At 47.1% G+C, this 64,307-nt stretch overlaps 1 protein-coding gene across 1 annotated transcript; it reads right to left on the bottom strand.

The window, feature by feature from the left end:
* Positions 1-14,991: 14,991 nt before the first annotated feature.
* ADGRD2 (adhesion G protein-coupled receptor D2) lies at positions 14,992-50,522 on the bottom strand (the record flags this gene model as incomplete). The annotated part of the gene is made up of 25 exons (XM_083374867.1): positions 14,992-15,044; positions 15,388-15,418; positions 19,470-19,528; positions 19,604-19,742; positions 20,813-20,866; positions 21,723-21,764; positions 27,819-27,939; positions 29,644-29,759; positions 30,319-30,452; positions 31,544-31,697; positions 31,849-31,951; positions 32,315-32,418; positions 32,707-32,833; positions 33,426-33,481; positions 35,187-35,292; positions 37,752-37,866; positions 38,863-38,997; positions 41,572-41,683; positions 41,884-42,165; positions 42,590-42,675; positions 43,106-43,201; positions 44,604-45,242; positions 46,096-46,329; positions 47,429-47,492; positions 50,460-50,522. The coding sequence occupies 25 exons, from the start codon at positions 50,520-50,522 to the stop codon at positions 14,992-14,994; spliced, it is 3,225 nt and encodes a 1,074-aa protein (XP_083230993.1).
* Positions 50,523-64,307: the final 13,785 nt, after the last annotated feature.

Below are 64,307 nucleotides of genomic sequence, written 5' to 3'. Positions count from 1 at the left end.
ATTTTACACCCCCCCCCCACCCATGCTTTTTTATGAGATATTGGAACCCTGTTATCGTGTCCTTTTTTTCACCAAACTAGACCTACCCAATTCCAGCAACCGTCCTTTGCATGTTTTAGCCTCGCAGTCCCCTGATCCTCTTTGTGGCTCTTCTCTTGCTCTCATCCCTGCCCGAAGACCGTCTCCGATGAAGCATGAACAGCCTTTTCCACACCGGAGAACTTCCATTCCTCTCCTACCACCACCATCACCACCACTCCGCATTGCGTTAAAACCACGTCCTGCCGGAGCTGGGGACAAACCGTTACCCCTGCCTGCCACCCACCCTCCCTCCCTGGGGCTCTGTGTTCGAGTCTTCGGCAAGCCAGGCCGATCCTGGCCTTTTGCTTTCCTTGGAGGCTCAGCTGCACCCAGCCACCTCCCTCCCCTATTGTGCGGGGTGGCTGTAATTGTGCTCGGCCAGAGAATCTTCACATACCCACCCTCCCTTTCTCGCCGGGGGCCGTGGTGGCACAATCCGAGCGGGCCCCCCCCCCTGCTCCGCACACATGTGCACAAGAGGCTCGCCATTCTGAGTGGTAAATAGATTTCTCCCTCCCTTTCTCTCTTTTTTTCTCTCTCTCTCTCCCTCCCCCCCCCCGCCCACTCCTGAGTAGCTTAAAGAGGTTTAATTAAAATTAGGGGCTTCTCCAAACAGCAATATTTATGAGTATGGCACAGGTTAGCTTTGTTCTCCAGAAGAGTTTAATAGAGCCTTAATGGATTGACCTAGTCTGCATCCTCGTACGGGCGGCTGACTTCCATTCTCCGGCGCAGCCACTCCAAGCGAGGAGGGAGGGGGAGAGAGAGAGAGAGAGAAAAACGGCTTTTATTGCGGGACCCGCATTCCCATAAGCGATGGCAATTTATCAGAAGCCTCCGGCAAACAAAGGGAGCTGTGAATGAGAAGAACACTTGAAAAGCATAGAAATAAACCCCCCCCCCCCACACACACACACACCGCCCTGCCTTTCCAGCGCCTTCCTTCCAAGCCTCAGCAGGGACCGGGCGCTTTTGTGGTCCTCGTAGTAGGGACGGAGTCTTCCTCTTCTTCGGTGACAGGGGGGGGGGCCCCTCTCCACGGAGGAGGAGGAGGAGGGAGCCGGGTATGGGGAAGCATTCTTCCTGCCTTGCTCGCAGGAATGAAAAGATTATTCAAATATTCAATTAAACTCTGATAGGGCGCCTTCTCCAAACCAGGTGAGTCATCGCCACGAACCTGCTATTGTCCGCACCAGCGCAGGCGAAGAGAGGCAGCGTTGACATTTAGCGACGGCACGTGTACTTTCTGGTGTGTGTGTGTGTGTGTGTGAGACGGGAGGAAGGTTGTTTTCTCTCTCTCTCTCTGACACACACACACACACACACAAACACCCCGTTGGTTTCTTTTCTTTTCCTCTCCCCCCCCCAACCCTCTTCTGTGCAAAATTGCAGTCAGCGGAGGAGAAGAGACGGGGAAAGGCAGCGGGCATCTTCCTGCCCATCCTGGAATTGAGTCAGATGTGGCACGCGGCTTGGCCTGGCCATCCTTTGGTGGTCTTTCTCCAGCTGGGCTTTTTCAGGAAGCCGGGGGTGGCAGAGATCCTGTTTTTAGGGGTGTGGTGTGGTGGGGGGCTCCCCGAGACACGATAAAGAGCTCCCGGGAATTAGTACGATTGCAAGAGCAGTAAAGGAGAGTATTTGTAGCTCAGGGCTGCAATGAGGGGGTCCTGGGGGTTCTCTGAGCTGGGTGGGCTTTGTGCGGGCGTTTCACGAGCCGAACTAGGTAATGTCATCAGTGCTAGAAAGAGTGTGGGGTTTGCCCCTCTCTCCCTTCTAACACTGATGGTGTTAGCTGGTTGGGTTGTGAAAGGTCTGCAAGAGAACAACCCAGCTCAGAGAGCACCAACCTTTCTTGTTTTCCTCCTTCTCCTCAAACCCCCCTCCCTTCTAGCACTGATGATGTTGCCTAGTTGGGTCATGAAACATCTGCAAGAAAGTCACCAAGCTCCGAAAGCACCAAGGACCCCACAATCCTTCCTTCCTTCCTCCTCCTCCTCCTCCTCTCCGCACACCTCTCTCCCTTCTAGCACTGGTGTTGTTACCTAGTTGGGTAATGAAACATCTGTAAGAAAATCACCAAGCTCAGAGAGCACCAAGGACCCCACATTCCTTCCTTCCTTCCTTCCTTCCTTCCTTCCTTCCTTCCTTCCTTCCTTCCTTCCTTCCTTCCTTCCTTCCTCTTCTCCGCACACCTCTCTCCCTTCTAGCATTACCTAGTTGGGTAATGAAACATCTGTAAGAAAATCACCAAGCTCAGAGAGCACCAAGGACCCCACAATCCTTCCTCCTCCTCCTCCTCCTCCTCCTCCTCCTCCTCCTCCTCCTCCTCTGCAAGAAAACCACCCAGTTCAGAGCGCACCGTCTCAAGACTGCAATAGTTCTCCATCCTTTTGGAGAAATTCTCTCTTTGCAAGGGCTTGATCCTGAGATCACGGAGCATCATCTAGTCCAGCGTTTCTCAACCTTGGCCACTTAAATGCATGGACTTCAACTCCCCAGTCCAAGCATTTTCCCTCCTCCCAGAATTCTATGGCTGGCTGGGAATTTCTGGGAGTTGAAGTCCGTGCAGACATTGTGATCCAATCGAGAGCTGTAATATTAATTTCCGTTGCTAGATTTTAGTCCTCTCAGACAGGTGCAGTTTCAGGCCTGGGAAAGTAGTAGTAGTAGTAGTAGTAGTAGTAAAAAGTTGGAAGGGACCTTGGAGGTCATCTAGTCCAACCCCCTGCTCAGGCAGGAAACCCTATATACCATTTCAGACAAATGGCTGTCCAGTCTCTTCTTAAAAACTTCCAGTGTTGGAGAATTCACAGCTCTTCTGGAGGCAGGCTGTTCCTGCCTGGAATGGAATGGAATGGAATGGAATGGAATGGAATGGAATGGAATGGAATAGAATAGAATAGAATAGAATAGAATAGAATAGAATAGAATAGAATAGAATAGAATAGAATAGAATAGAATAGAATAGAATATAGAATATAGAATATAGAATATAGAATAGAATAGAATAGAATATAGAATATAGAATATAGAATATAGAATAGAATAGAATAGAATATGGAATGTAGAATAGAATAGAATAGAATAGAATATAGAATAGAATAGAATAGAATAGAATAATAGAATAGAATAGAATAGAATAGAATAGAATAGAATAGAATAGAATAGAATAGAATAGAATAGAATAGAATAGAATAGAATAGATAATAGGTATGGAATGGAATGGAATGGAATGGAATAGAATAGAATAGAATAGAATAGAATATAGAATATAGAATATAGAATATAGAATAGAATGGAATATGGAATGTAGAATAGAATAGAATAGAATAGAATAGAATAGAATTGAATAGAATAGAATAGAATAGAATAGAATAGAATATAGAATATAGAATAGAATAGAATAGAATAGAATAGAATAGAATAGAATATAGAATATAGAATAAATAGAATAGAATATAGAATAGAGAATAGAGAATAGAGAATAGAGAATATAGAATAGAGAATATGGAATATGGAATATGGAATATGGAATATGGAAGAAAGAATAGAATAGAATAGAATAGAATAGAATAGAATAGAATAGAATAGAATAGAATAGAATAGAATAGAATAGAATAGAATGAATAGAAGATTGAGAAAGAATAGAATGGAATGGAATGGAATGGAATGGAATGGAATGGAATGGAATAGAAAGAACAGAACAGAACAGAATAGAATAGAATAGAGCTGGAAGGGACCTTGGATGTCATCTAGTCCAACCCCCTGCTCAGACAGGAAACCCTATATACCATTTCAGACAAACGGCTGTCCAGTCTCCTCTTAAAAAACGTCCCGTGTTGGGAGCGTTCACAGCTTCTGGAGGCAGCTTGTAAGCAGAGCCAGACTAAACAACCAACCCAAAAAAAAAGGACCCTTAAATTTTATCTGGAAGCATCTCTTGGATGCTCATTCTATAAAACGCCAGAAACTGCGCAATATTTATCCAACGGAGAGAGACAACCAAACAAGCCCGGTTTAATCACTTGATTTGCACACCTGCCTGGCTGGCTTCTCTGCAGGGGAAGAGACGCAGCCTCTGCTCTCCGTAAAGCCTCGTTGCCCGCAACATACCCACCCCGGCACGGCTGTGCAGGGATCACGGTTTCTATGCCGGCTGAGCTGCCTGGCGGCTTTTGCCGAGGCTGGGCAGATTAAGGACAATCTCCTTGCCCGGGGTTTTCGAGGCAAAGCCGATCCAGACAGCGAGAGCGTCTTTGTTTACCTGCTGTGACATTTTCCCCGCCGAGTTCATGAAATCAGAGCTGGAAGGAGCCGTAGAGGTCATCCAGTCCAGCCCCCTGCTGGGTGCGGGGCGGACGGCGGCATCGGAGACCGCCCAGCTGGCATCTAAAGAGGGTCAGTTCTGTTTGCAGCCGGGGTCAGCAGTTCGCACCGTTCAGAAGCGCAGCCTGCCTTAAAACCTGGGTTTAGCTCGAACCCAGGGCAGGCGTGGTCCTCGACTTACGAGGAAGTCTGAGCGCAAAATTTCAGCGGAGGCGGTTCTTGGCTTGCGACCACAACCAAGACCCAAATTTCTGCGGGGAAGTCAGCCATTTGCTAGGCGGGTTTTGCCCCGTTTTGCAACATTCTTCGCCGCAGCTGTTAAGTGAATCACCCGCGGTTGATAAGCCAGTCAAGTGAACTCGGCTTCCCCCGGGGACTTTGCTTGTCAGAAGGTCGGGAAAGGGGGATCACGTCACACACACACACACACACACACACACACACCCAGGGACTCTGTCACCCGTCATAAACACGAGTCGGTTGCCAAGAGACTGAATTTGGATCGCGTGACCAGAGGGAGAGGCTGCAACGGTCATCGGCGTGACAAATGGTCGTCAAGTCACATCTTTCGGTGCCGCTGTCACTCTGAAGGGACACTTAAACGAACTGCAGAAATTCGAAGATGGCCCCTTACGGCTGCCACAGGAGCTTTGCTCCGTTCTACGACCTCGAATGGCCGCTGCTGCGAAGCGACTCGCTGCACTTGTTCACTTTGTCAGACGCTGATTCCAGCTGCAAAACGTAGCAGGCCCCGTAGCAGATACTAGAAGAGATATTAGAATAATAGAGTTGGAAGGGACCTCGGAGGTCATCTAGTCCGACCCCCTGCTCAGGCAGGAAACCCATTTCAGACCAATGGCTGTCCAGTCTATTCTTAAAAGCTTCCAGTGTTGGAGCATTCACCGCTTCTGGAGGCAAGGAGTTCCACTGGTTAACTGTTCCAACTGTCAAGAAGTTTCTCCTTAGTTCCAGGTTGCTTCTCTCCTTGATGAGTTTCCATCCGTTGCTTCTTGTCCTGCCTTCAGGCACTTTGGAGAACAGCTTGACTCCCTCTTCTTTGGGGCAGCCCCTGAGATACTGGAAGACTGCTATCATGTCCCCACTTGTCCTTCTCTTCATTAAACTAGACGTACCCAATTCCTGCAACCGTTCCTTATATGTTTTAGCCTCCCGTCCCCTGATCATCTTTGTCCCTCTCCACTGTGCTTTTCCCAGAGTTTCAAACAACTTTTTTTGTAGTGTGGAGACCAAAACTGGTTGCAGTACTCTAGGTGTGGCCTTACTAAGGCTTCATAGAGCCGTATTAAGTACCTCCCGTGATCTTGAATGAATCCCTCTCTTCACGCAGCTTGCCCCCCCGAGCAAACTCATGCCCATTTGTCTCCTTCTGGCTGCAGATGTGAAGTACGTGGAGAATTCCAGCGTGGTGAAGGAGGCCCAAGAAAAAGCCAACACAGCCCTGATGGAGTACACCATCTGCCATTATCCGCACGCCACGGACAAATTCCGGCAGTTGCTGATCCAGCTGGCGGACATCCGGGCCCTCAGCATGCAGGCCGAAGATTACCTGTACCACAAACACCTGAGCGGGGAGGTGCCTTGCAACAACCTGCTGATTGAAATGCTGCACGCCAAGCGGACTTGACCCCGGGCAGGGGACTGACGGACGGACAGACGGATCGAGGGGGAGGAGGCTGGAGAGGCTGGGGCAGTGGGGAAGAGTCGGGCTAGGGGTGGGGGGGGAAAAGCGGGGTTGGCAATTAGGGGATCCCTCCCCTAATCTGGGCTTCAGCTGGGTCCTCTCGTTGGCCCGCTGGAACTGGGCCAATCCCACCCCGGGGCCCATTGGTCTTTTTTGTCCCAGCTGCGGTGATGTTTGGAAACCTGAAAGAGCAACTTGAGGGCGGCCCTTGGAGACGGTTCGGAGGTTGAGTCTGCGGTGGGTGGATCCCAAACTGGGGGTGAGCGGGTGGGGGTGAGGGGCAGAGAGAGGGGGCTGCCCTGTCTTTCTTTCCCCGACCTCTAGGTCCAGCGGTGGAGATCCGAAAGGGGGAAACCTGCTAGCACCCCTTGGGAAGAAGCGAAGGCGTTCCCTGCCGTATCTGACGCATTCTGCAGCGAAAACGGGGCGCGCTGCTCTTCAAATGTAGGGAAGATGCTTTGGGCGGCGTCCAGAGATCCGACCAACTTTGAGATAGGGCACAGCCTCATTCCCCCATCCACCCCTTCTTGACCTCGCGGTGGGAAGCCAAGGTCTTTGTAAAAGTTTAGCAGCCTTGTCTACTTTAATTTTCTGTTTAGCTCACGTTGCCTCTCCCGGGTGTGCCTTTCGGCCCACTCCGCGGTACAGTGGCTCAAGAATTGGTGGCCGTATCCTCACGAAATAGGGGTCCTCTCTGGAGGCTCGTGAAGCCGGACCTCTGGATCGCACGAAGTTATTTCTTTTCTTTTCTTTTCTATCTGCCTAGCAATTTAATTTAATTTTTTTGCTCTAACCCAGCAAGAAGTGGATTGTTTTCAATGGCCGGACTCACGGGGGGAAAAGAACCACGTTCCCTGTTGGAGTCACATCCCAGAGTTCTAAATCCATGTGTTAATTTCATTCATTCATTTGATTTCCCTGTTGGAAGGACTTTTTTTGTGTGTGGGGGGGGTGGGGAGAGAAAGACAATGCCTGTCCCAGGAAAGGCCAGATCTGGACCATAAAGCCACCCTCCGTCCATCCCCGTGAACTTCTCACCGATGCGTCCTACAGTTCTTGAGCCCGCCCTTAAAACCCACCCAGCTTGCAAGAAAAACTAGCCTATCCAGAATCCTGAACCTACTTCCTCGTAGAGATACGGGGTGTGTGTTTGTGTGTGTGTATGTGTGTGTGTGTTCCTGTCTAAGTTGTGTGTCTATTTAAGTATTTCTCAAAGTCCAATTCCTGTTGGACCTGGTCCATGAAGGTCAAACATCTTCCTGTTTCTTTTCTTGTAGCTCGTTCCACACTCTCTCTCTCTCTCTCTCTGCTAAAACAAGGCCCCGTTGGGAGTCTGTTTGGCTGTGCAAGATTGCTCTTGCAAAGAAATTTGGGGTGTGTGTGTGGGGGGGGGAATCATTTCCTTAAAAAGCACTGTCCATCCAGCCACATCACTCCGGCATTGCAGCGTTTACAAAACTGCAATATTTAATTGAGCTTCAGAGCTGCTTCAGGGATGGGCTTAAGGGAACCCCCTGCCTTTGAGGAAGAGGGATGAAAGCAATTTTGTGGGCCCCTCCTTGTCCACCACCACCATCACCCCACCCAAAAAAACACACCCCCCCAATGTGGCCTCTTCGGAGCTGTTTGGAGTGCCTTCCCACCCAGGTCTCTGCGATTCTGCCCCCCACTCTTCAACGCTACAATGGTGGTCTCGTGATGGCTTATCTCTGTGTTTTGATGAAGCCTTGCCTGCTTTGGATGTGACTTTCAGGACAACCTCCTCTCTGTGCGTCTGTGGATCTGCGTGTGTTGCAGTTTGAAAGAGTCGGAGGGCGCCCGTGGGAAGCAAGGAGGCTTTCTCGGCTTGCCAGGGGATCTGGGGTGGCGGCAGCGGTGGCGATGGCAGCTTCCCCCACCCCAGCCCTTCCCAAACATGAAAAGTGCTCTTAAGTGTCTATGCCCCCCCCACCTCTTCCTGCCCTCCACCCAGATGTCTTTACGGAGTTGTTCTACCTTGCCGAATTCAGACATTCCAATAAATTTTGTAATTCTGCTACGGTCCATCTCTGGACGTTCTTTGCCTTCGATGACCCTGCTTGGACTCTTTCCTTGCAACCAAGAATGGCCGAGGGTGGGGCGGGTTGGGTGGGTGGGTGAACCCTGAAGACTGGTATGGAGGGTCAGGATCCATCACCCCACAGGTGCCAGGGTGGGAGGAAGCCCGGCTGAGAGAAGCCACGCAGCATCTTTTCTCCAGTCAACCAAAAATGGGGCCATTTCTGGTTCTTTAAATAATAATAATAATAATAATAATAATCATTGTGGGGAGATGTCCTTCCTCCAAGACTCTTTCATGGACAGCAAGCAGGGCTGGAGCCTGGCCAAGGCTGATAAGACACCAAGCCCAACTCCAGCTGCAGGCGTGGGGGTGACCCGGAGGGGGTGGCCCGTTTCTCCCTGTGAAAAGGCTGCGGGGGGGGGGGGGGGGAGGAGGGGGAGGGAGGAAGGAGGAAGACGAGGAAGGAAAAGATGGAGGGAGGGAGGAGGGAAAGAAGGAAAGGAAGGAGACAGTTCAGGGAGGAAAGGGCAGGAAGGATGGAAGGAAATGGAAATTATCCTAGGTGTTAATTAGGGAAGGAAGGAAGGAGACAGTTCAGGAAGGAAGGAAAGAGGCAAGGAAGGAAGGAAGGGAAGGGCAGGAAGGGTGGAAGGAAATGGAAATTATCCTAGGTGTTAATTAGGGAAGGAAGGAAGGAGACAGTTCAGGAAGGAAGGAAAGAGGCAAGGAAGGAAGGAAGGGAAGGGCAGGAAGGGTGGAAGGAAATGGAAATTATCCTAGGTGTGAATTAGGGAAGGAAGGAAGGAGAGAGTTAAGGAAGGAAGGAAGGAGGCAAGGAAGGAGACAGTTCAGGAAGGAAAGGGCAGGAAAGGTGGAAGGAAATTGAAATTATCCTAGGTGTTAATTAGGGAAGGAAGGAAGGAGACAGTTCAGGAAGGAAGGAAAGAGGCAAGAAAGGAGACAAGGAAGGAAGGAAGGGAAGGGCAGGAAGGATGGAAGGAAATGGAAATTATCCTAGGTGTGAATTAGGGAAGGAAGGAAGGAGACAGTTCAGGAAGGAAAGGGCAGGAAGGGTGGAAGGAAATGGAAATTATCCTAGGTGTGAATTAGGGAAGGAAGGAAGGAGACAGTTAAGGAAGGAAGGGAAGGAAGGATGGAAGGAAATGGAAATTATCCTAGGTGTTAATTAGGGAAGGAAGGAAGGAGACAGTTCAGGAAGGAAGGAAAGAGGCAAGGAAGGAAGGAAGGGAAGGGCAGGAAGGATGGAAGGAAATGGAAATTATCCTAGGTGTTAATTAGGGAAGGAAGGAAGGAGACAGTTAAGGAAGGAAAAGAGAGGGAGGGAGGGAGGGGGGGAGAGAAATAAGGAGAGAAGGAAGGAGACAGTTAAGGAAGAAAGGAAAGAAAGCTAAGGAAGCCAGTCAAGAAAGAGAGAGCTTGCCGGGGTCTTACCTTGCAGAACGGTGTTTCCCAGAGACCCCAGACCCACATAGCATTGAGAGGACACTTTCCAGATGTTTGCTTCTAGGCACAGCTGCCTATTCAGACATTAGGACTCCCCCCTCCCCTCAGAAACACATTTTGAGCTTTGGGCATCGCCAGGGCCCCCTCCTGTTTGTGATTTCCACCACCCCTCCGCCCCCACCCCCTGGTGTGCAGGACTAGAGTGCCCATGAGCCACAGCCGGCCTGGCCAAGGATATCAGGGAGGTTTCCTAAAAACCCCTTAAAACTTTAGAATGGCGTCCCTTGAGCTTTTTCCAGACGAAGCTTCACCGATTGAGCAGAGGCCGTTTAATTTAATTTGTGTGTGTGTGTGGGGGGGAGATTACCCCCACCAGACTTTTTTTTTTTGCCCCATTGCCCTGCCCGCTTTTAAAAATCTCAGCCGACCCCCGCGTAAAGATTTTCCTAGAGAACAGGAAAGAGTTTTTCCAAGTTTTCATTTTGTTTCGCTTGAAGAATCCCTCCAAAGATTACAGCCGCTTATCTCCCTGTTTTGGGTTTCAAAATATGTCGCCAAATTTCCACCCTCGGCAACAAAACAAAAGTCCTGTTATCCTGGTTGGTGCTCGTTGTGTGTGTTTGTGTGTGTGTGTGAAAGAAACATCTCTAAGCGTTACTTTGAAGCTTCAAGCCCGTCGCTTCCCCCAGCCCCGGCTGATCTCAATTTTTAAAATAATAAATGGAGATGACGTACATTTTTTACATCCAAGAGTTATACAAGCCTGCTTTCTCTTAAAACGTGACCATCGTGGGATTGTTGCTACCGCTGGATAACAACACCCAAAATGCATTTGCCTTCAGGTCTCCTTGGAAGGATCTCGAATGCAAAGCCAATTCCAAAACACGGAGTACATTTTGCAAGGAGGACACACACGGAAAGAGCTTATTCCGGTTGCATCCGGAATAAGATGGGATTAAAAATGGGAATTTTAGTCTCCTTAACAGGTCAAGAGATAGCAAGCACTAAGACAGATATTGCTGACACCCGAGGAGTCCTTGTCCTGATAAAAACTGGAAGGGTGGAAAAGTCCGTTGGGCCTCAAAAGCTTCCTCATCATGATGATTATAATTTTAAAAACGGTGCTTTGAAAATGTTCCATCGGAGCTCACGAAAACTGTCTCATGCCCCAAATGGGACAATCAAAAGATTTCCATCAGCACCCAGGGCCGTTTTCTGAAGCTGAAGGTCTCTCAATTCCTCTTGAACCTTATCTTCCCCCAGCTTGATGTCCCTGGCAGCTTTCTGCTGAAAACAGGATGAAGGTGGCATCTCTGGAGGCTTCGGGGTGTTAGTGGTGGTGGCTAGGGAAAGCCCTTGCAGAGATGGTTGGTGTGAAAGAAGAAAGGTTTGGGGGCAGGGATGAAAAATAAGGAGACAGAAAGCTGATCAACCCTCAAGAGTTGGCTTCCAGAGAGGAGAACGCAGAATGAAGGTGGCATCTCTGGAGGCTTTGTGAAGGTGGTGGTGGTGGCTAGGGAAAGCCTTTCACACCTTGTTGGTGTGAAAGAAGAAAGGTTTGGGGGCAGGGATGAAAAATAAAGAGACAGAAAGCTGATCAACCCTCAAGAGTTGGCTTCCAGAGAGGAGAACAGAGAATGAAGGTGGCATCTCTGGAAGCTTCACAGAGGTGGAGGCGGTGGGTAGGGAAAGCCCTTGGGTGGAGTTAAAGGAGAAAGGTTTGGGGCAGGGATGAAAAATAAGGAGATAGAAAGCTGATCAACCCTCAAGAGTTGGCTTCCAGAGATGAGAACGTTCTTCTAGAGGCAGCTAAAACAGACAGCTCCAATGGAGATTGATCTAAGGTTGAGGACCAGCCACATTCAGAAGAGGCAATTATGATCCACCCACTAGACTAAGCTTCTACCCAACATTGCCCTTTGGGGGTGACTACATAGTCTTTACTCCTGCTGTGGCTCATTTGCTCCAGGGTGTAAGACACCACAGTAGAAGTGCTCACCAGAGGTTCACAAGTAGGATGGATTGTCGTGTTGCCTGGTCTTCTGTTTGTTCTCCTTAGCCTGGAAGCCAAGAAAAGGGGCGGGGGTGGGGTATCGGAGGCTCTCCTACCAAGGTTGCCATTTTGTGACCGAGTATCTCCACACACTCAAAGACCCAAATAAGCTTATACAGAGTCATCCAGATGAAGGTTGTCCCAAAGGTGCTTTTTTCAGGAGGCATCTGGACTTTCTTGTTTTTCTTTGAAGTTGTTTCACTTCTCATCCCAGAAGCCTCTTCAGCTCTGACTGGATGGTGGGGAAAGGAAGGATTTAAATATTCCTGGCATACTCCCAAAGGGAGTCCCAGGAAAACATGGCAGACTCCAGGAACCGTTTGCGCTTCAGTTTGCGATTCAGACAACCCAACAGCCTGCGCCCGTCTCTCAACAAGGAAGGGACCCGGGGCAGACAACATCCTGCAGCCAAGAAGGCCTCACACCCATTTGCACCACTCAGGTGACCCCGAGGACACAGGTAAACCTCCAGGTGGCCTCAACGCCTCTCTAAAAGAAGGCAAACGACCAGCTGTCTGCGAGGAGTATAAATCCTCTCATTTCCCCACCATCCAGTCAGAGCTGAAGAAGCTTCTTGGAGGAGAAGGGAAACGTCTTCACAGAAAAAACAGAAAGTCCAGTGGCCTCTTGAAAATGCACCAATGCCACAATCCACAGCAAAAGGGAACCTGGGCAAGGGGGCAAACCGTGAGGGAAGCATCTTGGTTAGTAAATCCTAACTTGCAGAGCCAGGATCTGGAAAGGGGTTGGAGAAGGAACAAGACGCTTCTCCATCTTCTGTTTTTTGTTTTGGGTTGTTTCGTCCCTCAACAGTCACCGGCCGGAGATACGTCGCTGGGAGCAGCTCTGCTCATAAGCCTGAAAGAGGAGGGGAAAAAAAAAAAAGGTCCATCGTGGTTTAACCGTTTTAGCTTCGCCTATTTTGTTCCAGTTTAAAAAAAGTAGACCGAGCGACGGAAGTCTAATCTGGAACGGATGGGCCGTACATTAAACCCAGGACCCCCATGGAGAGGTTAAACCACACCCGGATTGGCGCAAACTCGCCAAAACTGGAGATGTTGACGTCCCCCCACCCACGGAGGGGGAGTGCCTCCAGCAACCTAGCGCGAAGACCCCAGCCTCACAGTTACCCCCATCTTTTCACAAGGGAGGGAAAGAGGGTATATATATCACATCTGCAGCACAGCTGCAAGGATGTGGTTCGTTTTTGAACATCCACGGCTCGGATGTTCCCACCCGGTCTTGGGTCAACGGTACCTTGTGTTTTTTTTCCCCCCAAAGCTGGAAGCGCAGGGGTGGGGCCTGCAGCATCCCGCTTGCCGGAATGGCCCCCTCCCCACCTCCCCGATCCTGTCGGGTGCCCAGCTGCAGGGACACGGAGCATATGTTGCTAAGCACACATCTTAGCAACATGCAAGATGTATTCAAAAACGATAATGAAATTATCGCAGGGAGACAATGCAGTGACACTCAAGGAGACACAGGGGCCGTGGCGATCGTCTTCTCCGTCAGGAGGGAACAAAAGAAACACCTCATTGTGTGGGTAAACATATGACAATATTCTCTGCACACACACACACCCCTCATCTCACAGACACACACACCCCTGCACAGCCCACCCCCTCTTTTGCAGGGCCCTCACCTTCCCAGATAATGGAGCGAAATGAATATCACCAGATCGTACCTCCATAACGCCAGCCAGCAACTCCTTTCGGAGGGGGTGTTGTTTGGGGTGGGGGTGGGGGAAAGAAACATGTGGCCTCTTGTCAAGCGAATGGGGCTTTCGATGGGGAGGGGGCCAGCGAAGCAAGAGAACAACCATTTATTTTATTTTTTTTCCCATCAGGGCTTCTTTGCACCGTGCCTCTGTTTAATAACAACATTGTTCTCTTTCTATCGCTGAGGGCTTGCATGCAAATTGCGGTTTGAAAATATGCTGGCAAATAATAGAAATTTGTCAGCGATTCCCATCGCAGTGGCTGGTCTGATCTGGAGGGTACTTTTCGTCTTTGCAAAAGTTTTATACACACACAAACACACACAGAGAGAGAGTGAGAGAGAGAGAGAGTTAGATGATAAATAAATATAGATATTGATAGACACAGAGACTTAGAGATGATAGATAGATAGATAGATAGATAGATAGATAGATAGATAGATAGATAGATAGATAGATAGATATAGATAGATAGATAGATAGATAGATGATAGATAGATAGATAGATGATAGATAGATATGAGACAGATGATAGATATGAGATAGATAGATAGATAGATAGATAGATAGATAGATAGATGATAGATAAACAGAGATACAGAGATAGATACAGAGATAAGATAGGTACAGAGATAGATTGATTGATAGACACATAGATATAGATATAAGATAGACAGACACAGAGATAGTTATAGGATAGATATGATATAGATATAAATATGATAGACACAGATAGATATAGATATTAAATAGACAGAGATAGATAGGTTATATAGATATGATATAGATAAGCAGATATAGATATAAGATAGATAGACACAGATAGATATATAGAGAGAGATGAAATAGATAGATATAGAGATAGATAGACAGACACAGTTAGATAGACAGACAGACAGACAGGCAGAGTTAGACAGACACAGAGATAGATGATAGATAGATAGATAGATAGATAGATAGATAGATAGATAGATAGATAGATAGATAGATAGATGATAAATAGATAACCTTTATTGTCATTTTTTTCTGTGGGCACAATGGCACACATTAAAAATGAAATCCAGTTGCTCGCTCTCAAGTGTACACATACATAACATACATTTAAACATACTATATACAACATATGTATCGACCTACACCCTTACATATAAGCAATATATAAATACTAATCACTGTATATATACAAACAAACATATTGCAACTTTCTCAACAAATATTCTGCAGAGAAGGAATACAGGCAGTCCTCAACTTACAGCAGTTTATTTACTGACCGCTGAAAGTCACAACAGCACTGAAAACAGTGGCTTATGGCCGCTTTTCACACTTAATGACGACTGCAGCATCTCTCGTGGTCACGTGATAAAAATTTGTATGCTCGGGGCAACTGGTTTGTATTTACGACGGTCGCAGCGTCCGGGGTGTGTGTCACATGATCCTCTTTTGCGACCTTCTGACAAGCAAAGTCAAGGGTGGAAGCCATGTTGCTCGCTGAACAACTGCGGTGATTGACTTAACGAAGAGAGTCATAAAATGGGGCAAAACTCACTCAAGAAATTTCTCACTTAGCAACTTAAATTTGGGGCTCAATTGTGTTCGTAAGTCGAGAACTACCTGTACTCAGGTGTGTCCTGGGCATGGATCCCCGAGCATGACAAGATTCCTAAAGAGCAGAATTTGAGGCACGATTGATATGCTTGCAAAAAATTAGAAATGGGTCAGCCATTCCTGACGCGGAGGCTGGTCTGATCTGGAGGTTATTTTTCACCTTTGCAAAAGTTTGATATTATTATTATTGTTGTTGTTGTTATTATTGCTGTTGTTATTATTGTTATTATTATTAACTTTCTCCACAAATATTCTGCAGGGAAGGAATACTACGGTCTGGATTCTGAGCGTGACAAGGCTTCTGGCTAGTGCAATTTGAGGCATGATGTCTCCAGTTAAAAAGACAAGAGGTTTTCTTCCACCTTGGAGAAATAAAAGTCAAGAGGGGAAGGCCTTACCTGATGATTTGAAGGCAGTCAGTTGTACAGCCTGGAAAAAGAGAGAGAGAGAGAGAGATTGAGAGAGAGATTGACAGAGAAAGAGAGAGAGAAAGAGAGAGAGAATGAGAGAGAGAGATGGAGACAGAGAAAGAGATTGAGAGAGAGAGAGAGAAAGTGTGTGAGAGTGATTGAGAGACAGAAAAAGAATGAGATAGATTGACAGAGAAAGAGAAAGATTGACACAGAGAAAGAGAGAGATTGACAGAGAGAGAGAGAGAGAGAGAGGGAGGGAGAGAGAGGGAGAGAGAAAGAGAGAGACTATTCCCCCTAAATCTAGGGAGGTAACCCCCATTTGTCTTCAATCTCGTAGCCAAACAGCTTCCCAGAAAACAATATCCAGTTAAGCTTCGCTAATCAAACTTTCATCAGAGATCTTTTCAGTCTGCAAATGTTAACGTAAGCAAGTAACATACCACCTCCATTTAAAACACAGCGGTGCTTAGGATCCCGTCTTGGGTGACCAAAAAACCCTTTTTAATGTGTTTATTGTCCCAAACCAAAGTTCTGGCTTCTGCTTTTTTATTCTACAGTGCTAAGAGGTCATGATCCAATTCCAGGTCAATCTATCTATCTTTCTTTCTTTCTTTCTTTCTTTCTTTCTTTCTTTCTTTCTTCTTTCTTCTTTCTTTCTTTCTTCCTTCCTTCCTTCCTTCCTTCCTTCCTTCCTTCCTTCCTTCCTTCCTTCTTTCTTTCTTTCTTTCTTTCTTTCTTTCTTTCTTTCTTTCTTTCTTTTCTTTCTTTCTTTCTTTCTTTCTTTCTTTCTTTCTTTCTCCCTCCCTGGCTTTTTCCAACCTCCATTCCCATCAAAACTGGAGATGCGATTGTAAAAAAAGAAAAAGAAAAAAAGAAATTTGTTTCAATTTTTTTTTACGATGCGCCCCTTGTAAAAACTATTTTAATCCGTTCTATCTCACAAGGGTGCAGCCTCCTTGTTGCTGGAGCCCTAAAGGATGATGTGATTTGTAGGCCGTATGTCTGCAAGGAACAAGCAGCTCCATTTTCATGGACTCAGAGGTTTAGAAGGAGCCCCCCCGAGGTCATCTAACCCAGCCACAAAGAACCTTGAACTCAACCTCCAGACTGCATTTTTCAAGTCCACTATGGGTTCAAGTCAACTCACTCTTAGCCGCAGCCTGGGAAACCCCGCTACGTTGTTTTTTTTTAATCATGGATAAAATATTGTTTGAGCCCAGTGAGCTGTGTGTGTGTACGTATACAACGTGCCAGCAAGTCATTCCTGACTCACAAACCGCTGCCTAGATATTCTCCATCAGCACGCATCAACACACACTAATACACACCCACGCAGCACTCTGCGGTGCACCAGGCTGAAAGCACCTGCCTCTTTTTTAAAAAAAAAAAGAAAAAGAAAAAAAAGAAAAACAAAGCTAAGTTTCTAGACCTTATGATCGGGAAGTTGATCGAAACCGACAAGCCACCCCATCTTTCCGTACCACCTGCGAGAAGCGTGTGAAATGGTTGCAAAAGAAGAAGAAAGTGGTGGTGGTGGTGGGGGGAAAGGAACAGAATTCATTTTATCCCGAGTCAACTCTTCCTGGTCACTCCAGCCGGGGAAGGAGACGGAGGAGAAGCCAGGTGTGGTGGTTGCTTCCTCTCCGCCTCGTTAAGTCCGAGGCTGGCCTTGGCATTTAAAAATCGCCGACGACGTTTCAGCGGTAACCGCTCTGCCTGGCTTAATTGCTTGAGCCTGTGCTTAAGGCTGGCTTCGCGGTAACTTGGCAAGGACACGGGGAGCTGGATCTAACACCTGGGAGGTGACCGGCAGCCTGATTTTGGTGACCCAATCCAGACCCTCAAAACAAGAACGCCAGGCGAGGCGTACTTCGCTGATTAAAATGGGGTGGGGGCAGGAAAGAAGGGGAGCGGGGGGGGGAAGAGCTGCTTATTTGACGGGCAGGCGTCGGGTGCCCTCGGCTGTCAAGCAGCCGACCACGCCCGCAGTCCTTTTCAATAGCCTGGCAGAAATGCAATCTAGGCATATGCACCCCTGTGTCATCGGGCTTTGGCCGGTGAGAACATGGCGTTCGGCTGGGAAGCTGCTAGCACTGCTGATGACGGATGGGCGAGGGGGGGGGGGAGAAGCAGGAAAAACCTCTCCAAGATGCCGGGAAGGCAGGTGGGCCTCCGTAACCTTGGGCAGGTCTGGATCCAGACGCTGGGAAGGCAGGTGGGCCTCCATAATTTTGTGCAGATCTGGATCCAGGTGCCAGGAAGGCAGGTGGGCCTCCATAACTTTGGGCAGTTCTGGATCCAGACGCTGTGAAGGTGGGCCTCCATAACTTTGGGCAGGTCTGGATCCAGGTGCTGCAAAGGCAGGTGGGCCTCCATAATTTTGTGCAGATCTGGATCCAGATCCAAGCAGGTCTCCTCTGAGCCGACCAGCTGAAAGCAACGGGGCTGTAGATGGCTTTGTCTAATTTCAGAGCTCCTTGGAGCTCTGAAATTAGACAAAGCCATCTTCATTCCCGTTGCTGTTGGAAGGGTCATCTTCCATCTTCAACCCCATTGGGCATGTTGGAAGAGTGCCCCTCTTTCCACAAAGCTCAGGGGCTGTGGTGGCCCTGACCTTGGCTGACTGAGAGACCCAGCCTCTTTCTTGGACATTGGGGAGGGGGCCTGAATAGGTTGGGTGGGCATCCAGCCTATCCTGTGGCTTCTTAGGGTGAGCGTGGGGAGAGCAGGATTAAGATGGAATCTTTCCACACCTGAGTGATGTAGAAGGACCCAGGAGATTCAGGAGGATCTTCAGAAGGGGTCAAATGGAGGATTTGTCGCAAGCTTAGATTTTTGAGAGGTTAACACAGCTTGGGGTGTGTGTGTGTGTGTCTCAGGAGACAGATAGGACCAAAAACAGGTTTGGTCTCATTCTTGCAGTTGGGCATGGAGAAGAACCATGCTTTCTTTCCATGTGGAAGGGCCTCCTAGATGCTACTGGCCTTTGCTGTTTGTGTGTTCACACAACCCATAGGTCCCCTGTGTGCTCAGCCAGGGACTTGGCTCCATAAGCTGGACCCACAACTTTCCTTGAGACAACAGGAAGTTAGTCTTGCAAGGTGTTCCCCTCAGCGGGTCAAACTCTTTCTCCTGCAAGATGGTGTCTTCCAGATGCTTGAGGTCCAAAGATGGCCATGGGAAAGAGGAGCCGTGAAACAACACAACATGGACAACAGGGTGCTTGGCTGAGTGAGGCTAAGGGCATAACACCCCACACTTGGCCACCAGACCTGTTTTACTCAACGCAAGAGATGTGAAATGCTCACAACTGACAAAGCGGACTGATGCCAAAGGGAAGGGGAACTATTTAGGGCAGGCGTAGGCAACCTTGGCTCTTTTATGACTCGTGGACTTCAACTCCCAGAATTCCTGAGCCAGCATGGGGGAACTATGGCCCCTTCATGACTTGTGGACTTCAACTCCCAGAATTCCTGAGCCAGCATGGGGGAACTATGGCCCCTTCATGACTTGTGGACTTCAACTCCCAGAATTCCTCAGCCAGCATGGGGGAACTATGGCCCCCCCCTCATGACTCGTGGACTTCAACTCCCAGAATTCCTCAGTCAGCGTGGGGGAACTATGGCCCCCCTCATGACTCGTGGACTTCAACTCCCAGAATTCCTGAGTCAGCATGGGGGAACTATGGCCCCCCTCATGACTCGTGGACTTCAACTCCCAGAATTCCTCAGCCAGCATGGGGGAACTATGGCCCCCTCGTGACTGGTGGACTTCAACTCCCAGAATTCCTCAGCCAGCATGGGGGAACTATGGCCCCCTCATGACTCGTGGACTTCAACTCCCAGAATTCCTCAGCCAGCATGGGGGAACTATGGCCCCCTCGTGACTGGTGGACTTCAACTCCCAGAATTCCTCAGCCAGCATGGCTCAGCTTGGAAACTCCCTTTCCCCTCAGCGTGGCTGCCTCAGGAATTCTGGGAGTTGAAGTCCACGAGTCACAAAAGAGCCAAGGTTTGCCTACCCCTGACTTACGGCATCTTCTGAGGGGTGGGATGGGTGGGACTTACCGGTTTCTCTGGTGACATAATTGAGGAAACGCTCCGTGGGATTTTGGCACTGAAGTTCCCTATATTAGGAAAGGGGCATCAGTTGGGTGCAACAGCAAACATCCGAACGCGGCGTGAGCGGAAAGAAAAGTTACTCTCCCTACCTTTGTTCTTGGACGTGGTGTCCTTCTCGGTGGAACAGGATGTACTTTCCGGGGTGGTTGGGTTGAATCTGGCCATCTCCCAGGAGGTGTTCCTGGGGCTTGACAGATAATTGACAGGGTGGGAGCAGTTCTGAAACGAGAGAGGAGAAGAGAAGCTGTGGAGGAACATCTCTTTGAGATGTTGTGAAGGCAGGTGGGCCTCCATAACTTTAATAATAATAATAATAATGAAAGTTGGAAGGAACCTTAGAGGTCATCTAGTCCAGCCCCCTGCTCAGGCAGGAATCCCTATCCCATTTCAGACAAATGGCTTGTTAGATGCTTTTGTGCCAGCCCATGGCAGTTCCCCAAATAGGTCATCAGATGGGAGCAAAGAGGCTTCTTTGCTCCCACTGGTGGGTCAGGGGTCCCCGGCCCCTGCAACCCCATTGGCGAGAGTATTTTATGGTCAGGGAGGGGCTGAGACCCCCATAAATACCTCTGCTCAGGGGCTGCTCTTTGTTCGTCTTTTCTTTCTCTCTTGCATGCATTCTCTCTCTATCATACAAGCATGGATGCCTCCATGCCATATAACTCTTTCTATATAATCTATCGATGAATAAAGCTTCATAATGATTGCATCTCTGCATCCTGCCTCTTTTACTTGGAAGCACCTTAACGATCCATCGATCTCTCGTGAATTCATCTTTCATGGCTGTCCAGTCTCTTCTTAAAAACTTCCAGTGTTGGAGCATTCACCGCTTCTGGAGGCAGGTTGTTCCACTGGTTGATTGTTTTAACTGTCAGGAAAGTTTCTCCTTAGTTCCAGGTTGCTTCTCTCCTGGATGAGTTTCCATCTGTTGCTTCTTGTCCTGCTTTCAGGCGCTTTGGAGAATAGCTTGACTCCCTCTTCTTTGGGGCAACCCCTGAGATATTGGAAGACTGCTATCATGTCACCCCTGCTCCGTCTCTTCCTTAAACTAGACATGCCCAATCCCTCATTATATGTTTTAGCCTCCAGTCCCCTAATCATCTTTGTTGCTCTTCTCTGCCCTCTTTCTAGAGTCTCAGATGCGCTAGGACTCCAAGCCCTCATCATTCCCTTTGACCATGCCAAAGAGGACTGTCCCAGTTCATTCAGAGGAGGCCAAGTTGGAACATCTAACCCAAAAATGGAACGGAAAAGGTGTAGAGAAGGTTTGCTGGGGTCTTCAGACCTACCGTGAACGAGAGGGCTTTCTTCTTCTGCCTCATTCTCTGGATGGCATTGCGCACCTGGAGATGGAACACAAAGAGAGGTCAACCATTTGGCCCAAGGTATCCACCAATGATGCTCTCCAGACCTCAGGAAGGCCCAGTGCCTGAAATTCAGATCAGACTAAATTTTCCGCAGTGCCTTCCGGAGCAAATGAAAGAGAACTCTCCACATTTGATAGTGAAAGTGGAGGGAGCTGGGGAAGATGGGTGTCCTAGTTACACTTCTCAAAACTCTTCCTCCTTGAGAAGCTGGGGGGCACACTTGAGTGACACCTCCACGTGATGGTATAAACTACACCTTCCAGCGTCCCCGCCATCTGGGGTTGCAGGCAGAGAGGGATTTTAGCAGCATCTGGAATCCTGCAGCAGTTTGGGTTGTAGTTTTCCCCCCCTCCTTTCGCATGTAAGGAAAAAGAAGGAAAATTTATCCTAGGGAATCTGGTCTTGCGTTGCTCATATGTCTAACGCAGCGTACGGCTGAACGATTGCTCCTTAAGTTTCTTTGTTTGCAACAACTAGCAGAAACGCAAAAGGAATCCTACGGATGCGTTTCTGCACTCTGAATCCCCAGCTGGCAATAACATGCTTTTTTTTTTAAGTGATTAAAAAAAGCAGGATTTGTTTTTAGTCCAAACTTCTGTATAACTGATGCAACAGCCTCCTGATCTTGAGGGACTAAATTTTTTTTTAACAGTTTAAAAAAAAAAAAGCTGAAATAGTAAGCAAACGCCAGCAGCCTCCCCACGGATCAGGCTTCCCCAGCCACCACCCACACCTTGCTGCAGTTATATTTAAAATCATCAGGACTAGAAACTTGGGGAGGATTTTTTTAAAAAACAAACGCAAGATGCTGTGTTTCTAAGCCCAGCCTTACCTCACTATTATAGAGTGCATAGACCAGGAATATGTAGAGGCCCTGTTAAAAAAAAAAAGAGGGTGGGGGGAAGCAAATGCATACAGACAAGCTGAAAAGATATTAGCTCAGGAAAATTATTGTTTTAGCTGCTGCAAAGGCTGAGATGCAAAGCTGGAAGGGCATTTTTTCTCCCCAGTAGCCACGAAGCTGCAGCTGTAAAAAGATCAACAGGAGGAACTCACAATTTCAGCCTGTTTTTTTTTTCCTTTTCCAGCTGCCCACAACAAAAAGATCAACGGAGTAGTACAGCTTCGCATCACGTTAACCCTAAGAATCAGAGACTGTTTTTCCTTCTGTCTTTGAATGCGTCTGGTTTTCATAATGGAAAACCCTCAGCTGCACCCCGTCTCTTTGCGTTATGTTCAGCTCGAAAGCCTCACCGCGAAATAATCAAAATAATAAAGCTTTGCAACTCAAGAGACATATCCAGAGGTGACAGGAGGTGAAGATGATGAATAGAATAGAATAGAATAGAATAGAATAGAATAGAATAGAATAGAATAGAATAGAATATATATTAATGAATAGAATAGAATAGAATAGAATAGAATAGAATAGAATATATATTAATGGATAGAATAGAATAGAATAGAATAGAATAGAATAGAATAGAATATATATTAATGAATAGAATAGAATAGAATAGAATATATATTAATGAATAGAATAGAATAGAATAGATATTAATGAATAGAATAGAATAGAATAGAATAAAATATATATGAATGAATAGAATAGAATAGAATAGAATAGAATAGAATAGAATAGAATAGAGCTGGAAGGGACCTTGGAGGTCTTCTAGTCCAGCCCCCTGCTCAAGCAGGAGACCCTATACCATTTCAGACAAGTGACTGTCCAGTCTCTTCTTAAAAACCTCCAGTGATGAAGCACCCACAACCTCTGGTGGCAAGCCGTTCCAGTGGTTAATTGTCCTCACTGTCAGGAAGTTTCTCCTTAATTCCAGGTTGCTTTTCTCTCTGGTCAGTTTCCAACCCTTGTTTCTTGTCCTGCCCTCTGGTGCTTTAGTAAATTAACGTGACCCCCTCTTCTTCGTGGCAGCCCTTCAAATACCAGAATACTGCTATCATGTCTCCCCATGCTGGTGATGACCTATAAAGCCCTAAATGGCTTGGGTCCAGGATATCTCAGGGAACACCTGCTCCCTTCGTCCTGTGCGCTCCCACAGGGAGGGTCTTCTCAGGGTACCGCCGGTAGAAGATTGCCGGTGGACAATACCCAGGGGCAGGGCCTTCTCTGTGGGTGCCCCTGCCCTTTGGAACCAACTGCCTGTAGAGCTTAGGACTGCCCCTGACCTTCGCTCATTCCGCCGGGACCTGAAGACCTGGCTCTTTGAGCTTTCCGGCCTGGACTGAGAGTATTAATTGGGGTTTTAATTGTATTTTAATAGTAATTGGGGTTTTATTTCAAGGTTAATGTAATCATTTTAATTGTTTTTAATTTTTGTAATTTGTTGTATTGGTTTTTTTTTAAAAAAAAACACCTTGTGAACCGCCCTGAGTCCTACGGGAGAAGGGCGGTATATAAGTCTAATAAAATAAATAAATAAAATAAATGTTTCTTCTTTTCTTTAACCAAATCCCTGCAGCCGTTCTTGGTATGTTTTAGTCTCCAGGCCTTTAATCATCTTAGTTGCTCTTCTCTGGGCTTTTTCCAAAGTCTCCACATCTTTTTTTGTAACGTGGTAACCGAAACCGGATGCCGTATTTATTTCCAGGTGGGGGCCTTACTAAGGCTTTATAAAGCGGTACTAATACCTCACGTGATTTTGATTCTGTGGCTCTGTTTATACAACCAAGGATCGCGTTAGCTTTTTTTTTTTTTGGCAGCTGCCGCACACGGCCGGCTCGTCTTTAAGGAATCGTCCACTAGGATTCCAAGGTCCCTCTCGCTTGGAAAGTGAATTGTTTTGGGGAGAAAACGCTAATATTCAGCTCTGCGGCAGGTTCCCCCCGCCACAAAAAAATCTGCTTTTCAGCTGGATCCAGATAGAGGGTAGCAATGTTTTGTTATTAATAACTGTTGAGGACTTATTTCTAAGCGGTTCCATGCATCCTCTATTTTTTTTTAAAAGTTTCCTTTAGATTTTATTTATTTTCCTGGTACTTCCTAGCTAAAATGTACAGCTCAACCTCAGATACAGAAGTAAAACACACACACACACACGCCACACACTTTTGCAAAAATGCAAAGCCCGAATCTTGATTTTTCTCAGCTCCTGGCAATTGTCAGAGACTACAAACATCTCCATCTAGAGGCTAAATGCTGCCCGAAGTTTAATAGGCCAAGGATAAAATAGATGAGAGAGTGTTATTGTGCAATCGTTCCTGGAATTTTATAAGGGGGTCCAAATAACTGGTAACTTTCTTGCACTTTCTCCGCACTTTCTCTTCTGTTCTTTTTTTTTTTTAAGAAAAAAGAATTATTTCCAGCCAAAAATGCGTTGAAAAGGAAAGAGGACAACACTACAACATTTCTGAATGCCATAAAGAAATTTCCTGAAGACCAATGTTATCCTATCCTCCCCTCCAAAAAAAAAAAAGTTTTATACAATTTAGAAAACTTTTCCTTTTGTTCTCAGGAGATAAGTATTTTACAAGTAATTGGCCCAGGTATTTTTCCTGACAGACTTCTGGGGTGGGGGAGATGGTACATTTTGCTGGTTTCTATTTGGTCTTGAAATGCACCTTAGAGTTAAGACTGCTGATTAATTTCCTGATGTTTCATTATTCATAACTGTCGAGGACTTATTTCTACATCTTTTATTATAAAACCACGATCTTTTGCTTCGGAAAAGTCCTTTAGATGTATTTATTTTCCTGGGGTTATTATTTATTTTTTTTGCTCTTGAATTTTCCCTCTAAAGCCAACACAATTTTTCCCCCCACCCTGATGAAAACATGATCCTGGTGACTTAAAAGCACCCCAAATTTAGTGCTAGCTTGCTCCGGACTTAACAGAAATCCTGTCGTTTCAAATGGAGAGAAACGGTTGGGATAAATGGCCCATTTTCCAGAGAAGGAACCAAAGTCACACAAGAACATTTCTTTTTGCAGAAATGCAGGACAATTGCAGAGGGGTTTTCTCACCCTGGCAGTTGGCTTCCCCCCCTTTCTCCCACCCCATCCCCAGTGATAATTCTGTGCAATGTGCTATTTAGGCGATGAATTTTTCTTGGGGAGGGGAAAAAAGAATCTGTGCCAGGAGAGTCTCTTCACAGCTTTGGCGACTTGTGAGTTTTGTTTTTTTGGAAGTAAAAGGGTCTCCCTTTGCAACTGAGGACCGTCTGCAACCAGGCGCTCTCTGTGTGTCTGTTCAACCTCTGCCCTCCAGGTTTTGTCCTTGGCTCAGGGTGGGGCTTCAGCTGCCCCCCCCTCCTTGGTTCAGAATTTTATTTCCTAGCTATAAATCAACCCAACTTTGCACTCCGAGCATTGGCTTTGCTGCTTTGCTTTGCTCTCTCTCTCTCTCTCTCTCTCTCTCTCTCTCTCTCTCTCTCTCTCTCTCTCTCTCTCTCTCTCTCTCTCTCTCTTTTTTTTTACATCTGATAGGGCTTTGCATTTCCCCCTCCTGTTCTCTCTCCTTTGGCTATCGCAAAACTTTGCCAGCTGACGCATTAATTGCAGCCCGTATCTCTGCAAGCCGCAGGAACTCCCACACAGGTGGAAGGAGGAGCCCAGCGCCCCGTTTGCGCTCTTTGCAGATGGAAAAAAGCATCACGGGTGGGAAAACAGGGCACACACACACACACACACACACACACACTCACACACACAAACACAGAAATGCATGCACGCACGCACGGAGGCACTCACTCACACACATTTTCTATCTCTTTCTCTCCTGCCTCCGGTTGGCTCAGGGTCTTTGCATCCACCTGGTTCTTAGACCGCTGAATTTTTTAAGGGGGAGAAAAGCTGAGATCCCAGGGCCCGTAAAGATTCGCCTGCCTTTTCCAGAGCATCCCCCTCCAAGCAATCTTCACCAGGGTTGAAAAGGAAGCACGCTCAATTGTTCCCGTGTTTGTGTCTGGTTCCTGGGTTGAGTTGCGCATTTCAGTTTGGGGATGGAAAGACGGTTAGATGACTAGTTAGTCCTGGGGGCGCGGGGTGTGTGTGTGTGTGTGTGCAGGGAGATGAGGAAGGAAGGAAGTAAAGGCAGAAGAGAAGGAAGGAAGGAAGGAAGGGAGAAAAATAGGAGAGGTTGGGAAGGGAGGGAGGGAGGGAGGGAGGAAGGAAGGAAGGAGGAGGAGGGGGAGGAAAGGAGAGAGAGAGGGAGGGGGAGAAGAAAGGGAGGGAGGGAGGATTGAGAGATAGGAAGGAGGGAGGGAGGATGGAAAAGATGAAAGGAGAGAGGAAGGAGAAGGAAAGAAAAGGGAGAGAGGAAAGGATGGAGGAGGGAAAGAGGAAGGAAGGAGGGAGGAAGGAGGGGGAGGGAGGGAGGGAAGGAAAGGAAAGAAGGAGGGAGGGAGGGGAGAAGAAAGGGAGGGAGGGAGGGAGGATTGAGAGATAGGAAGGAGGGAGGGAGGATGGAAAAGATGAAAGGAGAGAGGAAGGAGAAGGAAAGAAAAGGGAGAGAGGAAAGGATGGAGGAGGGAAAGAGGAAGGAAGGAGGGAGGAAGGAGGGGGAGGGAGGAAGGGAAGGAAAGGAAAGAAGGAGGGAGGGAGGGGAGAAGAAAGGGAGGGAGGGAGGGAGGGAGGATTGAGAGATAGGAAGGAGGGAGGGAGGATGGAAAAGATGAAAGGAGAGAGGAAGGAGAAGGAAAGAAAAGGGAGAGAGGAAAGGATGGAGGAGGGAAAGAGGAAGGAAGGAGGGAGGAAGGAGGGGGAGGGAGGGAGGGAAGGAAAGGAAAGAAGGAGGGAGGGAGGGGAGAAGAAAGGGAGGGAGGGAGGGAGGATTGAGAGATAGGAAGGAGGGAGGGAGGATGGAAAAGATGAGAGAGGAAGGAGAAGGAGAGGAGAAGAAAGGATGGAGGAGGGAAAGAGGAAGGAAGGAAGGAAGGAAGGAAGGAAGGAAGGAAGGAAGGAAGGAAGGAAGGAAGGAAGGAAGGAAGGAAGGAAGGAAAAAGGGGGAAAGGGATTAGGGTTTCCCAAGTGTAACCTTTAAGAATGTAATCTTGTTATTATTCCATTATATCAGGGCTCTTCAAACTTGGCCCTTTGATGACTTGTGGACTTCAACTCCCAGAATTCCTCAGCCAGGCACGTTGGCTGAGGAATTCTGGGAATTGAAGTCCACAAGTCATAAAAGGGCCAGGTTTGAAGAGCCCTGCATTATATTAATTTTTTAAATATATTATGAAGTAGCGTGATACTTAATAAAGGAATTTGATCCTGAGAACTAGTCTTGGAGGAGGAGCGTGAGTAGATCAAAATGACGTTTGCTAATCTAGGCTTGGATTGAACAAGACGTTGCACGGCGTAAACTAGGCTTGGCTGGGCTTGCGTCCTGCTGAGACCAAAGGCAACACGCTGCTTCATGGCTTTGAGTGCGGGGCCCAGGAAGAGCCAAGCTGGTCCCCTTTTTCCACCCACCCCTTTCTGACGGGGGTTCACGCGAGCGTTCTTTGCTAACGCTCCTGAACCAGGGGACAATTCTTGACAATGCATGGTCCCCCGAGGAGCATCTAAGAAAACCATGGTGTAGAGGGTTTCCTTGGTAGAGGACAGGAAGGCCTGGAGGAACGTTGTCCATAGGGTCACGATGGGTCGGACACGACCGCAGCTAACAACAACAACAGAGGGTTTCCTGCGTGAGCAGGGGGCTGGACTAGAAGACCTCCAAGGTCTCTTCCAGCTCTATTCTGATTGATCGGTTGATTGAAGGCTAATTGCCTATCAAAAGGTGCGTGCTTTGGGGCTCCCAATTCACAGCCGAGCTCAGTGAATGACCCTTTGGGGGTTCACGCCTCACCTGTGGCCCTTGGATGCAAACGTCCTGCCCCCTCGCAACTCCTGCTGGACCAGGAGACCTTGCCCGGGTCTACAGAACCTTCTGCAGATGTTTGGAGAGAGGTTCTGGTCCATTCAAACTCACCTGGAGGGAGTTTAGCATGATGAAGATGTAGGCCCAGGTGATGTTGAGGTGAACGAGGATGCCACATACCCAGGTCAGGCCCAGGACAGGAAGCAGCACCAAAATGGGCTTGGTGGTGGCCCTGGAAACGGAGCAGAACACAAAACGGTTGGGTCTCTTCCCAGCCAAAGCACCCAAACTGGGCCGTGTGAGAGCCAGGTTTATCTGGGGCCATTTCTCCATCCATCCTCCCTGTTGGGTGGAAAGAGGCTCCTTTGCTAATCTTCTGCTTTGGGGTTTTCTTATCTCCGAGCCTGAAATGACTCCCAAAGTCGTGCGACAGCGGAGATTCCACAACCACAAACGGACAAACAATCGGGGCTTCCCCCCTTTTCCAAATTACCTCCAAACAAACCAGACAAAACTTTCCGTCCTTTTTTGCTTCTTGTCAAGGCAGAAACACACACACACACACACCCTTCACCACCACCACCATTTTAGGTAGCTGTGAAGCAGGGCCACCCACTTACGAATCTGGACCGCCAAATTGTTTGTGGGCAACTTTTTCCCCCCAATTATTATCCTTTCTTAATTGAAGCTTTTGCAAGTAGCCAACTAATGGGCTCCTGAGGAAATAGGTAAAGGTAAAGGTTCCCCCGCACATGCGTGCTAGTCGTTTCCGACTCTAGGGGCCGGTGCTCATCTCCGTTTCAAAGCTGAAGAGCCAGCGCTCGTCCGAGGACGTCTCCGTGGTCATGTGGCCGGCGTGACTAGACGCCAAAGGCGCACAGAACGCTGTTCCCTTCCCACCGTCGTGGTCCCTATTTTTCTACTTGCATTTTTTACGTGCTTTCGAACTGCTAGGTTGTGGAAATAAACAAGTCTAAAAAAAAATCTTTGATTTGCAGGCTGGTTCAATCGGGGACTCGCTCTCTCTTGTAAGTAAGTCATCCCACCCACCCCGGGGTGATGCCTCCAAGCCACCAACGGCAGAGATGTCATCTCGCCCTCCCGCCCCGGCCTCCACCTTCAGCACTGCAAACAGCCAGGAGGATATTTACACCACCAGAGGAACACTGTGTGTGTCTTGTGGCTGCCCACGGCGCCAGCTGAAAAACAACAAGAGATTTCCACCCGTTGGCCTTATCGGAGAAAGCTCGGGGAGATGATGGGTTGACCCTGAGCGGGGCAGAGATGAGGGGAAGAGAGAGTGGGGTGCGGTGGCTCTAAGCATCAAGAGGTGGCTTGGAAGGAGCGGAGGAGAAAGGGGAAACCCGGATTGTCACTTTCCAAAGATGGAAAGATAAGATGCTGTGTCCCATCACTCCAGTTCCTAACCGGACTTCCGTCGTCCAGAAACATTGGGCAGACATTGTGACGCCGAGAAGCTAAAACGTGGTGGTGGGGAAGGTGACGGAAGCTTTTCATTTGGTGGTGCTAGGTGTTGAATTATTGGCGGAAGCTAAGACGCCTTTTCACCACTGCCACTTTTCCAGCAATCTGTCCTCCTCCTGAATCAGATCCATGCGCCAACGTCAAGATGTTTTGACCCACTCATGCTATGTCTGGGCAAAAGTCACTGAAGGACGCCAACGTTTTGAGCAGTTTGGGAGATGTGATCAAACCGTCCTCCGGCTTATCCACTGAATCAAAAATTCCCCAGTTCTAATTTTGTTGACTTTAAGGGGTGGGGGGTGGGGGTAAGAATGTCTGTCTGTCCATCCATGCCAAAGGCCACGGAGAAGCAGAATCATATCAACATGATTTGGAGAGCTGACAAATGCCAGCCAGCTGTCTAGCTTTGCTCCCGCGAGGAGGAGCCCGTGCGCGCATGGGTCCGACTTACCAGATTTGAACCCCAATCTGCTTCTCCAGGCTGCTCTTGGGGGTCAGCATCCGTGACCGCCGCCGTGCGCTGGAGACCGTCACCATCACCACCCGGAACAGCACAAAGGTGTTCACCTAAAATGACAATAACGTCAATAAGACTTCCAAAGCTGTGAAATTTTCCTTCGGGACAACTGAGAATGGTCACCCAAAGGTGACCAAACCAAATGCACAGGTGTAGTGCAGGCAGTACCTGGCTCTAGAGGAGCAACTGTGAGAGGGATCTTGGAGTCCTTGTGGACAATCCCTTAAATAGGAGCTATTTAATTCAGCTCTTCCCTCAAAATTATGAGGGTGGTGGGGTGGGGAGTAGGAAGCGTAACAGCGTCTCCGGCAGAGTTCAACCCCATTGATGCTAGATGGGGCTGAGAAGAAAAATCTTTCTGGAAACCCCTCTAGATGTTGGAGACACTTGAGGAGCTCTGGAGAGGCAACCTGCAATGGACGAGGGATGGAGGGGCGAGATGGTGAGGTTGATGACCTTGTTGAGGGAGATGAAAAACACAGGAACGTTGAAGCTGCAAGCAAAGGTCTTTGATGGTGGACATTAAAGGTCCCCGATTGCCGGGCCTTCAAAACTACAAGAGAGTGGATGAGGAAGGCCAGGAGATCAACCAAAGATGTTGGCCCTTACCGTTAGGACAAAGAGGACGGGTCCCACAAATGCCCAGATGACCTCTGTCTGCACATTCAGCCAACAGTGATTCTCCGCCACGTATTTGTTGAACGAAGTGGCCAAGGTGACACTCACAATCAGCACAGGAAGCCCTGGAAAGAAGGGAGAGATCAGCCGGTCAGCGTCTTCATCCCATCTCCCATGATCCACTTGACCATTGAGGAAGAACCACAGGTGACCTCTGCTTGAGCGTTTGATTGTCTCCAACCAGCACACCCTTTTTTCCCCTTCCTGGGCTATCCTATGAAGCTCCCTCAAGTTGTCTTCTCCGAGTTTCAAATCACACAGGTAGAGACGGTGGCTAGGTGGTTAAATTAATCTTGTTTCACTCACAATGTTGTGATGTATCTGCATGCCCTCTTCAACCATATACTCATAGCACAGGTTTCGTTTGCACAGTAGAGACGTCTACAACATTCTTGGCTTATTTGTGACCCCAAAAATGCTTTTTCAGGAGGCGACTGGACTTTCTTATTTTTCCTTGGAAGACGTTTCACTTCTCATCCCAGAAGCTTCTTCAGCTCTGACTGGATGTTGGAGAATGGAAGGATTTATACTCCTTGCAGACGGCTGGTCATTTGCCTTCTTTTAGAGGGTTGTTGAGGCCATTTGGAGGCCATTTATCTGTGACACATTAGGACACAGCTAAACTTCCAAGTGGCCTCAATGACTCTCCAAAAGAATTGCAAATGACCAGCTGTCTGCAAGGAGTATAAATCCTTCCATTCCCCCACCATCCAGTCGGAGCTGAAGAAGCTTCTTGGATGAGAATTGAAACATTTTCAGGGGAAAAACCAAGATAGTCCAGTTGCCTTCTGAAAAGGCATCTTTGGGACAACCAGGACCTGGAGGACTGAGAAGCTCCATAGATATTTGACTTATCTCTGGTTCTTTTCAGGGCAACCTAGCTAGAGAGACATCCAATCACCGTGAGGAGTTGGCCATTTTCCATCCAATGGATTTGACTGCTCTTTCCCCAATGTGGTCCTTCCCTCCTGGACATCAACTCCATTCTTTCCCATCGTGGTACAATGAGTGGGGAGAACATCCTAGGGCTCACAGTAGACCTCTGATCTACTCCAGCTTAGGTTTGAACGAGTTGGTTCACCTGGGTCAAAGGAAGAAGCAGTCTAGCCTGATCTTCCCGTTGCCCCTTCCCCTTCTTGACCTCTGGGATACAGACCCCAACCGGTCACATAATAGAAACGCATCCTCCGATCCTCGCTCATGTTGACGGCCACCACTTTGCTCCACAGCAGAAGACCTTCCACCAACATCCAAGCGAAGGCCGCCATGAAGAAAAGGTGGAGAAAGGCGGTGACAGCAAAGCAAACGCCCTGGGGAGAGATGAGGAGTCCTGTGGTCAGATGTCTGGTGGAAGAAGGAGAGGATTTGGGGTTCTCTGGTTCTCTGTGGGCCCCATTCAGCTAGCGCAGGTAGGACACCTGCTCAGCGGTTCCCCTCCTGTTTCCCAGCTCTTCTCCTGACCTGGTTGATCTTGGCCAATTCACTGAACATGAGCAAGGCCTCTGCAGCAGCCAAGGCGAAGATCAGGTTTTTATGCACCGTGGTTCGCTCGCTTTTGGGGACCCTGTTGAAAGGAAGTTTTGGCACAAGCTCTACGAAGTGTAATTCCACTAGTTTCTACTAAAGGCACTCAATGGACCCTTGAGAAGTTGGGGGGGGGGGGGTTAGGGGAGGGGATCTGCCAGTGTGTCTTTGAGATCCCTTCCCACTCTGAAGCTGGCCCCACGCAACTAGCCAAGGAGGAACCTCAGGGATGCATTCACATGACCCGTCTTGTGAAGTCTTTTTGGGCTTCATCTTGGTTAGATGTTTTAGAAGGCTGTGTGAATGGCAATCACTTGGCTGGTTGGTTTCAAGACGCCGTGGGGACCCCAGAATGGAGCTGATTTGATAAGCGCGTGTTCCATTTGTGTTATTTCAGACTCACCCAACGGCTAAGAAGAGCACAAAGGTGACTATCAAGGCACAGAAGGACACACCACAGCCAACAAAGGTCAGGGTCTTCAGCGTGGACTCCTCCTCTAAGCTCCTCTGTGTGAAATAGAGACAACACGACGAAGGTAAGGAAGGGGCGAGGTGGCCCCTGAGGGCACAACTCAACAGCTTCCATGCAACGGGGCCAGTTCAGCTCTTGGGCAATCTGATCAAGGAAGGGAAGGGACGAAATGCAAGATGGGGATCTGGAAAAGGGAACGTGGACAATTTTGCGTAAGCCAAATGAAGGTCCACGTTCCGTGGCTTCTCCCCAGGGTTCCACCAAAGCCCCCCAAGAAATGTCTTCCTCCACAGGGAATGAAACCCTCCCAATCCGCTTCTAACCTGGACTTCATAGACCTGCAGGAGGACTGCAAAGTTGGTAGTGTGGTTGCAGGCACAGGTGGTTAGTTTCTCCTGGGAGGAAGAGACCAAGCAACCTCTGGTGGACCAGCCGCCAATGCCTTCAAGACTGAAAAGCAGGAGAAAGTTCTGGGCCCAGAGGTTCAAGTTCTGGACACCCGATGCTCCCACCCCCAGGAAAAGCTACCCAAGGGAAGGAGCTGAGAACTACTTCCAGAGATCTTGACTCAACTCTCATTCTCCTTTTTGTAAAAGTTGTCCTAAAACACACACACCCCAAACCACCTTCCCTGGTTCAACCACAAGGTTCACCGACTGATAAGTGAAGTTGTGTGTGACGCACTTATAGGGCAGCGTGGTTAGCAGACCACGTTCAGAGATGGTTGGGTGGATTTTGTTGGTGGCTGTTGGGGTTGGTTCATATGTTGGGCGTACTCAAGAAGGTCTTCTACCTAAGGGTGAGTTTTGTCCCCAAGTGGTGGATGCAGAGAAGCTTTGAGTTCAGTCTGCTTTAAGAGGAAGGTTGGACCAGGGACCATCTGCCCATCTCTCCTCGTTAGACAGCTGCAACCTTCAAGAGATGGTCCTACAGCCCTGCTGTGAAACCGGCAAGGATCCCACAAGGTCTACTCAATTTTACTGAATTCTTCCTTTCCTTGCCTTTCCCAACAATGCAACTGGGAGGCTTCTCTGAACCTTACCTTCTGCTGAAGTTCCAAAATGCACAAACTGGTTCCATAAGCTGGTCTGGTAAAGCCTACAGAGAAAGAAGTTCAGAAAGGAGATTAAAACGCCTCTCTGGGAAGGAAATATTGGAGACACGCCCCCTCCCCCCCACCAAAAAAATTGCTCGTTTCTGGACTTCATTGCAAGTTCTCTTCCAAGTCTTGGGTTCATCTTGATAAGTTGACCGGATGGGACCAGCAACAGATATCCCTAAATCTCCCTGTGTTATGTGGAGGAAAGGTCTAATTTATCAAGGCGCCCAGTCTCCTCTAACCGCAAACTAAGACCCACTGCCTTCCTTTTTTTTTGGAAGTTGGGGTGACCTGCAAAAGAGGACCTTTATGATTCTTTTTTTTAAAAAAAAAATGGAAGGCACCTTGCCCTGGACGTGCTGATCTTCAAAAGCCCCAAGGAAAATTGGGTTTCAAGGACGGAAATGGTCTAACGTAGACCTCCGGTGAATGCGGCCGCGTGAGTTGTGATGGGGGTTTCCCAATACTCCCATGTAACGCCTCTGCTTCGCGAGCTGCATTGGCTTCCAGTTGCCCTCCAGGTGAGATTCAAGGTGCTGGTGATGACCTATAGAGCCCTAAATGGCATGGGCCCGGATTATCTAAGGGAGCACCTGCTGCCAGCATCAACTTCCCATCGTCCTGTGCGCTCCCACAGGGAGGGCCTCCTCAGGGTGCCGCCGGTCAGGGAATGCCGACGGGCGATCCCCAGGGGGAGGGCGTTCTCGGTGGGCGTGCCTGCCCTTTGGAATCAGCTGCCTGTGGAACTCCGGATGGCTCCCGACCTTCGCTCGTTTCGCTGGGACCTAAAAGCTTGGCTATTCGAGCTTGCCGGCCTGGACTGAGGGGTTTTGGGTTAAGGCAGGGGTCTTCAAACTTGGCCCTTTTATGACTTGTGGACTTCAACTCCCAGAATTCCTCAGCCAGGCATGCTGGCTGAAGTCCACAAGTCATAAAAGGGCCACGTTTGAAGACCCCTGGGTTAAGGTCTTAATTTTTAATTATCTTGGGGCTATTTAATTTTAACCTGTATAGATTGTACTGTTTTAATTTGCCCTGTAAACCTCCCTGAGTCCCTCGGGAAAAAGGGCGGTATATAAATCGGAATAAATCAATAAATCAATAAACCATTTTGATCCTGAGAAGAATGGTTGGGCAGCAAAAGATGGGGAGAGGGGAACTGTCTTGAATTTTGGGGGGAAAGTATGTGTGTGTGTGTGTGTGTGTGTGGAGGGGGAACAACGAAAGGGCTGAAAGGAGAGAGGGGATCTGCAGGAGGACATCTGCCCCAAAGAGCCTTGGTGGAGCAGTGGGCTAATGCCTCCTTAAGTAACACCAGCTGCCTGCAATTAGTGCAGGTTCGAGTCCCACCAGGCTCAAGGTTGACTCAGCCTTCCATCCTTCTGAGGTAGGTAAAATGAGGACCCAGATTGTTGGGGGCAATTAAGCTGACTTTGTAATAATGCCGCTTGGGGTGTGTGAGAAAGCCCTAATAAGCAGGCATATACATAGAATGAAGGCTACTGCTAAGCTTGTAAGCCGCCCTGAGTCTTCGGAGAAGGGCGGGATATAAATGGGATTAAAATAAATTAATAAAACTGTTTCCCTCAAGGAAACAGACCTTGATGGAAGAAAATGGTCCATCCTGAAGTCCTTTTAGGAACCCCTTCCCCATTCCTTCCTCCTGCCTTCCCTGTGTTCTTTCCTTTCTCTCCGTACTCTCACCTGAATCCGATGCCGCAGACGGTACCGCACAGACGTGCTGATTTCCTCGTAGTTGCTGACCAAGCTGGAGGAGATAATGGAAGAGGCCACTTGTGTGCTCAGATGCCTAAGGAGGAAGAGGAGTAGCATGGCTGCATCAACAGAGGGATAGAATCAAGATCAGGTGAAGCCTTAGTGTACCGCTTTATAAAGCCTCGGTAAGGCCACGCTTGGAATACGGCGTCCAGTTGTGGTCACCACGATGTCAAAAAAGATGTCGAGACTCTAGAAAGAGGGCGGAGAAGAGCAACAAAGATGATCAGGGGGCTGGAGGCTAAAACATATAAGGAACGGCTGCTGGAATTGGGTCTGTCTAGTTTAATGAAGAGAAGGACGAGGGGGGACAGGATAGCCATGTTCCAATATCTCAGGGGCTGCCCCAAAGAAGAGGGAGTCAAGCTATTCTCCAAAGCGCCCGAAGGCAGGACAAGAAGCAACGGATGGAAACTAACCAAGGAGAGAAGCAACCTAGAACTAAGGAGAAACTTCCCGACAGTTAGAACAATTAACCAGTGGAACTACCTGCCTCCAGAAGTTGGGACTGCTCCAACATTGGAGGTTTTTAAGAAGAGACTGGACAACCACTTGTCTGAAATGGGATAGGGTTTCCTGCCTAAGCAGGGGGTTGGACTAGATGACCTCCAAGGTCCCTGCCGACTCTTCTATTCTGTGGCAGGCTGAGTGGCCTGGCCCAAGCCAGCTTCTGTGCCCCACAGCCAGAGGAATGGAGATCAGGAACGTTCAGGAAAAATTGGAGAAAGGGACCCACCCCCGGGGTCACAACCAAGCTCCCCCGAAATCTGGAGGACCCCGTCACGTTTGTAGACCAACTCTTAACCTTGTAAATCAAAGAAGGAATAACAGAGTAGAAAGGGACCTGGAAGGTCATCTAGTCTAGCCCCCTGCTCAAGCAGGAGACCCTACTATACCACGCCAGACAAACGGCTGACCTATCTCTTCTTAAAAAAACTCCGGAGAGATGGCAGAAGCCCACCTCCCCTCTTTTTTTACGAGATGGCTGCTTAATTTCTCCCTGCTTACACTGCGGCGATCCTGGGACATTGTGGTCTTATTGCTGGGGGTTTGTCTATTTCGCTAACAAGCATCGGTCTATTTTACATCTGTTTGCGGGTCGGGGAGATTGAAGTAAAAAGAGAGAGTCCTCAAGGGATCTTCCCATCCTTCCAATTTATCTACTTTTTTTTCTGGCCTATTTTAACTCCAAGGAGCTCCAATCAGAGACAATCCGAACGGATTTGAATCTGTTCCAATGGAACAGCTTCCCTCCCAGAAGTTGGAAGGAGCTTCATCACTGGAAGCTTTCAAGAAGAGACTTGGACCGCCATCGGTCAGAAATGGTGTAGGGCCAGGGTAGGCAACCTCGGCTCTTTGACGACTCGTGGACTTCAACTCCCAGAATTCCTGAGTCAGCACAGCTGACTCAGGAACTCTGGGAGTTGAAGTCCACGAGTCATCAAAGAGCCGAGGTTGCCTACCCCTGGTGCAGGGTCTCCGGCTTGAGCAGGGGGCTGGACTAGATGACCTCCCAGGTCCCTTTTCCAACTCTGCTAGCTTGTTAAAGATGTCCTGGGTTCCGTGGGGGGGGGGGAGGAAAAAATCCATTTGGGAAGCAAAACTAAAGGGATCCATCAGATCGGGGAGCTCCCGCGGATGGAATCGGATCTTCCAGTGGAAGGGGGAATCATTCTGAAAAACTTGTCCTCTCTCTCTCTCTCTTCCCCGCTCTCTTTTTTTTCCCTCAGCAATTCCTTTTCTTTTTTTGAGGGGGGGGGGGAAGGAAACGGGGCGAGGGACAAAAAAAAAAATGCAACAGCACCCTCTCGTGACAGCCTTGCAGATTCATCCCACAAGCAGGAAAGCGGCATGGAGTTGGGATGCCTTCCGCGCTGTGACTCTGACTGATGCTCTGATTGATGTTGAGACTTTGGGGGAAAAAATGGGCACAGAAGAGGAACTAAGACGATCCAAGGCCTGGAGACTAAAACATAGGAAGAACGGCTGCAGGATTTGGCCATGGCCCAAGTCTAGAGAAAAGAAGGATTGGGGGGGGGAGAAACGGGGAGGGACACGATAAGCAGTCTTCCAGTATTTGAGGGGCTGCTAAAAAGAGGAGGGGTGTGTGTGTGTCAAAGCTATTTTTCCAAAGCCACCTGAAGGCAAGACGAGAAACAACGGATGGAAATTAATCAAGGAGAGAAGCAACCTGGAATTAAGGAGAAATTTTCAGACAGGGGGAACAATGAACCAGTGGAACAGCCGGCCACCAGACTTCGGGGCTTCCATCGCTGGCGGTTTTTAAGAAAAGACGGTCTGAAACGGTCTACGGTCTCCTGCTTGAGCAAGCGGGTTGGACTAGAAGATCTCCGAGGCCCCTTCCAGCTCTATTCGGATGGCTTGATTGGAAAACTCCCAAACTGGATATTGTATCGATGCACATTTGTAAGGTAAGCGAAACAGGATTGTCTGAATGGAGTTATTCGGCTCCATTCCAAACCAGGGACTCACCTCCGACCTCCGTCTGACACAGCGGCGTCTTCGAACACGGCGCTGCTGCTGGCGAGAAGGCGCTGGAGGACCCCATAGCTGTACCAAGTATGGGTGAGGGTGACTTGACGCAGGCCTGGAGAAGGGTAGACGAGGGCATTAAGAGCTGGTGGTGCAGAAGCTCAAGGTGAGAAGATGGGTGGTCCAAGCAGGAGACAAATGAAGCCCACCTGGTCCTGTCCGTCTTGCCTCCCCTGTTAATTTTGAGGGTCCTTGGTGCTCTCTTGAGTTGGGTGGGTTTCTTGCTGAGGTTTCATGACCCAAACGAGGTAACATCACCAGTGCTAGGAGGAACTGTATATAAATGCCTTTCTAGCACTGATGAAGTAACCTAGTTGGGTCATGAAACGTCTGCAAGAAAACAACCCAGCTCAGAGAGCACCAAGGACCCCACAATCCTTCCTTCCTCCTCCTCCTCCTCCTCCTCCTCCTCCTCCTCTTCCTCCTCTCCGCAAACATCTCTCCCTTCTAGCACTGATGACGTTGCCTAGTGATGACGTTGCCTAGTTGGGTCTGCAAGAAAATCACCAAGCTCAGAAAGCACCAAGGACCCTACAATCCTTCCTTCCTTCCTTCCTTCCTTCCTTCCTTCCTTCCTTCCTTCCTTCCTTCCTTCCTTCCTTCCTTCCTTCCTTCCTTCCTCCTCTCCACAAACCTCTCTCCCTTCAGCACTGATGATGTTACCTAGTTGGGTCATGAAACGTCTGCAAGAAAACAACCAAGCTCAGAGAGCACCAAGGACCCCACAGTCCTCCTCCTCCTCCTCCTCCTCCTCCTCCTCCTCCTTAAAGTCCACTCCCTTCTAACACTGATGAAGTAACCTAGTTAGGTCATGCAACATCTGCAGGAAAACAACCAAGCTCAGAGAGCATCAAGGACCCTTCATGTCAACCCTGAACTACAAATATTCTCCCTTATTTGTACCTGTCGATTTTTCTGGAGTTCTTCCATTCTAACTTTCTCCTTTGGATCTCTTTAAAGCCTCCCAAACCTTGTAGGTTTTCTGGCACAAAGATTCAAACAGAAGGGTGGAACATTTTGAGAACCCACGTGCCACCATCGATGACCTTACCCCTCACTCTCAGGCGCTCCACTTCCTCTGCTGGGATCTCGATGGCATCCAGCTGGTCCCAACGATGGGTTGGCATCAGGGATCCCCCACTGCCAGCACTCTCTGGGCCCAGCTCTGCCCGTCGCACCTCAATCCCTGCAAGCCGAGAGACCCGAGCAGCGTCGCTTTGGGCATGCATGGAATTACCCCACAATATTTCTACACAAGGCTGCCTAAGTGCCTTGCAAAGGTTCCTCTCCGTGCTGAGAAAAATGAGGGGCACGTTGCATCTTGCAGAGAAATGATGCCTACCTAAGTTAAATTAATTTTGAAATATTGTATAAAAGAGCCACGGCAATTAACGTTTAAGCCAACAAACCCCAGCGTTCCTGAGCAGCCAGAGAAAGATGCGCCCTCTTGTGGCCATGGACCAAAAGAGCATCTAAAGCATCTTCCAGAGGTCAGGGACCAAGGATGGTCCTTTCAGATGATGGGGATGATGGAGGATACACCAGGTGAGAAGAGGCTGCCCCAGATTTTAATGGAGATCTGTGGCAGTGAGGCCAACTCTCAGTTTGGGAAGCTGATCCGTTTTCTATGCCGCCTTTGCTCACCCACCAATTCCAGCAATGTATTATAGATCAGCATTTCTCAACCTCTGTCCCTTGAATGGAATGGAATGGAATGGAATGGAATAGAATGGAATAGAATAGAATAGAATAGAATAGAATAGAATAGAATAGAATAGAATAGAATAGAATAGAATAGAATAGAATAGAATAGAATAGAATAGAATAGATGGAATGGAATAGAATAGAATTATGGAATAGAATAGAATGGAATGGAATGGAATAGAATAGAATGGAATAGAATAGAATAGAATAGAATAGAATAGAATAGAATAGAATAGAATAGAATAGAATAGAATAGAATAGAATAGAATAGAATAGAATAGATGGAATGGAATAGAATAGAATTATGGAATAGAATAGAATGGAATGGAATGGAATAGAACGGAATGGAATGGAATAGAATAGAATAGAATAGAATAGAATAGAATAGAATAGAATAGAATAGAATAGAATAGAATAGAATAGAATAGAATAGAATAGAATAGAATAGAATAGAATAGATGGAATGGAATAGAATAGAATTATGGAATAGAATAGAATGGAATGGAATGGAATGGAATGGAATGGAATAGAATAGAATAGAATAGAATAGAATAGAATAGAATAGAATAGAATAGAATAGAATAGAATAGAATAGAATAGAATAGAATAGAATAGAATAGAATAGATGGAATGGAATAGAATAGAATTATGGAATAGAATAGAATGGAATGGAATGGAATGGAATGGAATGGAATAGAATAGAATAGAATAGAATAGAATAGAATAGAATAGAATAGAATAGAATAGAATAGAATAGAATAGAATAGAATAGAATAGAATAGAATAGAATAGATGGAATGGAATAGAATAGAATAGAATTATGGAATGGAATGGAATGGAATGGAATGGAATGGAATGGAATAGAATAGAATAGAATAGAATAGAATAGAATAGAATAGAATAGAATAGAATAGAATAGAATAGAATAGAATAGAATAGAATAGAATAGAATAGAATAGAATAGAATAGAATAGAATATGGAATGGAACAGCATAGAAATAACAATAGAATAGAATAGAATAGAATAGAATAGAATAGAATAGAATAGAATAGAATAGAATAGAATAGAATAGAATAGAATAGAATAGAATAGAATAGAATATGGAATGGAATGGAATGGAATGGAATGGAATGGAATGGAATGGAATAGAGCAGAATGTAGAATAGAATAGAATAGAATAGAATAGAATAGAATAGAATAGAATAGAATAGAATAGAATAGAATAGAATAGAATAGAATATGGAATGGAATGGAATGGAATGGAATGGAATAGAGTAGAATGTAGAATAGAATAGAATAGAATAGAATAGAATAGAATAGAATAGAATAGAATGGAATGGAATGGAATGGAATGGAATGGAATGGAATGGAATGGAATAGAATAGAATAGAATAGAATAGAATAGAATAGAATAGAATAGAATAGAATAGAATAGAATAGAATAGAATAGAATAGAATAGAATAATAATTAGAGTACAGTAGAGTAGAGTAGAGTAGAGTAGAACAGAATAGAGTCGGAAGGGACCTTATAGGTCATTTAGTCCAACCCCCCATTCAAGCAGGAGACCCTACACCATTTGTGACAGATGGCTGTCCAGTCTCTTCTTGAAAGCCTCCAGTGAGGAAGCTCCCACAACTTCTGAAGGCAACTTCTGTTCCATTGGATGATTGTTCTCACAGAAAAATTCTCCTTATTTCTAGGTTGAATCTCTCCTTGATCAGTTTCCGCCCATGGTTCCTTGTCTGGCCTTCAGGTGCTTTGGAGAATAAACCAACTCCCTCTTCTTTGGGACAACCCCTCAAAGAAGACTGCTATCATGTCCTCCCCTGGTCCTTCTCTTCACTAGACTAGCCAGGCCCAGTTCCTGCAGCCGTCCTTCACATGTTTTAGCCTCCAGGCCCCTCATCATCTTTGTGGACTTCAACTCCAGAATTCCCTGTGAGGGACAAAGGTCCTCTAATAACCCCCAGAAAAACCTCCTTCAGCTCAAACATTTCCACAGGATCAAGGACATGGCCCATGCCAGGATGGCAGAGAGTTTGGTCTCAACTTACCGACGTTCTTACTGTGAAAGGTTACCTCCCCTCTGTTGGGGCTCAGGAGCTGATGAAGGCTGGAAGCCATCTTGTCCACGTTTTCCACCACCTTCATGGGTCCCCCAATGATCTGGAGAAGACAGGAAGAGTTGGAAGAGGACCACCTGAGCCTTTGTATCTCAGTTGCCAGGTAGATCAAAACTCCAGGCATAAGGTAACCCCGAGCAGTGGTTGGACAGACGTCTGTCAGATCTAGGTAGCTATGGACCTCCTCTCTTTAGTAGACTAGATGCCTCTCAAAAGACCCTTCCCCCATAGTGTTATTTTTACCTGCTTGATCTCAGACCAATGGTCTGTATTGTCCTCCTCCAGGAGTCTCCCAGTAATCTCCACGTAATGTTGGCCCAACTCTTCCAGTGTTGCCAGTTGACCTGGTTCTGCCACCTCTACCTCAGACACCTGTTTCAAAAGCTGGAAGACCCCCAAGAGAGAAGAGGCATCCAGAGGAGGAGGTTGGGCTTCGGACAGGATCTTCTCCACAACCCCCAATCTATTAGCTGCGGCTGAAATAGTCACAGCTCGGACATCCGCCTGGAAGACGTTCTCGGGAATCTGCAGAAGGGAAATGAGACCGGAGTTTGAGAAGCTATATAAGGAATGGGTAGATCAGCCTCAATGGTGTTCTTCGACCTAATTTTGGCCAGAGAGGAGAACATGCAAAGCATCCAAGAGAAAGTTACTGTGCCCTCTCTCTTGCGCCAACAGGAGACCTAGCAAGGCATCTTCTGGACTTAAGTCTGAATTCTTGATACCAGGCTATGGAGAGCGCTGTCTCTACACCTTCTTCAGAAGATAGGTTGGGAGGCTACCAGCCAAGGAATCCATGTAATCTACAAGGAGGATGACTTGAGGAAACTGGCTCCAGGGCTGGAGAAATGGGCCATCTGGCTGGAGAGAACATGCTTCAGATGGACCTCAGGATTAATCCCCGGGGACTCTAAGAGAGGTAGCATCGGGGTTGACCTCTTAGACTTACCACAGTTGTGTTCGCCTGGGCATTCACACGAGCGATCAACGGTGGGACAGGCTCTGACTGGGTTTTCTTCAGCTGGAAGTAAAGATCTGGACGGGGTGAAAAGCCCACAGATGGACATGGACCTTTTCTTGGTACCCAGCTATTTTCATTCTTGCTTTGATTTCTCTCTTTTCCTTCCAGGTCTTCATTTTATATACGTTAGGATACATTTCTAGGAAGTGACGATTGGTCCAAACTCATCCGGGGGTCTCAATACAGCTAGTCCTTGACTTAACGGCATTGCTTTTGCTTAACAACCGTGGTGACCGCTTATTGACCACCACAAAAAAAGGTCATAAAATCAGATGGGTCGCATCTTTACAATGTCATGACTTAGAACCAGGAGGGGTAGACTCCATGACGGTTGTAAGCAGGGGACTACTTTGGTTTGAACCCAGATCTTCTGAAGCTTAATCAAACAACCCAACCCCGAGGACGGTGCCCCTGACAAGGTGGAGGGGGTCCATACTGACCTACCTTTTCTGTAGCGACAGACAAAAGGCAACATCACTGAGCAGGGACTGTGTTGGCTTCCATGGGTGACCTTGAAAACACGACATTCTTCCACAGGGGCTATGGAGACACAAGAAACAGCTGAGAAGATCTACCTGTCTCTCTGTCTGGCTACAGTATCATCTCTTTCTCTCTATCTCTCTATCATCTATCTCTCTATCTCTCATCTATCTCTCATCTATCTATCTGTCTGTCTGTCTGACTGTCTATATCTATCTGTCTATCTATATCTATGTTTATATCTATCTACCTATTATCTCTCTATAGATCTCTCTATCTCTCTATCATCTACCTACCTATTATCTATCTATCTCTCTATCTCTCTAATCTATCATCTACCTACCTATTATCTATCTATCTATCTATCTATCTATCTATCTATCTATCTATCATCTATCTATCTATCTATCTATCTATCTATCTATCTATCTATCTATCTATCTATCTATATCTGTCTGTCTATCATCTTTATCATCTATCTATCTATCTATCTATCTATCTATCTATCTATCTATCTATCTGTCTATCTATCTATCTAATTTCTCTATCATCTACCTACCTATTCTCTCTCTCTCTCTCTCTCTCTCTCTCTCTCTCTCTCTCTCTCTCTCTCTCTCTCTCTCCCTTCTCTCTCTCTTGATCCAAGCACCAATAACACACCTGCTGATTGTTTCAATTTACCTCAAGCATTTTCTCTTGGTGGGCCACGCCCATTCCACCTTATTGGCTGTGCTGCTGTGATGTCACAGAATGTTTACAAGCATTCTATCTATTGGCGTGCTAATGAGGGAAGCGGGGACCTCCCAGGCGGAAGGGCTAGGTGGCTCCTGAGGAAACCTCTTGGAGAAACGTGGCTTCAAATGGATAAGGGAGGACAGGAGAAAGCAGAGGTTTCCACAGAGCAGAAAATAAAGGATATGGGACATCCTCGCACGGGCAAATTTAATACCTCTGTGCACCTTGACTCATTTTTTTGGATACGGCTATTTTGACGTGCACTATCTTTTCCCTAACTGCAGGCAACTGAAAGTCATGATCATGGTTTGGCCTCCATCAATGGTTCTCAACCTTCTCTTCACTTTAAATACCTTTTGTGGCCACGGATCCGCCAAGACTTAACTCAAGTTTCAAATCATAACATTTCTTCAAGCCTACGTGGACCTCTTGTGACAATCCGTGGACCACAGCTTGAGAACCACCGGCCTATGATCAACGGTGGAAGAAATGCAGGGACACACGGCTCTTTTTTTGACAAGGACTGGATTGAAGACGAGGCAGAAAGAGAGTTGGATTCTCCAAGAGCAGCTGGAAGATCAACCAAAGCTTCTCCTGTTCAAGCAGCGTCCTTCTCTAGTCCCCAAGGACCAATCTATGCTAGTGGATGGAGCAGTGCACCACTCAATGGGTTCCAGACAGGTAACTCTGGGCAGCCAGTAGCCTGAACCCCTCAAGGGAGACTCACCTGGGCAGGTGAGCTGCACCGTGGCCTCTTGAACGCTTATCTCCACTTCTAAGATGTCACTCCTCCAGTCAAAGATAAGGCCTTCCTTGATGGACACACAGGAGCGGACTTTCTCCACCTGCTCTTGGCTGAGGACCCTCCCCCAAACTTGTAGCTCGGTGAGGTTCCCACTGAAGGATTCTTTCTCCTTGAAAGCGCCACCCAGGGAATCCTGATCTTGTCCGATGATGAACGTCCCGTGGCCATCAAGGGCTCGGGAAGGGGCAAGTCCAGCGGCTGAGGCCTTCCGCTTCCCATCGGCATAGATGACCCAAGAGCCGTTGGGCTGCTGCCACGTCACGCAAAAGTGGTGCCACTGTGTGTCGGTGCGGAAGACCGGCAGGTAAGGGGAGTGATGGCCGTGGAGGATGATGGCAAACTTGACGAATTGGTCCTTGTCAATGATGCCCCGAAGCTGGAATTCATTGGTGAAGGCTGGGACCGCATAGGAGAAGACAGTCGAGACGTCTGTGGCCGTGGGGTCCCACTGGACGTGGGCACAAGCGCTCACGGCGGACATGGCTGGGAAGTCAGCCAGAACCTTCACAAACTTGGTGTCTGTTTTGTTCCTGAATATCAGGATGGAGGGGGAATGGATGCCTGGAAAGGATTGGTGCAAAAATGAAGGTTAGGAGGGCTTTTAGGGAAGGAGGGCCACAGAAGGGTATAAATTAAAGAGAAAGGAAGAGGCGAAGAAAACGGAGAAGGAAACAGAGGTGGAGGAGGAGAAGGAAGAAGAGGAAGAAAAGTACGAGGAAGAGGAGGAGGAAGAAGAGGAGGAGGAGGAGAAGGAAAAGAAGGAAGAGGAAGAAAAGGAGGAGGAGGAGGAAGAGGAGGAGGAGGAATGGAGGGGAAGGAGAAGAATAAAAGGGAGAGATGGAGAAGATAGAGGAAGGAGAAGATAGAGATGGAGAAGATAGAGGAAGGAGAAGAAAGAGAGGAGGAGAAAGAGAGGAGAGAAAGAGAGGAGGAGAAAGAGAGGAGGAGAAGTTAGATGAGGAGGAGGAGAAGAAAAGGAGAAGGAGGAGAGGCAGAAGGAGCAGGAGAGAAGGACGAGCAGGAGCAGGAGAAGATGCTTCTGCTCAGAAACCGTAAACCATGAACCACTTTTGATAAAGGATCAGCTCGGACTCCAAGAAGGCTTGAAGGCCAGATCCCTTCCAGAACAATGACTTGACTGACGTACAATCCGCTCCCATTGCACCTCGGTTATGGCGTAAGGCAGGAGTCTTCAAACTTGGCCTTTTTATGACTTGTGGACTTCAACTCCCAGAATTCCTCAGCCAGTGTGCCTGGCTGAGGAGTTCTGGGAGTTGAAGTCCACAAGTCATCAAAGGGCCAAGTTGGAAGACCCCTGGCGTAAGGGATCACGCTCGCCATCTCAGGACGTCTCCCAGCCACCCTGCCAGCCACCCCAAAGTTGCAGCTCATGGATGGCGTCTGCTCTACTCACGCCTCTGCTTTGGCTTCCGCTGCAAGAGTTCCTCCTCCTCTATCCAGATGGCGCTTTGCAGCCGGCGGGAGACGTTTTGGCCCAGAGACGAGAGGTCATCCTCCCAGCGCTCCGAGGGCAACTGAGCAAAACGCTGCTGGCAGTAGACGTTGGCATGCCACCAGTCCAGCTGATCGGACACATATTCATAGACCGCTGTTGGCGTCTCAATCACCAGAGGGAAGGGACCGGAACCTGGAGAGAAAAACCAGCCAGGCAGAGGTGTCCCAAACTCTGAGGTCACTGCAACCAGTTGCACGTTGGTATGAGTAGCAAGGAGGTGGTGGTAGTGGAGGAGGAGGAAGAGGAGGAGGAGGAGGGGGGATGATGATGATGATGGAGAAAGAGGAGAAGGGATGATGGTGGTGCTGGTGGACATGGACATGGAGAAGAAAAGAGGGAAAGAGGGGAAAGAGGAAGGATGATAATGATGGAGAAGGGATGATGGTGGTGTGATGGACATGGAATAGAAGAGGGAAAAGGAGGAAGAGAAAGAAATGACGGTGATGAAGGAGAAGGGAGGATGGTGGTGTGGACATGGACATGGAGAAGAAGAGGGAGGAGAAGAAGGAGGAGGAGAAAAAGGAAGGATGGTAACGATGGAGAAGGAGAAGAAGGGATGATGTTGGTGTGGTGGACAGGGACATGGAGATGGAGAAGAAGAGGGAGAAGGAGGAGAAAGAGGAATGATTATAACGATGGAGAAGGAGGAGAAGGGAGGAGGATGTGGTGGACATGGACATGGAGAAGAAGAGGGAGAAGAAGGCAGAAGAGAAAGAGGAATGGTGCTAACAATGGAGAAGGGACGACAAAGGTGTGGTGGACATGGAGATTGAGAAAAAGAAGGACAATGGGTCATTATCTTCTTGCTTCTTGGGAGGGGCCCAAATGTCTCTACTTCTTCACTCCCCAGGTCTTCTTCCCACCCAATTGGCTCTGAGCTTGGGGGCAACACCCCCACTTTCATCACCCCAAAAAGAAGTTCTTAGAAACCGTTCCTTCAGCCATCCTTCCTTCACACACGGAGCCACGGAGGAGAAGGAAGCTTAACACCTTTTTCTAAAACTTACTGTGGACTTCTTTCCTCGGGGTTATTCAATCCTTGGAGCACAAAATAACAACTGGCAGAGCTCTCAAAGTAGAGAGGAACCAAAATTTGAATTGTGGGGGTATTTCCTCCCCACCCCACAAAGGTGTGTGTGTGGGGGGGAAAGGAGAGCTTAAACCATTTGCAAGCCAGAGAGAAGGCTGGCATTTACGGAAAGGCGTCAAGAGCAGACCGGGAGACGCAAACCTTTGGTGACGTGGTTTTCTGCAGGTATGGTGAAGGCCAGCGTCTTCCTCCAGGGAAGGATGACCTGGAAAAGAAATTCAATTTTGAGACCACCTTCTGGAAAAGGACATTTCCCCCTTCCTCTGGGGTTGCAAAAACCCCATGCTCCCAACTCCTGGATTTCTCCCACGCTGAAACACTCTAAGGAAGGCTGTCTTTGAAACATTAAAATGGTAAAGGTTCCCCCGCACATGCATGCTAGTCGTTTCCGTTTCAAAGACGAAGAGCCAGCGCTTGTCCGAGGACGTCTCCGTGGTCATGTGGCCGGCATGACTAGATGCCAAAGGTGCATGGAACGCTGTTACCTTCCCACCGGAGTGGTCCCTATTTTTCTACTTGCATTTTTACGTGCTTCCAAACTGCTAGGTTGGCAGAAGCTGGGACGAGTAACAGGCGCTCACTCTGTTACGCGGCACTCGGGATTCGACCCGCCAAACTGCCGACCTTCTGATCGACAAGCTCAGCATCCTAACACACTGAGCACCACGTCCCTTTTGAAACATTACCTATTCGGAAATGGCTGAAGGAACCGGGAAAGCCATGAGCACAACTGGGGAATGGGGGAAGAAAAGGCCTCTGAGCTAGCGCAGAGTGTGTTTTGAGCATTTTTCCAAGACCTTTCTCCGTAGCCACCGCAACCTATACAAAACTCAAACCAGCTGAGATCACCTTTTGGCAGTCAACTGGGAAGTTTGTTCAGAATTAACAACCTTTGCCAACTCGGGGTGGGGGGTGGGGGGGAAAGGGTGTGTGTGTTTGCTTAAGAGTTTGAAGCACCAGTGGGATCTCTTCAAAACCCGTCCCTTGTCCTCTCAGAAAAGCCGCAGAACTGAAGGCTGTGGTGGACAAAAACGCCATTAAAATTCGGAAGCACCGGAAGCGTGTGGAAAATCTGTACGGATATGCACACGTTCGTGGCACTCCCGAATGGCACATTGGCCCAAACGGACCATCGTCAGCCAGGAAACCCCTTCGAAGCAGGGATGGGGTGATCTCTTTTTCTCCATCCCAACTCTATCAATGCTATCGATCAGAATAGAGCTGGAAGGGACCTTGGAGGTCATCTAGTCCAGCCCCCTGCTCAAGCAGGAGAGCCTATATCAATGATGGCGAACCATTTAGAGACTGAGTGCCCAACCTGTGACCCAAAACCCACTTATGTATCATCGGGTGCCAGGTGGGCGTGGCCCATTGGGTGGGTGTGGCCTATTGGATGGGTGTGGCCCTTTGGGTTGGTGTGGCTGCAGCGGTAATGGCAGCCTGGGTGGGACTAAAAAGTTCAATCAACTAATTCCAACTTTGCGAGCTCTTCCCACCCCCCCGAAGTTGAAATTGATTGATTGAACTTTTTTTTTTGCACACGGTGGCAGAAAAGGTTTTATAAAAGCCAGCTGAAGTCCTAGGACTGGGGTGACAGCACGGGTTTCCAAAGAGATGGCTCTGCGTGCCACCTGTGGCATGCGTCCTATAGGTTCACCACCATGGAATTAGGGTTATCTATGTTTTCTGGTAAAATACATGGGAAAATCCCATTGGAGGAAAATTCCACTTAGGGTTAGGGTTAGGTCACCATGAACTTATAGAGCAAAATGGACATCGCCAACAAATTTGGAGTTCTTGGGTATGGTTAGGAGGACACTGACTTTTCTAGGCTGCCCTATCTAAGTTTCCTGGTAAAATCCCATTGGAAGAAAATTCCACTTAGGGTTAGGGTTAGGTCACCGTGAACTCATAAAGCAAAATGGACATCGCCAACTAATTCGGGGTGCTTGGGTATGGTTAGGAGGGCACTGACTTTTCTAGGCTGCCCTATCTAGGTTTCCTGGTAAAATACATGGGAAAATCCCATTGGAGGAAAATTCCACTTAGGGTTAGGGTTAGGTCACCGTGAACTCATACAGCAAAATGGACATCACCATTTTCTTTTTGCACATAGTGGAGGCCTAAAGCAAAAAGGGTTTATAAAACCCAGCTGAAGGGCTAGGACTTGGGTGATGGTGCATGTGTCAACAGAGTGTGTTCCACCTGTGGCATGCATGTCATAGGTTCGCCACCAGGGCCCTATATCGTTTCAGACAAGGAGCTGTCCAGTCTCTTCTTAAAAGCCTCCACAACTTCTGGAGGCAATTTCTGTTCCACTGGTTAATTGTCCTCACCGTTAGGAAGTTTCTCCCTAATTCCAGGTTGCTTCTCTCCTTGATTCGTTTCCATCTGTTGTTTCTTGTCCTGCCTTCTGGTGCTTTCGAAAGTAAGTTGAGCCCCTCTTCTTTGTGGTAGCCCCTCAAATACTGGAATGCTGCTATCATTCCCCCCCAATCCTTCTTTTCTGTAGACTAAGGTAAAGGTAAAGGTAAAGGTTCCCCCGCACATGCATGCTAGTCGTTTCCGACTCTAGGGGCCGGTGCTCATCTCCATTTCAAAGCCAAAGAGCCAGTGTTTGTCCGAGGACGTCTCCGTGGTCACGTGGCCGGCATGACTGGACGCCAAAGGCGCACGGAACGCTGTTCCCTTCCCACCGGAGTGGTCCCTATTTTTCTACTTGCGTTTTTACGTGCTTTCGAACTGCTAGGTTGGCAGAAGCTGGGACACGTAACAGGCGCTCACTCTGTTACGCGGCACTCGGGATTCGACCCACCAAACTGCCGACCATCTGATCGACAAGCTCAGCGTCCTAACCCACTGAGCCACCGCGTCCCGCGTTCTGTAGACTAGCCAAACCCAAATCCTGCCGCCCGTTCTTTCTATCTTTTAGTCTCCAGGCTTTTAATCATCTTAGTTGCTCTTCTCTGCACTTCTTCCAAAGTCTTAACATTTGTTTTGTAATATGGTGACCCAAACTGGATGTGGTATTCCACCTGTGGCCTTAATCTGATGCCGGTCGGTCTTTCAGGATGCTGGAAGGCCACACCGCTTTTGAGGGCACCGCCGAGAATCTCACCCCAAGTGGAAGTGGTAAAAGTCCCCAAGCTCTTTGGGAAGAACCAAAACTCACCAGGAAACTGAGCAAAATCCCGGCTCCGTAGCCTAGGAAGACCCACCGAGGGGAAAAAGCCATCTCCGACCAAGGAGGAAGGAAGGCTGCCTCTTCCGAAGCCCCCCGGAGGGTCCAAGGGTGCTGCGTCCCGCTCGGTGGGCTGCTTTGCCTGTGATGGTGGGGAGAAGCAAGCCATTCAGTCAGTTCCAAGGCTAAGATAGATAGATAGATAGATAGATAGATAGATAGATAGATAAGGTAAAGGTAAGGTAAAGGTTCCCCCGCACATGCGTGCTAGTCGTTTCCGACTCTAGGGGCCGGTGCTCATCTCCGTTTCAAAGCCGAAGAGCCAGCGCTTGTCCGAGGACGTCTCCGTGGTCATGTGGCCGGCATGACTAGACACCAAAGGCGCACGGAACGCTGTTACCTTCCCACCGTAGTGGTCCCTATTTTTCTACTTGCATTTTTACGTGCTTTCGAACTGCTAGGTTGGCAGAAGCTGGGATGAGTAACAGGCACTCACTCTGTTACGCAACACTCAGGATTTGACCCGCCAAACTGCCGACCTTCTGATCGACAGGCTCAGCGTCCCAACCCACTGAGCCACCGCGTCCCATAGATAGATAGATAGATAGATAGATAGATAGATAGATAGATAGATAGATAGATAGATAGATAGATAGATAGATAGATAGATAGATAAATAAATAAGAAAGGGGCTTCAGAGCCCTATTCCTGGCTTCGCGGCGTCGGAACGCTCAAGAGACTTCCCACACTCCCCCTCCGGTTGCTGCTTTGCCTTCTTCCCCCCCACCCGCCCGTGCCCTTCGCTTATTCCCACCCCCCGATCTCGGAGACCCCCGCCCCTCCAGCCTTACGGGCAACCCCCCCCCCCGAGTCCGACGGGGTGAAGGCGATGCTTGCGCGCAAAGCTCTCCAAAAGCGCCCAGTCTTTCCTTGGAGCTGGGATGGGAGTGGTCCCGTTTCCCCTTAAACCCCCCCCAGGACATCCTGTCTCTCCGGGCAGCCGAAGCTCTGAAACCCTTCCACCCCCACCCCCACACCCCCCCAAACCTCGCGCCCCACCGTCGAAGGAGACCTGGAGGGAAAGGCGTTCCGACGCGCGCCCAGGGCGCACGGTGCAGAGTCCCGCCGTCGGTTCTCCTAGCGCGGAGGAGAGACGGGATGAGGATCAACGCTCCAAGGCTTCGGGGCCGGCTCGGCTCGGCTGAAGCATCGCGGCGGCGTCTCCCACCGAGGGTGGGCGAGAGGAAGCGGCGGGGACGCGCCCCCGCCCTCCGTCCCCAGAGAGGGCCGTGCAGCTCTTCTCTCTTCCTCGCCTCCTCCTCCTCCTCCTCCTCCTCCTCCTCTGCTTCCCTCTTCCCGGCAGCCCGGCCAATGAGAGCCGGGAGAGAGGCGAGGGCACAAAAGCTTCTCCCCCTCCTTTCTGGGCAAGGGCCCAAGCTGGGAGGGGTCGCCCCCCCCCCCGCATGATTCACCGGCAGGGAAAATAGCAGCTTGTTCCCAGGCTTCGGGTGAGAGGGAGGGGCACATTTTTGGACCGACTCCCTCACCACAACCAGCAGGAGAAGGGAAAAAAAGGAAAGTTCCTAAGGAGGGTCCTTAGGAAAGTTCCCAACTCAGCAGGAGAACTGAATGGAAAATTAATCCAGGAGAGAGAAGCAACCTGGAATTCCTAACAGGGGGGACAATTAACCAGTGGAATGGCTGGCCACCAGAAGTCGTGGATGCTTCATCACTGGAGGCTTTTAAGAAAAGACTGGACAGTCACTTGTCTGAAATGGTACACAGTCTCCTGCTTGAGCAGGGGGCTGGACTAGATGACCTCCAAGGTCCCTTCCAGCTCTATTCTGACTAGAAGACTTCCAAGGTCCATATATATATATATATATATATATATATATATATATATATATATATATATATATATATATATATATATATATATATATATATATATATATATATATATATATATATATATAGAGAGAGAGAGAGAGAGAGAGAGAGAGAGAGAGAGAGAGAGAGAGAGAGAGAGAGAGAGAGAGACAGACCTTGGAAGTCTTCTCACTCTGTTACGCTGGGTCCCTACAAAAATTGAGATGCAGACAACCCAGAGTCATCCCCAACGGTCTGCGCCTGTCTCCAGCAAGGAAGGGAGCCAGGGTAGTAAACATCCTGCAGCCAAGAAGGCTCCACACCCGTTTGCAGCACTCAGGTGACTTTGAGGACACAAGTAAACCTGCAAGTGGCCTCAACGACTCTCTAAAAGGATGCAAATGACCAGCCGTCTGCGAGGAGTATAAATCCTTCCATTTCCCCACCATCCAGTCGGAGCTGAAGAAGCTTCTGGGATGAGAAGCGAAACGTCTTCAAAGAAAAACCAAAAGGTCAGTTGCCTCCTGAAAACAAGCACCTTTGGGACAACCATGGTCTGGATCTCTGGAGGACGGAGAACCTCCATAGGAAAGGTAGAGAGACCTGCAGATGGATTAGAGGACAAACTAAAGTATACGATGCCATCAAGAGAGGAAAAAGACTTGAAATGGAAAATGGGCTGAGCACACAGCACGAAGAACTGAGGGCAGGGTGGACCAAGTCGTAGAATGGATCCCACTCGATCGAAAAGAGACTTAAAAACAAGATGGATCAACAACGTCAGCAAGTGTGGCGGGTCCAAAGGGCAAAAGGAACCTCAGGACCGTACGGGTTGGAAACGGGCGGAAGAGGCTGTCGAAGGAAAAGCCTTCATCACGGTTCGGTCCAAGCTGGGAATAAACAACATGGCGATTGCTTTAGAAAGAAGGTTGCAGTTTATTGAAGAGGAGAGCCAGACAGGAAGATGGCTCTGGAAAAGAGAGAGAGAGAGAGCACATGTAGGGAGTGGGTTTTTATACCCTCTGGGGCTCTTGAGGTTGTTTCCTATTCCTGTTTGAGGCTTTGTATTTCCTGTGTCAGGTATTTTGACCTGTGTCCCTTTGGCATCTGTGGGTTAATCCTATTATGTCCTGTTTTAGAGTTTGGGTGGGGTATGTAGATTTTGGATGTCTTTGTCTTCCTAAATTTCTAGCTGGAAGCCTCCAACCTTCCTGAATGGATTATCACATCTGCATTTCTACAGAGCTGGTTTCTGCTCGGGAAAGGGAGTCTTGGAGCTATTAAGAAAAACTGGGCATGCTTTTCTGCCTCTAAGATCCTTTGAGGAAATGTATTTTTCTGCCCTTTTAATATTTCCTTCTCTGGGGGGGGCTGGCTTCCCACAAGGCCTTCATCGCGCAGGGGATGGACAATGGCTAGGACGACGATGAACGGTGCTTTGCTTAGCAACAGACACAAAGCGATCCAAGCTGAACTTGCATCTCCAGACGGAAGAGCCACCCTCCCTTTGGGGAACAATCAAGCCTGCCCGGCTTGGCCTAATTAAGCCTGACTTAATTGAACCATCCGAAATTAAAAACAAAACAAAACCCGCCCATCTATTTTAGATCTATTAGCCATCGATGGGATAAAACCCTGGGGGTTCGGAACGGATCTGCGCCTTCTTCCTCCCTTGAAGGAGCCGTTTGCTTTTCCTCTGCGCTTCGGTGGGGGAGTTTTTAATTTATTTATTTTTTTTTGCAAAAACAAACCTCGCCAGGGGCCATTTAGCTGGCTTCCCGGGAAAGTTTAATCTTTCTCTTCCAGTTGCCTCTCATTGTCCAGGCTGAAAAGAGCAGCCTGGAGACTATTCCATTAATTGCGGGTTTTATGTTTTCCCATGACAAGTATATTGTCTGCCCAAAGAGGAGTCATTGTGGGCCGATGCGCAGGACGCCAGCTGTTGATTCAGTCTTTTTTGGGGGGGGAGGGGAGAGAAGAGGCAAGGGTGCAGTGGGCACGGCTGAATTCTTTGGTGCCCTCTTGCTTAAGAATGGAGTAACCTAGGAGTTTCTCCAAAGGGTAGGAAAAATGACTTCTCGCCCACATTCTTCCTTGGCACTCAGGGGTGCCCGAGGGAAGAAGCCTCAGCCTGTTTTCCCTCCCTAATAATTCTTTTTTTAAAAAAAAAAATATTATCATGTTTAAAGCAAAGACCAGGCAGTTCTCCCTTTGGCACACCGTCTGGGCAACTGCGAGTAATTTTGGAAGAAAAAAAGCCAGCCATAGTTTTATAAACTTGCTATCCAGGGTTGAAAACACACGAGGAAAGATCTGATTTATGGCGATGCAGGATGGTTGGGGGTGGGGGGGAGGGACATAACTTCCCTGGAAAACCGAGGCAGGATTTGCGCTCCCAATTTCTGCGGATGGTAATTTTTATTAAAAGATTAAATTAAAAGCCTCCTGGGGTTAGAGAATGGTTATGGGGAAGGGATCGGATTTTGGGGAAGGGGAAAAAGAGAAGGTAGAAATCTATCAAGTTTTCCATGAGCATTTTAAATTATTGCTTTTTAAAAGTATTTGCCAGCTATCTCGCCGTGGGGCGACTCACGACAATAAAAAGGAAGGGATGACAAGTGTGTAAACAGAACAGAGGTAAAATAACAGGACAATAAAATAAACAGCGAAAAGGTACACGCCGAGAATATATCGATATGGTAACCCGAAAGATGGATGGGAGGAGAGAGAACATCAGGCAGAAAAAAAATGTCTCCAGCGTTGAATTTAAGATTTTCACCCACAATAGTATCCTTCTGAGCTCAGCGCAGGCAGCGGGCCCATCACAGCCATAAATCCTGCCCATCCTGGCTTCTTTTCTTTGTCCACAAAGAGGACAAATTCTTGATCCATTTGGTTGCTATTTGGCAGCCGTAAAAAGTGTGGTTTTTGACTTTTGCCTGGCCCATAGCCTGGTGCTTGAGCTAAAAAAGAGAGAGAATGCTGTAGAATAGAATAGAATAGAATAGAATAGAATAGAATAGAATAGAATAGAATAGAATAGAATAGAATAGAATAGAATAGAATAGAATAGAATAGAATAGAATAATGGAATGGAGGAATAGACTAGACTAGACTAGACTAGACTAGACTAGAATAGAATAGAATAGAATAGAATTAAGGAAATAGAATAGAATAGAATAGAATAGAATAATAGAATAGAATAATAGAATAGAATAGAATAGAATAGAATAGAATAGAATAGAATAGAATAGAATAGAATAGAATAGAATAATGGAATGGAGGAATAGACTAGACTAGACTAGACTAGACTAGACTAGACTAGACTAGAATAGAATAGAATAGAATAGAATAGAATAGAATAGAATAGAATTAAGGAAATAGAATAGAATAGAATAGAATAGAATAGAATAGAATAGAATAGAATAGAATAGAATAGAATAATGGAATGGAGGAATAGACTAGACTAGACTAGACTAGACTAGACTAGACTAGAATAGAATAGAATAGAATAGAATTAAGGAAATAGAATAGAATACAATAATAGAATAGAATAGAATAGAATAGAATAGAATAGAATAGAATAGAATAGAATAGAATAGAATAGAATAGAATAGAATAATGGAATGGAGGAATAGACTAGACTAGACTAGACTAGACTAGACTAGACTAGACTAGACTAGACTAGACTAGACTAGACTAGAATAGAATAGAATAGAATAGAATTAAGGAAATAGAATAGAATAGAATAGAATAGAATAGAATAGAATAGAATAGATATTAATGAATAGAATAGAATAGAATAGAATAGAATAGAATAGAATAGAATAGAAGCTGGAAGGGACCTTGGAGGTCTTCTAGTCCAGCCCCTTCCTCAAGCAGGAGAACCTATACCATCTCAGACAGGTGACTCTTCAGCCTCTTCTTCAAAACTTCCAGTGATGGAGCGCCCACGATTTCTGGTGGCAAGCTGTTCCACTGGTTAATTGTCCTCACTGTTAGGAAGTTTCTCCTTAATTCCAGGTTGCTCCTCTCCTTGGTCAGTTTCCAACTGTTGTTTCTTGTCTTGCCTTCTGGGGGCTTGGAAAATAATGTCACCTCCGTCTTCTTTGTGGCAGCCCCTCAAATACTGGAACATTGCTATCATGTCTCCCCTATTTCTTCTTTTCTTTAGACCAGCCAAACCCAAGTCCCGCAGACGTTCTTTGTATCTTTTAGTCTCCAGGCCTTGGATCATCTCAGCTGCTCTTCTCTGAATTTTTTTTTTCCAAACTCTCAACATCTTTTTTGTGATAGGGTGACCAAAATTGGCTGTTGTATGTCTCAACAGGGAGCAAAAGAACTTTTCCACTGAGATCAGACCTCAGTGGAAAACCCCCAGTTTTTCCCCATTTCGTTTGGCGAAGGCTCCTTTGGCAATGCCGAAAAGTATTTTGTGTCCTAGAACCTGTGAACTTGGAGAAGAAAATCACAAGAGTTTGCTTCCTTGAGAGGCTCAAAGGAGACCAGAGGGAAAAAGTCTTAAATTCTGCAGCTGGAGATTACCTATTTTGAAGTATTTGGCTGGACTTTTTTATTTTAAACGCTAACTTCTTCCCTCTAAGTAATGTATCTTGCCCAGCAAATGCCCCATTAGGACTTTATCCAAGCCAAGAGAGTTGTGGCTTCTTTAAATTGCCACCAATATTAGCAAAAATCCCCCTCAGACAGGAATTTCCCAAAAATAAATACAATTCTCTTTTGCTGCTGTGGGTTTCTGGGAAGTAATGACCTATATTTACTGATTTGCAGTCTCCTAAACTGCTTTTTCCTGCCTTAAGAAAGGGTTTGCCAATAAGAAATAGGGTTTAATAACTCAAATGTATTCTCCTTATTCTTAAACACCCATGAATCTCTCCAGGAGAGAAGGTTGCTCAGAAGAATAAATGCAATCTGGGTTGCGTGGTAGAATTAAATTGTACCTGCATTCATTTAATTCAGTTGAAATCATTCAATTGTGCCTGCTGATAAATGTATCTCGGTATTCCTGGGAGTGAACATCGCCCCATCAGCATCAAAAAAAAGGTGACAATTTGAAATCGTTTGCTTGTGAGTAAAGGTAAAGGTAAAGGTTCCCCCACACATGCGTGCTAGTCGTTTCCAACTCTAGGGGCCGGTGCTCCTCTCCGTTTGAAAGACAAAGAGCCAGCGCTTGTCCGAGGACGTCTCCGTGGTCATGTGGCCGGCATGACTAGACGCCAAAGGCGCACGGAACGCAGTTACCTTCCCACCGGAGTGGTCCCTATTTTTCTACTTGCATTTTTTACGTGCGTTCAAACTGCTAGGTTGGCAAAAGCTGGGATGAAGAACAGGCGCTCACTCTGTTACGCGGCACTTGGGATTCGACCCACCAAACTGCTGACCTTCTGATCGACAAGCTCAGCGTCCTAAGCCACTGAGCCACCACATCCCTTTTGGCTTGTGAAGGTACCCACAAAAAAAAAGCCCTTGGATTTTGTAAAAACTGTCCTAGCCGAGATTCTTAGATTAACATCAGCAATTCGTTTCCAGAAAACTCTACGGTTGCAAGCAAAATATAGGTGAACATAATGGATCCGTGCATTCCAGGATCATTTTTGCGCCCTTGTTCCCCGCGTGTCCCTTTTGGCCTGCAAAAGATCCAAGAACCCCCCCACCTTGATTATTAAGCGCCTTTTAATCATCAGATGCCTGTCCAGCTGGCCAGCCGTGATAAGCTAACCGGAAGTTGAAATGTCAACCTGATGCTTATGAAAGGGCTGTATTGAGTTGACAGCTTATTCTATTCGTCTTTTAAAATTTTATAATTTCTTTCTGTTTCTGCAGAACAAAGCGAGGCTGCCATCTCCTGGCCTCTAGCAACACTCTTTCGCTCTGGCTGTCCACAAACCGGGAGGACATCCCTTGGACAATTGTTGCCAAAATGGAAAAGTCAAGCCTAAGTCCCATCTTAGCCACGAAAGCCAGCTGGGTGACTTTGGGCCAATCGCCAGGAGATGGTGAGTTCTAGCCCCTCCTTAGCAATAAAAGGTGTCTGGGTGACTTTGGACCTATCACCAGGAGACGGTGAGTTCTAGTCCCGCCTTAGCCATGAAAGCCAGCTTGGATGACTTTGGGCCAATCACCAGGAAATGGTGAGTCATAGTCCTGCCTATTCATGAAAGCCTGCTTGGATGACTTTGGGCCAATCACCAGGGGATGGTGAGTTCTAGTCCTGCCTATTCATGAAAGCCTGCTTGGATGACTTTGGGCCAATCACCAGGAGATGGTGAGTTCTAGTCCTGTCTATTCATGAAAGCCTGCTTGGATGATTTTGGGCCAATCACCAGGAGATAGTGAGTTCTAGTCCCGCCTTAGCCATGAACGCCAGCTTGAATGACTTTGGGCCAATCACCAGGAGATGGTGAGTTCTAGTCCTGCCTATTCATGAAAGCCTGCTTGGATGACTTTGGGCCAATCACCAGGGGATGGTGAGTTCTAGTCCTGCCTATTCATGAAAGCCAGCTTGGATGACTTTGGGCCAATCACCAGGGGATGGTGAGTTCTAGTCCTGCCTATTCATGAAAGCCTGCTTGGATGACTTTGGGCCAATCACCAGGAGATGGTGAGTTCTAGTCCTGTCTATTCATGAAAGCCTGCTTGGATGATTTTGGGCCAATCACCAGGAGATAGTGAGTTCTAGTCCCGCCTTAGCCATGAACGCCAGCTTGAATGACTTTGGGCCAATCACCAGGAGATGGTGAGTTCTAGTCCTGCCTATTCATGAAAGCCTGCTTGGATGACTTTGGGCCAATCACCAGGGGATGGTGAGTTCTAGTCCTGCCTATTCATGAAAGCCTGCTTGGATGACTTTGGGCCAATCACCAGGAGACGGTGAGTTCTAGTCCTGCCTATACATGAAAGCCTGCTTGGATGACTTTGGGCCAATCACCAGGAGATGGTGAGTTCTAGTCCTGTCTACTCATGAAAGCCTGCTTGGATGACTTTGGGCCAATCACCAGGAGACGGTGAGTTCTAGTCCTGCCTATACATGAAAGCCTGCTTGGATGACTTTGGGCCAATCACCAGGAGATGGTGAGTTCTAGTCCTGTCTACTCATGAAAGCCTGCTTGGATGATTTTGGGCCAATCACCAGGAGATAGTGAGTTCTAGTCCCGCCTTAGCCATGAACGCCAGCTTGAATGACTTTGGGCCAAACACCAGGAGACGGTGAGTGCTAGTCCCGCCTTAGCAATAAAAGTTGGCTGGGTGACTTTGGACCTATCACCAGGAGACGGTGAGTTCTAGTCCTGCCTTAGGTATGAAAGCCAGCTGGGTGACTTTGGGCCAATTTGAGGGGCTGCCACAAAGAAGAAGAGGGGTCACATTATTCACCAAAGCACCAGAAGGCAGGACAAGAAGCAATGGTTGGAAACTGATCAAGGAGAGAAGCAACCTGGAATTAAGGAGAAACTTCCTGACAGTGAGGACAATCAACCAGTGGAACAGAAGTTGCCTCCAGAAATCATGGGCGCTCCATCACTGGAGGTTTTTAAGAAGAGACTGGACAGTCACTTGTCTGAGATGGCATAGGGTCTCCTGCTTGAGCGGGGGGCTGGACTAGAAGACCTCCGAGGTCCCTTCCAGCTCTATTTTAAATGCAGAACTCTAAAACAGGGTCCATTTGGGATGCAGATATTTCACGACTTGCCAAGGACAAGCAGGTGGCAGCAGGAGGCGCTCTGCCCCAGCCGGGCAGCCTTACCTGCACATTTGTTGGAAAGCATCGTCCTACCTGGGAGGATAGGAAGAAAGGCAGCTCCGTTACTGGGAGGTAAAATAATAATCCGACGACACCTGCTTCCTTATTCTGCACCAAGAGGGAAATAAAACCGTTGTCCCTCCTAGCGAAAACCTGCTGTTTTTCTTTCCCCCCAGACGTCTCGCCACCAACTGCTCAGCCGTTTGGATGCCAAGCCGTTTCTGATGCCCCTCGATCGCCCCGGAGGAGACGGTGGTTTAACTTCATCACGTGAAGGGGGGGGGGGGAAGGAAAAGAAGGAGGGAGGGAGGGAGGGAGGGAGGGGGAGGACGGGAAAACACAGACCCACGATGAAAATGAAAACCCTGTAAAAATTGGAAAGCATCTTTCCCCATCTGCTTCTGCCTTGCTATGAACAGCAAGCCAATTTTAATACAATGGAATGGAATGGAATGGAATGGCATAGAATAGAATAGAATAGAATAGAATAGAATAGAATAGAATAGAATAGAATAGAATAGAATAGAATAGAATAGAATAGAATAGAACAGAACAGAACAGAACAGAACAGAATAGAATAGAATAGAATAGGAATAGGAATAGAATAGAATATAGAACAAAATAGAATAGAATATAGAATAAAATAGAATAGAATATAGAATAAAATAGAATAGAATATAGAATAGAATAGAATAGAATAGAATTATGGGATAGGATAGGATAGGATAGGATAGGATAGGATGGAATGGAATAGAATAGAATAGAATAGAATAAATATTGGAATATAGAATAGAATAGAATAGAATAGAATAGAATAGAATAGAATAGAATAGAATAGAATAGAATAGAATAGAATAGAATAGAATAGAATAGAATAGAATAGAGAATAAATAATGGAATAGAATAGAATATAGAAGGGAATGTAGAATAGAATAGAATAGAATAGAATAGAATAGAATAGAATAGAATAGAATAGAATAGAATAGAATAGAATAGAATAGAATAGAATAGAATAGAATAAGAGTAGAATATAGAATAGAATGGAATGGAATAGAATAGAATAGAATAGAATAGAATAGAATAGAATAGAATAGAATAGAATAGAAATAGAAAAGAATAGAATAGAATAATAGAATAGAATAGAATAGAATAGAATAGAATAGAATAGAATAGAATAGAATAGAATAGAATAGAATAATGATGGAATGGAATGGAATGGAATGGAATGGAATGGAATGGAATAGAATAGAATAGAATAGAATAGAATAGAATAGAATAGAATAGAATAGAATAGAATATGGAATGGAATGGAATGGAATGGAATGGAATGGAATAGAATAGAATAGAATAGAATAGAATAGAATAGAATAGAATAGAATAGAATAGAATAGAATAGAATAGAATAGAATAGAATATGGAATGGAATAGAATAGAATAGAATAGAATAGAATAGAATAGAATAGAATAGAATAGAATAGAATAGAATAGAATAGAATAGAATAGAATAGAATAGAATCTGGAAGGGACCCTGGAGGTCTTCTAGTCCAGCCCCCTGCTCAAGCAGGAAAACCGATACCATTTCAGATAAGTGACTGTCTAGCCTCTTCTTAAAAACCTCTCGTGACGGAGCGCCCACGATTTCTGGAGGCAATTTCTGTTCCACTGGTTAATCAGGGGCAGCAGTGAAAATGAATGTCCTGCCCAAATTTTTATTTTTATTTCAAATGATACCGATTCTTAAGAAAGATTCTAATTTGGAGGAATGGCAGCGTGGTATCAATAAATTTGTTTGGGCAGGGAAAAAGCCACGAGTTAAACTTAAGATTATGCAGGATACTCGTGAGAGAGGTGGCCTTAAATTGCCTAATTTCAAATTATATTATGAAGCTGCTGCATTAGTAGGAATAAGCGATTGGATTAATTTGACGCAACCGAGGTTATTAAATCTTGAGGGCCATGATTTGTTGTTTGGCTGGCATGCATATTTGTTGTATGATAAGAAGGTAGATACTGTGTTTAGGATGCATATTTTAAGGCAGGCATTGCTGAGAGTTTGGAAGAAGTATAGACATAAGTTAAGCAGCAAGATACCATTGTGGGCAACTCCAAAACACGCAATAGAAAATATACATGCTGGTTTCAAACATGATGTGACTACCTACAAGGAAATTTTAAGCTTGGAAAGGAATGTTTGGTGTTTGAAATCATATAGCCTCTTGCGAGAAGAGAAGGTTGTTCAAACTTGGTTTCAATATATTCAGTTACGGGCCAGGTGGAAAGAAGACCAGAAAAATGGATTTGCAATGACTGATGAAAATTTGATAAAGCAAATTAGAAATCAGGGACCAGCACATATCAAACGGATATATCTTGCATTGATAGAAATTGACTCAGAAACAGAGCTTGTTAAGGATTGTATGATAAAATGGGCCCAAAACATTCAGGAAGTTATTACAATGGACATGTGGGAAAAGATTTGGGTGAGGAATGTAAAATTTACTCAAGCTCAAAATTTAAGAGAGAACTTTTACAAAATGTTTTATAGATGGCATTTAGATCCTAAAAAGCTTGCAAGTATGTATCCGAATTATCAGCCTAAATGTTGGAGGTGCGGTGATGAAGACGCAACATATTTTCACATATGGTGGACTTGTAAAAAGGTCAAGGCTTTTTGGATAAAAGTCTGGTGGAATATGCAGAAGATTTTTAAACAGAGGATAAAGTTTTGTCCGCAACTTTTTTTGTTGGGAATAATTACAGGTGCTACAGTTGTGGACACTAAGTTGATGTTGAATTTAATTACGGCAGCAAGACTTTTGATAGGTCAGTACTGGAAAAAAGAGGAACTGCCGACTATAGAAGAGTGGACTTTAAAGGTTTCCGACCTGGCAGAGATGGCGAAGATTTCGGCCTATTTGAAAGATCATTCGCAAGAACGTTATATTATGGAGTGGAGAAAATGGATTGACTTTATCCAGAACAAGTATAGGGTTAAGAAGTTTCATGTAGCATTCGAATAAGTCTTCTTTCGGTTTTTTTTTTCTATTTTAGTTTCTTATATACATTTTATATTCCTAAGGCTTGTTTTATCCTATATAAGCTAGAGAGTGATGGATTTTAGAATTTATAGTTTTTAGTATATGGTTGTTTATGATTGCTTTTATATATATATATACCTTGTATTTAGCTCTGGGAAGTCGGGGGGGGGGGGAGGGGGGGAGGGGGGGAGGTAGGGGGGGAGGGAGAGGGCGAGGGGGGGAGGTAGGGGGGGAGGAGGGAGGGGGAAGGGGGGGTTTTTAAAGGAAAACTGTATTTTAAAACTTTTCAATATTTTAAAACTTTTCAATAAAAAAAAAAAGAGTATTTTTGGTGTTGTCCAAAATAACTTCATTTGGGGCTGGGGGAAGGGAGGAAGAAATGTGTGTGTGTGGGGGGGGCATTAATTGCAAGGGAGAACCGGAGGTGAGCAAACCCAGCACCCCCCACCCCAGCCTAGAATGCAAAGACCAGCAATTGCACCAGGATTGAAATTCCAGTTTAAGAAAATGAAATGGCCCGTTCTGGCGAAGTCCTAGGTTCAAAACCTGATGCAGGCTCTTTGTGGGGTCCTATTTCCACAGCCTGGTGTGTGTGTGTGTGTGTGTGTCTCCTTGGCAACACCAGGCCCTCCCCCAAGTGCTACCAGCCTGCCATCAAAATCTAACAAAATGAAATTCAATGTAGAGAAAAGTAAAGTCTTACACTTAGGCAAAACAAAATAAAATAAATCAAAAGTACACATATAGCAATCTAGTGAAACCAGGCTTAAAAGTACAAATATAGATTGGGTGAAGCCAGGCTTAATATCAGTAACTGTGAGAGGGATTTTGAAGTCCTAGTGGACAACCAATTCAACATGAGCCAGCCGTGTGCGGCGGCAGCCAAAAAAGCCAATGCAATCCTAAGTGGCATTAACAGAGAGATTCAATCAAGATCACGCGAGGCACGAATGCCTCTCCATAAAGCCTTAGTAAGGCCACACCTAGAGTACCGCAACCAATTTTGGTCTCCACACTATAAAAAAAGACGTTGAGACTCTAGAAAAAGTGCAGAGAAGAGCAACAAAGATGACGAAGGCTAAAACGGAGGCTAAAACATATGAAGGACGGTTGCAGGAACTGCGCCTGGCTAGTCTAGTGAAGAGAAGGACCAGGGGAGGACACGATAGC

The sequence above is a fragment of the Vipera ursinii genome (genome assembly GCF_947247035.1).
Source record: "Vipera ursinii genome assembly, chromosome: 16".
Lineage (NCBI taxonomy): Eukaryota > Metazoa > Chordata > Lepidosauria > Squamata > Viperidae > Vipera > Vipera ursinii.
Note: the sequence above shows the minus strand (reverse complement) of the source record. Positions and strands in the feature narration are given on the sequence as shown.